A 72,089-nucleotide genomic window follows, 5' to 3' on the forward strand; every position below is an offset into this window, starting at 1 on the left:
CATAATGGCTCCTTAAGAAACCTAGTGCACATAATATGCTCACCATTTCAACTATACATCCCTAGGTTGATGAATTAAATGCACCTCATGGTGGGAGAAGTAACCCTTAGATTGAATAAACTATTCCTAAATAAAGCCTTGGGCATGATTATCTTAATCCTATTGTAAGGAAGACCAGGAGTCTTGGCAACTTGTTGAGATGACTTACAAAGGAATTAGGGTAGGTTTGGGATCAACTCATTGGATAGGATTTCAATATGCACACAATGATATGGTCAATAGGTCATATGGTAAAATTCTATTTGAGATTGTCTATAGGTTGAATCCTAGAGGGTTTTTTGAACTTAGGGATCTTAAAGATGGTGAAGAAGGTAGTAGATATGGTTGTTAGAAATAAAGAAGGAGTAACTAAGAGGGGGGGGGGGGGGGGGGTGTGGTGAATCAATTACCACTAAAATAAATCTCAGATCCCTTAGATGTCAAAAATAAAATTTAGACTAAGAAAATTGATTGTTGTTGATGCTCGATAAACAAACAAAAATTGTTGTAACTCAGTAAATATAGAGTGAATTACTTTTAGCAGATCTTAAAAAATTATTAGTAATTAACTTGTAAGCATAAGAGAAATAACATGAACATATGAGGCACCAAGATTTAATGTGGAAATCCAATTTGGAAAAAACCACTAATGTAACTAGTTACTATTTTTCACTCTTTTGAAGTGAGCCCTATTAGGAACCAACCCTGTTAAAGGTTACAAAACACACTATTAGGTGTGATCCTATTAGATGCTTTAATCACCTTGCTAGGAGTGGTCTTGCAAGAGGCCTTAAAACAATTCAATGGAATTTCCACCTTGTTAGAGGATTTACAACTAACTATTAAACTAACTCGGTTAAGAGAGTTTAGATCATTTCTACAATGGTTAGAGAGTAACAATGAAATGACCTAATTGTGATGCAATTAAATTGCTGAATCCAAATCTCTTTCCTACTTAAACTTGATCCTTCCTGATCAAATATTACTTTTCTTCTCCACAAGGATACCTACTTATCCTTCAAGTTCACTCCCTTTCTTTTCTTTTTAATTCAATCAACAAACTTGCACACACACTAGAAATATCAGCTTGACCATTTATTTATACCTTCTAGATTGTCAAGTCAGCCCAAATTCAAATTACAATAAGAAATATTCATCATCATAGTTGGCTAGAATTAATACATAAAGTAATTAAGCTTCATATGCCAAAATAAGAAAAATCCTTTGTAAGCCAACCTTGCTCTGTAGAAACTAACTTTGGAAAGATTTCTTGTGTTAACCAATAGAAACTCTATTAACATTGCAAACTTGCATAAATAATTTGACAATCGAGTGAGCTTAGTGAATACTAGTTCTCTATCCAACTTTCCCTTCATTAATCATGTGAGCTCAGTTAACAATCTTTTTTGCCTAGATTCCTTTGATGCCCAAGTGAGCTCGATAGACACTACCATCTATTGTAAGTAAACCTGTGAATGCTCAGTAGACAAGAAAAACTATCTTCACTAACCAAGTAAGCTTGGTAAGCACTATCTATAAATTGATATAAAATTTGTGTAACATCAAAGACAACACATAATTAATCAATTGTATCCAACAATATCCCACTTTGGCATTGATGGCAACACAACATGTCATAGCATAATGAAATTTTAGAATAAGACACCCTTTGATAGAAAGTTTCTCCCTCTTTGGTTTTACACAAGAACTTCTTCTCTATGTTGTACTCTCCCTTTGTGAAGGAACTGCATAACTTCTTTTCAAACTTCTCCCTCTACAAAATTTTAGAAAGAATAAGATATGATAGTAAACTTCTCCCTCTTTGACAACACATGTGAAAGACAACACATGCCAAATTTGTATCAATATACCTTGAGTACTGATTCATATGCAATATTCTCTTGATTATTCTACATCAACTGATTGATCTTTAACTTGGTTCTTATTGATGCATCAGTAAATTTTATTTAGTGAGCATTAGATAGGGGAATGACCCCTAGCTTACTTCTTAGATACAATAATGCATCCTTAGGTAATGGCTTGGTGAATATGTCTGAAATTTGTTCTTCTATATGGACATATTCCAATCCAATTCCTTCTTCTTGAGAATAGCCTTTACACACTAATCTAGCTTTGTCTCTTGATATTTTTCCATCTTTATTCAGCTTATTTTTGAATACCCATTTTGTTCCAATCACATTTTTACCTTTAGGCCTAGGAACAAGAGTCCAAGTTTTGTTCTTTTCTATCTATTTTATTTCTTCATTCATTGCCTCAATCCAACTTTCATTTTCTAGAGCATCCTTAATACTTCTAGGTTCAATATCAACAAGTGTTTCATGTACATTTTAATTTTCTTCTTGTCATAGTACCTTCTAATTTATCTCCAATAATCTGATTAGGTGCATGATGTCTTTTGACATACTTGGCAAATACAAGTTCTTTTCCTTTTCAATGAATTGTGCTATCTTCATTTTGAATTTGAACTTTACAATCGGGTCATTCAGACTCAGTAGGCATTGACTCAATAGCTTCAAAATGTGACTCAGGTCCTTGTGACTTAGTTTGTACTCCTTGCAACTTGGTATTTATGGAAGACTCAGGGGGTGAAGTCTCCTTATTGATAGATATGCCTGAAAATTTATCAAGTTCAAAGTAAACAAATCTTTTGTAATCATTTGGTTCCTTTTTGCTTTCTTCTTCAGTCTTTTCTACAAAATCATCAATTCTCACATGTGCACTTTCTGTGATTTTATGAGTAGACATCTTCAAACATTTATATGCCTTACTTCTATAGGAATATCTTAAGAATATACCTCCATCACCTTTCACATCAAATTTTCCTTTTTTTGACTCTTTCAATATATAACATTTACTACCAAATACTTTTAGGTAACTTACATTGGGTTTGTAGCCATACCATAATTTGTAGGGAGTTTTATCTGAGTCCCTCTTCAACTATACTCAATTTAAACTATGAACTATAGTGTTGATGGCTTTCTTCTAGTATTCAATAGCAACATTTTTTTCAATCATTAGAGTCCTTGCACAATCCATGATGGATCTATTTCTTCTTTCAGCTATTCCATTCTACTCAGGAGTGTCAAGGTTTGATACTTGCCTTTTGATTCCTCTTTCAATGTATACATTATTGAGTTCATTGGAGATGAATTCACCACCTCTGTCTGATCTTAAGCATTTCAATCTTTTTTTTGTTTCTTTTTTTACTCCTACCAGATACCATTTGAATTTCTGAAATGCTTTTGACTTTTATCTAAGATACATAACAGTCATCATTCTAGAGTAGTCATCAACGAAAAGAATAATTATTTTTTCTCCACTATAACTTTCTACTCCAATTGGTCCACATAAGTTAGTATGCACAATTTCCAAGACATCTTCAAATTGATTATTTTTGCTCTTAAAACTAGTCTTTCCCATTTTGCCATTCTAATAATTTTTGCATAAACCAACATCTGATTTCTTCAAACTAGGGATATCTCTTACTTTTCTAAATTTTCTTATCTTGACCATATTATCAAAGTTTACATGACATAGTTTTCTATGCCATAACCAACTTTCTTCCATTTGAGCAATAAAACATGAGAAATCACCAAGATCAAGATAAAATAGGTTACCTCTTGTTTGTTTGTCTGATCCAATTAGATTCCCTTTGTCATCCAATAGTCTTGCCTTGCCATGCATGAATTCTACCTTGAATCCAATGTTGATTAATTGTGCCACACTTAGTAGGTTATGTTTCAGTCCTTCAACCCAATAGGCATTATCACATACAAGTTCATTAGTTAATGAGATGTGACCTTTCCCTTTTATGCAACAAGGTTCATTGCTTCCAAACCTTACACTACCTCCATCATAGTGTTCAAACTATTCAATTTTTTTTTTGTCTCGAGTCATTTGATATGAACATCCACTATCTATGATCCATGTATCATTTTTACTGACATGAGAGATAAGTGCCATTCTGCTAAATTAGATTCATCTTTTACAACAATGTACACTATTTCATCTTTGCTCTTATCAAAATTGTTAGCCATAAAACAAGTCTTCGTACCTTTATCTTTGAAGGATTTGTGATTTTTGGATTCCTTCTTGCCTTTGTACTTGTGGCTCTTCTTCTCATCCTTTCTTTCTGTATTTGGACACCTTTTATCAATATGAACAATTTTTTCAAATGAAAAATAGATCAAAGGAACTTTACCTTTATACTTTCCTCTACCTCTAGAATATTTCTTTGCAAGTAAAGCTTCAACAACTTCAAGATCACTATCAAAACTTTCCTTTTTTTCCTATTTACTTTTTGATTGATCGTCCTTTGTTTTCTTACATTTTTCTTTGAGTGAAAGTTTAGTTTCAAATGCAGACTCAATATTTTTGGAAGCTGGAACATAATTGTGAAAGTTGTCTACATCAAAAGTTGTCAATCTTCCTACTAGGACATCCAAGCCTAGCTTGCTATTTGAATCAAATCTCTTTTCTTTGATAGAAGACACTATGATTGCATATATGGGAAGAAATTTCTAAAAACTTTACTTACAATAGTTTCTTCCTTGATTTCTCCTCTAGGAGCTCTGATTGCACTGACACTAGCTTTGATTCTTTCCACATATTTGGCAAGATTTTCATCTTCTCTCATTCTCATCTAATCAAACTATCCTCTAAGACTTTATACTTTGGCTCTCCTTACATTTTCATCACCACCATAGATATCGTTTAGCTTGTTCCACATATCAAAGGTAGATTTACAGACTTTGATCTCATCAATTCATCATAGCTGAGAGTAGATGCAATATCAATCATCATGATGTTATTGTTCTTTTTCTCAGAAAGATCTCCAATAGATAATATACTAGTAGGAGTTTTGTATTCTTCATAAAGGTGTTTGCAGCCTGAATCACTAATGGTGGCTAGATGAAGTCTCATGAGTCCCTGCCATGCTAAAAAGTTGTCTTTGTTTAGCTTTGGAATCACTCTCTTGTAAGACATCCTGATCTTTAGCTTAGGTCCTTGAAACCTTTCTAGCAAGCACCAAAAGCTCTAATACCAATTTTTGGAAACACAAAAGGAGTAACTAAGAGGGGGCTGAATAAGTTACCACTAAAATAAATCCCAAATCCCTTAGATGTCAACAATTAAATTTAGATAGAGAAAACTGATTTTTTTTATGCTCGGTAAACAAACATAAATTATTGTAACTTAGTAAATGTAGAGTGAATTACTCTTAGTGGATCTTAAAATACTAACTGTAATTAACTTGCAAGCATATGAGAAATAACATGAACATATGAGACACCAAGATTTAACATGGAAACCCAATTTAGGAAAAACCACCAATGTAACTAGTTACTATTTTTCACTCTTCTGAAGTGAGCCTTGTTAGGAGCCAACCTTGTTAAAGGTTACAAAACACACTATTAGGTGTGACCATGTTAGAGGATTTAATCACCCTACTAGGAGTGGCCTTGCAATAGGTCTTAAAACAATTCAATGGAATTGTCACCTTTCTAGAGGATTTACAATTGGCTATTAAACCAACTATGTTAAGAGATTTTAGATCACTACTACAATGCTTAGAGAGTAACAATGAAATAGCTTGATTGTGATGCAACTAAATTGTAAAATCTAGATCTCTTTTTTGCTTAAACTTAATCCTTCCTGATTGAATATTGCTTTTCTGCTCCACAAGGACACCTGCTTATCCTTTAAGTTTGCTCCCTCTCTTTTCTTTTCAATTCAATCAACACACTTGCACACACACTAGAAATCTCAACTTGACCTTTTATTTATACCTTCTAGATTGTAAATTCAGCCCAAATTCAAATTGCAATAATCAATATCCATCATCATAGTTGGCTAGAATCAATACATAAAGTAATTAAGCTTCATATGCCAAAATAAGAAAAATCCTTCGTAAGCTGACCCTACTTGATAGAAACTAACTTTGGAATGATTTCTTGTATTAACCAATAGAAGCTTAGTTAACACTGCAAACTTGCAAAAATCCTTTTGCAACCGAGTGAACTCGATGAATTCTAACTCTATCTAAATTTCCCTTCATTAATCCAGTGAGCTCAATTAACACTCTTCTCTGCCTAAATTCATTTGACACATAAGTGAGCTCAGTAGACACTATCATCTATTTAGAATAAACCTATGAACACTTGGTAGATAAGGAAAACTATCTTCACTGACCAAGTGAGCTCGATAAGCACTATCTATCAATTGATATGACATTTCTGTAACATCAAAGACAACACACAATTAATCAATTATACAACAATGGTGAGGAATTCACCCACTCTATGAGGAAATTACATGAAATCGTAAGGAACACCTTGACTAACAATGCTAAGAAACTCAAGCATAAATTTGATGATAGTTAAAGAGATGTGTAGTTCCAAGTTGGAGACCTTATGATGGTTCATCTATACAAATGAAGTTTGTAGAAGGGAGTTCGTCATAAGCTTCAAATGAGAAGATTGGGATCTTTCTAGATACTCATCAAGTATGGAAACAATGCCTACAAGGTGGAAATTCATGCAGACATTGGGTTGGTACTAGTTTTCAATGTTGTTAATTTGATTAGGTACAAAGGCCCTACTCCAAATGTTTATTAGATACTTATGGAGGTCATTCAAGGTACACAATCCCTAAACTTAACTTGTCCACCTCCTAAGGCAATTGCCAAGGTACTTGACTCAAGGGTTTACAAGAATACTAGGACTGCAATTTATTGGGAAAATCTAATCAAGTGGCATGGATAAGAAGATGCAAAGGCTACTTCGATCAAGGAAGCATACTTCAAGAATTTGGGCATAGACTCCAGCTTGCTCATTCCAAGGGTGGATTGACCTCTTTGTTTTTAGGGGAGTATGGTGCAAGAGCACCTAGGATAACTCCTAGTCCTAGTTTTACATTTTTTTTTTGGCTTATACTAACCTTAGCCAAGTCAAGTTGTTGTCTTTGGACCTTATGAGGTCATATTTGTTTTCTCCTAGGTGGATAACCATAGGCTCAATCCATTTTAGTTATTTTTGAGTTGTTTTTTCTTGCCATGTCTTTTGGTTATTTGGGAGATTAGGGGTATGGGTCTTATAACCTAGAAGTTTGAGGAAGGTATGATTTTAAACTTATTTTGGATTATATGATTTTTTTATGTCCTTTTTCATAGGTTGTAGGTCATACATTGTCATTTGGCACAAAGATGGGAAAGATGTCAACATGATGTAAATTGGTGGAAAGTTATCAATTAGGTGAAATTAGTCAAAATAATGTAAGTTGATGCTCTAAAGGATAAATCATGCCTATACATCATAATGGGACCATACTAGACCTATTTTGAAGTTTCCAAAGGATGGATGTAACAGTTGTTAAGAGTTACAAAAGTTGTCAGCAACTTTGAAAAGTTGCTTAACAAGATTTTGAAAATATATTGCATTTTTAGGTGAAAGAGTTTGATATTTAAGATAATTGTCTAAAACCTCTCAAGGAACCTATAAAATCATGAAGGAGAGAAATTCCAAGGGTTGGAGTTTGTTAGAAGTTTATGTTGAAATTGAAAACTAATATAATATTGTTCTAGAATTGACAGTTTAGGGGTTTCTTATTGCATGAGCACTTTAATGGATTAGTGAACTTATATTTTAATTTTATCTTTGTATTTCATTCCCTTATAGTACTTTTTATTCTATTTTTCAAGTTATTAAGAGTTCTTTTGTTCACAATTTGAAAATCATGTGCTATTAGACAATGTGTTGTTCTATTTTGGAATTTTTTGTGAAGAATGGTTCCCCCATGAATCCTTATTGTTAAATCATCATGGTCTTGAGGGAAATGGAATTTTAGTCTTTGGAAAGTGTATATACAAAAGGAGAGCATTGGAAAAAATGGTTTTCCATTTTTCAAGTGACGTCATAGGGAATCTTTCAATGCATTGCTAGGTGATCACAACGCTTGCAAATGGGATTTCATGGATTGAATGTGCTAGATAGTTCAATATGAGAGTTCTAGAAAGAGGAGGGATGTATGAGGATGGTATGCGTGTGAGGATAATTTTATAAGACAAGTTTTTCTATGAATTCCATGAGACCCTAGCAGGTGCTAATATGAAATTCTTGAAACCATTTTTTTTTGCATAAAAATAGCAAGGGGATGTACATACAGGTTGAGGACCTAAAACCAACAAAATATTGAAGTGTTCAGAGAAGGGTATCAATATATAAGGTTAGTTTGCCACCTTATTAAGATAAATTTTGATTTGTAACCCAAAAGCTAACTTTGGAGGCCTAAGTCTACTAGGTCTAATTAGGACAATTTTGTCAATTTTGACAAAATTAGTAAGGAGATCTATGGAATTTGAGACCAGAAGGATAGGGAGGAGTCTAAGAACTATCGAGTTTCATCCCTCACTCTTTTTTGAAGTTAGAATGATCAAGTTTTTAGAAAGTGTGAGTTTGAAGGAAAATGGAAGATGTGTGTAGGAAGGAAGCAATTTAGAAAAACCTTGGTGTAGCTGGATAGGGAAGTGAAGAGGATAATATAGCAATCCTCTTGAGGTTAGGATGACTAAGGAGAACCCCAATAGGCAAGGAGAGAAGCCTAGGTGAGCCCTTAGTGAAGAAATTGGCTAGCAAGAAATCTAGCTTACATAATTCTCCCTCCTTTCCTTAGGTGGTTCATGCTTACCTTCCACTATTGTGCTGGTCCTACTAGTGCCATTTTGGTTCCCTTTCTTTCTATGTTTTATTCTCACTTGTTGTAATTTTTTTTTTCTCGATTGGGGTGTGGGTATTTTTCTTGGTGTCTTTGTTCTTGTTTGGTCTTTATGTATTCCTAGGCTCTTGGGAGTTTATGTACATCTCAATTGCCAATTTTCTCTTTTTTTGTCTATGTTACATCTATCCCGTTAGGTTTGTTTCTGTTTTATTGGTGGCTCCTAGTTGTGTGGTATTTTCATGTTTTATTCCTATTTTTTATCTTGTTAATATCTCTCTAACATGTGTGTGTGTGTGTGTGTGTGTGTGTGTGTGTGTGTGTGTGTGTGTGTGTGTGTGTGTGTGTGTGTATATGTATATATATGTATATATATATATATATATGTTTGTATGTATATATGTATATATGTATATACATATATACATATATACATACATACATACATATATACATACATACATACATACATACATACATACATACATACACATATATATACATACATACATACATACATACATACATACATACATACTTACTTACTTACTTACACACACACACACACACATGTGTGTGCGTGTGTGTGTATGAATATGTTAATGTGTGTGTATGTATCTATCTCTACATGTATATGTATATGTATATATGCATTTGTATCTTTTCACCTATTTTTCCTAGTTTGGTGCTTTGCCTCTTTATGTCCAATTTTTATTTATTTTTTCTTGTTAGCATCTTTTTTTTTTGTCTTCCTTTTTCACTTTTTCTTTTTGTTTCTTGATAGTTTTTTTAGTTTACATCTGTATATGTATGTACTCTAAATTGTTACAACAATGTGTATATGTGTGTATATATGTGTGTGTCTATATATATATTGGTGTGTGTGTGTGTGTGTGTGTGTGTGTGTGTGTGTGTGTGTGTGTGTGTGTGTGTGTGTGTGTGTGTGTGTGTGTGTGTGTGTGTGTGATCACGCACACACATACACACACACACACACACACACACACACACACACACACACACACATAGACATAGACACACATATAATTTATTGTTTACATATATTTTTTTAATTTTTTAGATTTTTATCCCCTTTTTCCTTGTGATAATTTTTTCTCATCTCTTTATTTCCCATTATTTTATTTTGAGATTTAGTGTATTTCACCCCTATATTCACCCTTTTTAATATTCTCATGGTTTAATTCTTGCATTTTTTGTTTTCTATGATTATTTCCTTTTGTGAGAATTGTGGTCTTTGTGGTTTTTGGTTAGTCATTTACTCATTTATTTCAATTTTATTTTTATTTTTATTGGTTAGTTTTGTTTCAACCCTTTGTAGGCATGCAATCTCTCTTTTGTTGGTCCCATTATCTTTTGAGTAGTCTCATTTGGCACTCATTTTGTTTCGTATCTCTTTTTCTTTTCATCATCACATAGTGTACCTTGAAACGTTGATGATATATATTTTTTATTAGTAATAAATAGGATAGGAGTATTGATGTATGGGAAATAAAGTAATGAAATATAGTAACGAATGAAAGTTTAGTAATGTTTTATTGATTAGAACTAGGAAGAAGTACTTGATGAATTATGAAGAGTAAGTTGAGAATTTGGAAGGAAATGTTAAGAGCATCAGTGATAGCCTTATTTCCCTAGTTTCTCTTACTAACAAAGTTATAATAAGTATGGCTAAGAGTCTCAATGATGTGGTCAATAAATTGAAATTTCAGCCAAGATAGATTTGTGGTTGACTTGGAGGTTAGTACAGAAAAAGAATTCAAAGTGGATACTGGTCTGAGTTATAGAAAAAAATATTATTTAATGTGACTTGGATGTTGAAGCTACTGAGCTATTGAAAAATCTTGCTTAAAGTTTCTCAAGATATACTCCTTTTTTTTTTTTGTTTCTTTCTCTAGTTCTTACCCATATTTTTTGATGTCTCATTGATGTTAGCAGTATGTCTTTGACCTTTATGCTAGTTTCTTTTTGTAAAGGCTCCTAGGGTTTCAATATCCTTCAAAACCTATCTATTTCATAATCACAATAACAAAATAAATTGCATCTAAAATTATTAGTACAATAATCAAAATTTATTAGAAAAAAATACTATTTTTTAAAAATATATTAATTCTTTATCAACAAATTCTTATACTATTAAGAGATATATTTATTGAAAGAGCTTGTAATACAATGAAAAATTGTGAGATAATAATAATTAGTCACAATACATAATAATTAGCTAGATAATACAATACAATATTTTTTACTCAAAAAATTACTATAAAAGTAAAGTATCATATAACAATTAAAAAATAAAAATAAAATGTTATTTATTATATCGTGGATTTAACTAGTTCTTGTTAACAATTTTATTATTTTTCTCAAATATATCTTAAAACTCCTTCCATTTATGACCTCCAATTAAAATTTAACAAACAAATGCAACTGCAGATTTAAGAGAAACAAAATGAAAAAAGTGAAGTGCTTAAGTCTAGAGGTCAAATCTTAGCATCGAAGATCCCCACTGTAAGCATCTGCTTGGCCATAGACTAAAATGTTTGACCAGCAAGGCGCTCTTGTTTTCAGCATACTGAAAACATGAAACATATTTCAATATATCTTTTAACAGTTCTTTATCAAAAGATAACGGGGAATCATAACATAAAATTTCTATTAATATTTCATCATATTTTGAGCTGGAATAAAGCATTGTTGGTTAATAGACTTCATTTTAGTGTTATTAGTGATACAGTATGACAAACTGTGTCTCTCGGTATTTGGAAAGCTGGATGTTAAACAATATTTTTAAACATATTCTGCATTATGAAATTGGGAAAATTCTTGTTTTGTGCACTAACATCATATTGCAGTTTGCTTTTTTACGTTCCAAACCAAAAGAAGATGGTGATGTCACAGGCGACCAGAGCAGATCAAAAGCCAATTTTTGCTGCTACATGTTGGAGATATTGTTTGTGAAAGATAGATCCAAAGTCTCTATGCATACTGTACTAACGCCTTTTGACATGACTGCAAAACGTAGTTAGTATATCAATATAAACGTGGCTGTTTTATTGATTGAGCTTTGTATGGATTTCGCTTCTAATGGCATGTATTTGACTACTTGTGGTTATTGTATTGGCCCCTCAAAGTAATTTCTAATAATTATCTTCTAAATGTCAGCTCCTTTTTAGACCACTATTATTTATTTGTAATTTGTTTAGCTTTATTCAATTAAAAGATCCTTGTAATATAAATCAATTACATGTTAGAATATGTGAAGTAATCTTAGTACCATAGAGGAATGGACAACAATAATATGTTCAGAAATAATTTTAATGATATATTAATAAGAATTGGAAAAATCACTAGTATTGTGTTTTTAAGGTAATCTATATAGTATTGTAACCTTTTAAAGATAATTTATATTAATTATGACAGAAGAAAATGACAGTTAAACCTGAACCAATCGTATATAACATTCTTATGAAATAAAAGTTAAAAACCTTATAAAAAATCCAACATTACTTGTTAAGCAAAAAAGAAGGGCGTAGACTTGTAGTTAAACGTGCTTCTGCCAACGACCTTCTTCGCAGCAAAATCCAAAAAATATAAATTGAATACTGGACACGCTTTTCACGCCAATATAAATTAGTTTGCATAAAACCAAACAAGCAAATAAAAAAGCATAAAACATGGCTAATAAAGATGAATGGCCAACAGGCAGAGTCATTGATCGGTTAGGTAATCCACAAAAGTAGCTTAAAATCTCATATAATTCAAACATGTACGTTAAATTTAACTAAATTATAATTCAAAACCACCACTAAAACAGGTTTCATATTTTCAGCCACACGTTGTCTTGTAAGCTACATGAGATCATAGCCGATTATATTTTGTTGTATTAGAGTTGGTGGTTGATGTGTCGTTCTGTGAAAGAGCATCATAAATATAACAACATATAACACTATATTAGTAAGCTTATTCTGGTTTTCAGAGGATGATACGGAGTTAACTTTGAGAATGTTATGCCACTAGAAATAAAATAATCATGCGATGATGTCTAGGCTATCTTGATCCATAAATGAGATGATGTTTAGGTGCTGTCTAGGTTCAACTATGTTTAGCGTTTAGTTTTAAGCTGATTAGAAAACCTAAATTTAGTAATGTGTACATGCAGTTAGCCATTATTTCTATCAAAGTTCAAATTCCTCTAACTGTTGCCATTATTTATGGCGAAAGAAGATAGTAGTAAAACAAATGCAAATAGGAGGGGAACAAAGCATCCTGCCTACATAGGTGTCAGAAAGAGGAAGTGGGGTTTGTGGGTGTCTGAAATAAGAGAGCCAAGGAAGGAGAAGAGGATATGGCTTGGCTCATTTCCGTCACCTGAGATGGCAGCTCGTGCACATGATGCAGCTGCTTTTGCTTTAAGAGGTAACTCCGCCAATTTCAATTTCCCTGACTCGGTTCACTCCCTTCCTTGCCTTAGAACTTCCTCTGCAGCTGATATTCAGGCTGCTGCTGTCCAAGCTGCTTATTCTTTTTCTCAAGAGCCAGAGAAACAAGAAGTATCAACGCTGTGCTCCAACACGAATAATGATGATGCTAACAGTGTTCTTAGTTTAGAACCCTTTCAAGAAAGTCAGTTTCAATCCACTGATTTTCCAAAAACTGCAAACCCAAACAACGAGATAACGGAATCCTGGTTAGATTGGTTAAACTTTCTAATGAACACTGAAGATGGATTGAAGATGGGATCTTCTCTACAATTTCATAGCCAACTCGCTGAAGGAGAAGAAGAAAATTACGAGCTTACATCTCTATGGGATTTTGCTTAGATTATCAAATTAGGGTTACGAAAAGAATGCAAATTGGAGCTTTCAATGCATTGGGAAATGGGTAAGAGCTCACTAGTAAAGAAAAATAGTTCGTTAAGATGAGCCTGTTCAGGTTTATGATGGCTAAGATGGGTTTCTACATTATTCCAAAAAGTTTGTGCTGTATTCTTTATTTCATTGAATTGTAAGTGTGGGAAAACAGGGAGTTATAAAAGATCCTTGACTGAAATCAAGTACATATAGAAACTTTCGTTCAAATGATGTATATAGCAGTTTCTCAAATTTAGTTTTGTTAAAAATGTATATAAATGTTTTCTAATTTGGGTTTTCCAGCTACTTTGAAACCCCAATGTATATATAAACATAGGAAACTTTTATCATACAAGGGTAACTCTTGCATTGCCGCATTATTTGATTGTTCTCTACTCATCTAATTTGCTTTTGCATATCTCTTGGTATTTGAAAGTGAAGTAATAGAAAACAGGAGAAAAAAATTCAAATACAGTCCTATTATTTCTTTTTGAGATTGTACATCTATGAACATGATTCAATTTTGAATGCTTAGTATGAGAGAATTTATGAGCAGATATGCCAGGGATGACCTTATGCCCACGGATGTTTTTTTAGCTCAAATTAAACGAGATTTGAACCCATATATATTAGCAGTTGCATCATGTATGAAATGATTCAAACTAATCTTTCGAAAGAATGGTTGAATTTTTTTTGAAAACCTATTTTTTCATAAAAGTCTTTTATGAATATTGTTCGGAATGTGTATAGTAAATAAATTATTAGATATAAAATTTGACTGTGAATAAAAAGTTATCTGGATTAGACGAATCGATGGCAGAAGATACAAGTGTATAAAATGTTAGACGGATCATTTCTTGCTCAAAGAATGGAAATTTGAAAATTAATTGTTTTGTTTGATGATAGTAAGAATTCATCTATTTTTACATGTATGGAGATAATTTCATTCTTGTGCTATGTAAACTTTATTGATAGCAATTAATATAGTCAATGAGAAAATAAAATGTACATACAATTGATTTACAGATAGTTGATTTTAGATCTAAAATTCTTTAAGTAAATAATTAAGGACAAAACAAATATATGTTGATTAATGAGTATTGTTATATATGTTAATTCTAATTCATAATGTTATTTATGTATGTGAAAGAGGCATTTCAGTTATTATGTTGTCACTGAAGTTACACCTTAGTTGGTTAGACATTATGCTAATTCAACAGTGTCATGTTATTTGATTGATGAAGATTATTTGATTGATGAAAAATATTTGAGGAATAATATGACAATGTAAATGTTGGTATTCAATGGGTACTTGAATGAGTTAGACTCTAATGGTATAATATTAGTTTGATTGTTTTACATGATTTGATTTAGTGTTGAGATCATGTATAAGAAAGACAGTTTGGTCAATAAATGAAGGAATACAATATTAACTAATATACTACAATTGCTACCCAACACCTCAAGAAGAGATGAAAAATATATAGAGGACAAAAAATTAAAGAAAAAATTTAATCTAAGGCTAACATTTGATAAAAATAAAGATTATTTGAGAAGTTTAGAAGGCAAGGATGGAGTTTGTTACAAGATCAACAACTGGAGAAACTCAAAGAAGATCATATGAAAGTATATTTCTCAAATGCCTACATTCAATGAACATGAACCTGATGAAAATATATCAATTATGATTAAGCAAAAAAACCTGAAGGATTCTAGAGGAATTAAAAAAGTTTCTTTTTAAAGGATCAATACAATGCTTACTATTTCTAATATTGTTGATTATGTTGATTAACATGTTATCAAAGAAGTTAAAGAAATAAGGAGAACCAAGCACAACCGTATTGTGAATATTAGGGAAATGAAGTACTAAGTTGATGTTTGAAGTGTCTGAGTCAGCCAGAAAGGGATTAGAAGACATAGATTGGATGAAGAGGTTATATCAACAAGGAAGAGAGTGTTGAACCTAAAATATCATTTTACTAAATTACTTTCTAATCAATGTAGCTGAAAATTTGCTAAATTGAGTGGACCTAAAAGTCTTTTGAAATCCTATATTCTAACATTCTATTGAGTGTTTGTAACTTCTTTAGAGAAGACCATTTTTTAGAAGTTTCAAAGAATGAACAAGGTCTAGATGGTATTTGGTGAAAATCATTTAAAAATATCACATTAACATATCCCAGTATCTCTGGGATTGGCATTTGTATTAGAGATTGGTTAGGCAAGCCATTCGCAGTTAAGGCTGCTCCCATCAATCCTGGCATGAACAACATGGTAGAGGCATATGCACTTCTTCATGGTCTGGTTTTGGCAAAGAAGGTTGGTTCTTCTAAAATCTAGATTGAAGGGGATTCTCTTGTGGTAATTAATGCATGCACGACCAAGAAAATTCACAACTAGTAGGTTCGATATATTATGAATCAAATTTGGCAATTACTTCATTCTTTTTAGGACATATGCTTCACTCACACACTTAGAGAAGGTAACAAGGTGACTAACTATTTATCTAATCTTGGTTGTGATGGAAAGTTTATTGAATCTTTTTCAACAGACCAGGTCTTAAACTTGTTCTTCGAATTGGAAAATTTATTATCTTCAACTATTAGTGTTGACCTCTTCTTCTAGCTCTTCCCCAACTCAATAATGGGTTTTTAGCTTCTTCATCTTTCTTCTCTTTCCCTTCTTGTTGTATTCTGGCAAGGATATTGGGTTTTCTTCTTGTTTCATTCCCTATTGAGGCTCTGAATCAAGATATATATATATTAGTGGTTTGCCCAATTTTGATTTAAAAAAGAAAACATGTATGTAACCTTTAACAAGGTTGGATCCTAAGAGAACCTACTTTACAAGAGTGAAAAATTTGGGTTGTTAGTTCTTAGATGTTTTTTCACTTTATAAGGTTTTATGTTAAATATTTGCATCAATTTTTGTGAATTCTTATGATTTGAAAATATTATTTTATGTTTAATTTTTATTATTATAATTCAATCTAACCTAGAAGATAACTGTAATACTTAAAATATTAAGCTAGCCATTTTTTGCAAGGTTTATCTTAGTTATATTTTAATGCTAGATCTAGTTTTAGAGTTAATGAAATGAAAGTTTAACATATTCTAAATTGGTGAAAATTGTTTCAAAGGCCTGTATAATATCTGATTATAATTGACTCACCCATCCTCTTAGTTATCTAACAATTGGTATCCGAGTTGGGTGCTTGATAGAAAAGTTTAAACTGACTTAAGCTAAGGATTTGAAGATGTATATGAGAGAGGTGTCAATGCTAAACAAGTAGAGATTTTCCTCATGGTAAACTAGGATTAGGCTTCATCTATGTGGGATTGGAGACAATACAATATTTTTCCTAGACAACTAGTACACCCCTCTTAACCCTCCTATAACAATTGATGAGATGAACCAAAAGAAAAAACACAATAGTTTGATGATTGAGATTGCTTTTGTATTGAATGATGTTAATTTTGATGATTTTAAAGATTATTCTACTATTAAATAGATGTGGGACAAGATGATACTTTGGCATGGTGGAGATCAGAATTTATGGAGAGATAAACCAGAAAGTCAAAGAGGTAAGTAAGATGAGATGTGCATGAAAGAAGAAGAAGACGTTATTCAATATATCATTGGAATCAAAGAAGTTGTGAGTGCTATGAATGCTACAACAGGGGACATCAACAATGAACATTTTGTAAGTAAGATTACAAGAATATTCTTTCATATTTATGCTATGGGTAATCCCACAATAGTGGGTGCAACTTTTCTTCTAGCAAAAACAAATTTGGAAATTAATGCAAGTTTCCGATTTCCAACTTTTAGTTGTGTTTTCCCAAACAACACTTGCATATAGGTTCATGTGAGCATATCTTAATAGAAATGGATATGTTCGCACAAACATAAGTATTATAAAGGTTCGCACAAATGTTCTACATTTATGATTTTAACTTTTAATTCACCATGTTTCATTGTCACTTTCATTTCTATGGCACAGTAAAAATGTTTTCGACATTGGAGTGAACATGTTGGAGTGTTGAGTGAACTATGTCTTTTTCCTCTATTCTTTGGTCATTGCGGTATTTCGGGTATGTTCAAATTTCATTATTTGAATGCTTTTTATGTTTATTAAATTTTCAAAGAATATTTTAAGGTTAATTTAATATTTTTACTGCTTTTTAACGTTAGCTAATTATATTACTAGGTCGTTTATAAATTTTTTTATTACTTAATTTTATATTAGTGTTATTAGAAAAATATTTAAAAATACATTAAAAAATATTAGTACAACATTAGGAAATAAATTTAGAAAATTATTAGTGTTATTAAATAAATATGAAGAAAAATATTACAAAATATTAGAAAAATACATTACAAAATATTAGAAAAACATTAGAAAATATTTAAAATATTACTATAGAATATTATAAAAATATTAATCTAAAATATTAGTATAACATTGCATAACAAATTTAGAAAAATATTAGTGTTATTAGAAAGATATTAGACAAAACATTAGAAAAAATATTAGAAAATAATAATAGAACATTAGTCTAGAATATTAGAAACATTTAGAAAATATTTTAAAAAATTAGTCTAGAATATTGAAAAATATTCAAAAAAATATTAGTATAACACTCTGAAACAAATTTAGAAAAATATTAATGTTATTAGAAAACTATTAGAAAATATTAGAAAAAGCAATATAAAATATTAGAATGTTTTGGACTTTGGAGGAGCTCTGTCTTTGTCCTCTAGTTTTTGGTCGTTGCACTATTTTGGGTATGTTTATATGTGATTATTTGAATGCTTTTTATGTTTTTAAAGTTTCCAAAGAATGTTTAATGTTAATTTAATATTTTTATTGCTTATTAATGTTAGCTAATTATATGAATGGGTCATTTATAAAAAAATTATTGCTTAATATTATATTAGTATTATTAGAAAAATATTAGAAAATACTAAAAAAAAATAGTCTAGAATATTAGAAAAATATTAGTGTTATTAGATAAATATTAGGAGAAATATTAGACAATATTAAAAAAAATATTAATCTAGAATATTAGAAAAATAGTAGGAAAAACATTAGAAAATTTTTAGAAAAAATATTTTTAAAATTAGAAAAACATTAGAAAATAATAATAGGACATTAGTCTAGAATATTAGAAAATGTTAGAAAATATTAAGAAAATATTAGTTGGAAAATATATTTAAAACATTAGAAAATATTTTTAAAAATAGTCTAGAAAATTAATAATTTAACATTAGGAAACAAATTTAGAAAAATATTGGTATAACATTAGAAAATAAAATTAAAAAATTTAATAAAAATTCTAACCCTCATCTTAACCCTATATATAACCCTAATTCTAATTTTAACCCTAACCTTAAGCCAAACCCTAACTCTAACTCTAGCTCTAACTCAAACTCAAACACTAACTATGACCCTAATTCTAACCCTAACCCTAACCCTAATGATAATTCTATCTCTGACCCTAACGCTAACTCTAACTCTAACTCTAACTTGAACCCTAACTCTTGTTTAACCCTAACTCTAACTCTAACTGTAATTGTAACCCTAACCCTAATGCTAACCCTTACTCTAAATCTAACCCTAACTCTAACTCTAACTCTAGCTTGAACCCTAACTAGCTCTAACTCTAACTTTAGACCTAATTATAACTCTTATTATAACCCTAACGCTATTGCTAACCCAAACTTTAACTATAGTGCTATTGTTAGCCCTAGTTAATTCTAATTCTAACTCTAACCCTAAAGTTCTAATTTTAACTCCAATACTAGCTCTACTTCTAATTCTCTAACCCTAACCCTAACTCTAACCATAACCTTAACCCTAATCCTAACTCTATCTCCAACCCTAACCCCATATATAACCCTAGTTATGTAACCCTAATTCTAAACTCAATTATAACTCTAACTCTAACTCTATAGCTCTAACTCTAACTAGCTCTAACTCTAAGTGAAGCCCTAATTATAACTCTAATTGTAACCCTAACCCTAATGCAAACCAAACATAAACTATACCCCTATTGTTAATGCTAGAACTCTAATTATAACTCAAACTCCAACTCTAACTTTAACCCTAACTCTAGAACCCTAACTCTTATTGTAACCCTAACCCTAATTGTAACCAAAACTGTAACTATAGCCCTATTATTAACTTTAGAACTCTAATTCTAACTCTAACCCTAAAGTTCTAATTTTAACACTAACTCTAGCTCCAATTCTAATTCTAACTCTAACCCTAACCCTAGTTCTAACTCTATCACTAACTATAATCATAACCCTAATCCTAACTCTAGCTCTAATCCTAACCCTAACCCTAACTCTAATTACACCCCTAACCCTAACCCTAATCCTAACCCTATATATAACCCTATTTATGTATTCCTAATTCTAATCTTAATTATAACTCTAACTCTAACTCTAGCTCGAACCCTAACTAGCTCTAACTCTAACTCAAACCATAATTATAATGCTAATTGTAACCCTTATCCTAATGCTAACAGAAACTTTAACTATATATCTATTGTTAACCCTAGAACTTTATTTCTAACTCAACCCCTAATTCTAATTTTAACCCTAACTAACCCTAGCCCTAATGCTAACCAAAACTTTAACAATACCCCTATCATTAAACCTAGAACTCTTATTCTAAGTCTAACCCTAACTCTAGCTCTAATTCTAATTCTAACCCCAATCCTAACCCTAGTCCTAACTCTATGTCTAACTATAACCCTAACCCCAATCCTAACTCTATCTCTAATCCTAACCCTAACCCTAACACCAATTACACCCCTATATATAACCCTAGTTATGTATCCCTAATTCTAATCTTAATTATAACTCTAACCCTAACTCTAGCTTTAACCCTAACTAGCTCTAACTCTAACTAGAACCCTAATTATAACTCTAATTGTAACCCTAACCTTGATGCTAATCCAAACTTTAGCTATAGGCCTATTGTTAACCCTAGAACTCTAATTCTAACTCTAGGCCTAAAGTTCTAATTCTAACCCTAAGTCTAGCTCTAATTCTAATTCTAATCCTAACCCTAACCTTAGTCCTAACTCTATAACTAATCATAACCATAACCCTAATCCTAACTTAATTTCTAATTGTAACCCTGATTCTATATATCACCCTAGTTATGTAACCCTAATTCTAATCTTAATTGTAACTCTAACTCTAACTCTAACTCTAACCCTAATTATAACTCTAATTGTAACCCTAACCCTAATTCTTACCCAAACTTTAACTATACCCCTATGGTTAATGCACTAGAACTCTAATTCTAATTCTTAAGCCTAGCCCTAAGTCAAACCCTAACCCTCACTCTAACTCTAGCTCTAACTCAAACTCAACTCTAACCCTATTCCTAGCCCTAACCCTAACCCTAATGAGCTCTCTTTCTCATGTATGATATAAATGTGTAGATTAGATGATGTACAATTTGTATTTTTTGAATACAAATTTGTGTACTAGACTACATGTATGTTTATGTGTATTTACAATATATATTAGCTCAAGCATTGTAGTTATGACTTCACATGATTAGCCTTGTCATCATCTTGAAGCTGAAGAGGCTATTGTTGTGACTACTAGTGTGTCTCATGTTGCAGCCATGGTGTAATTCATGGTGCAACTCATGGTGTAACTTGTAGTGGGCCTCATGGTGTGGCTTGTAGTGGGCCTCATGTTGTGGCTCATGGTGGGGCTCCTACTATGACTCCTACTAGTGCGGCTCATGTTGTGGTTGTGTTGTAGTTCATGGTGTAGCTCATGGTGTGACTTGTGGTGGGCCTCATGGTGCAGCTCATGTTAGGGATTGTCTTGCGACTCATGGTGGGGCTCATATTGCATCTCATGGTGTACGTCATACTATAGTTCCTCAAGCTGGTCCTAGTTTGGCTTTTGGTATAGGTCTTGGTGTGGCTCCTATACCAAGAGCATCATTAGAGGAGAGTATAGACTACTCTAATCTAGTAACTATTTTCATTTGTAGAACAAAAGGTTACTAGATTAGAGTAGTCTATACTCTCCTCTAATAATGGTGTATATAGAGACATCTATGTGACCATATGTAGGATCTTACAGGATGTGACTACTAGATTTAGAGCACATCATTCTTTTACCCTTGATGTATTAGTTTCCATATCAACGGAGGTTAGAGCTGAGATTTTGGGAGATGCATCTCTTAAGGACGTCAAGTGGGTGGGCCCAAAGGATGTCATCAAAAGATGCATCTCTCAAAATCTCAGCTCTAACCTCCGTTGATATGGTAACTAATACATGTCATCAAACGAGATTTGTTTCCATCATATAAGAGTACCAAGGGAAGGGTGAGGGGCTATCAAGTGACATGTTACATAGATCCTATTATCACTAGTATGATCTATCCTCATTTCTTAGCTACACATGGTCGCTATCCTAATAACGATCAGATTACTCTTTATTTTTCACATTATTTGTATGTTTAGTTCCTTATGGGGCTCAATGTCAACTACTTAGATATTCTAGATTATTGCAAATAGGGGCATGCTTAGATCATAGATCATGACCAATATCACAGTGCAGAGTGTTTGTCACCTCCAAATGTCAGATAGTTTGTTGGGACAAGACTTCCTCCAGTGACTCCAACACTAGCTCCTATTGCCAATAGAGTTGTGATTGCCTCCTAGAGGGGAGTAATTGGTAGTATTAGACACATCACATTTGCAGTTGCTAGTGTCACATCTAACTCTCTTGGTTAGTATATTCACACTCAATGGAGTCATTCAAATTGAGCATCTTCAAAGGCATTGAGTAGCACTTTAGGAACCTCTCCTAATGAGGCATATATAGCTACTAGACTACCATTACCAAGTTATGTTCATGCTCTTTCTAGACAAAACAGACATATGGATCTAGCACTATATTTTTGGGAGGATTTGTCGTAGGGTATCAGTTATATTTATAATACACAAGGGATACCTATTCACTTAGTGATACATAATTAGACTGCATCAAGGCCCCATAGTTCTATAGGCACAAACCACACCAATGATAGTTGCCATATAACATAGCTTACAACATTCTACATTGGGCTTATGATACTCTACAAATGGATTCGCATATGAGTTGGAGATGTCACAATCACAAGTGAAGGCATTAATGATTTTGGTGAACAATTATGAGAGATGTTTCATATTGATACTAGTCAGAGAATATGATTATCATTGTTCATGGAGATTTTATTCCTGCCTGACACTGAATCTACACTATTACACAACTAGTTACATACATCAATTCACTCATCATTACTAGCATTTGGAGTTGAAGACTTTGGGGTTGTTGGGTTCTTCAGGAGATTGTGGCACTGAGGACACTTCAGTAGGTGTTAGAGCTATAGGAGATGTTGCTGGTGTATTAGGATGGGATTTTGACACTAGTACTACAGGTGTATGGAGAGATGATATGATGGAGTCTGATGATCATCCTCCAACTCCTGAGACCCAAGTACATATATAATACTTTTAAATTTAAATATAAAAAATTTAAACATAGTTTAGATAGATATTAAAAATTTAGAATATATAATATAAATTAAATAAATTGCACAAGCACAGGTCATCGAGCACATTATTACATCTAATATTGGGGCAGGGCATGTATGTCAGAGAGAGGATTCTACTGAGACAACCAATAGTGCCAAGATACAAGTTTTAAATATTTTATAAAGTTATTTATTTTTCAAACTATATGCACTCATATTCATGTACACTTGTATACGTGTTTAGATAGATCTAATGTATATATACTTGCAGTGCTCGATTGTTGCACCTCAACCATAGGATCTACAGGAGACTCGATGAGAGGGTTGATCTATTCATATTCATCTTGTGGGGTCCCTCAAGTAGTACTAGATATATTTATATTTTAATGCATTTATATATTGGATACTTTGTATACATGTTTACCTATTCTAGAGACTTACATACATGTATTTCACTATTTATTTTACACTAGTACAAAAACAACAATATATTACTAAATAAACTACTAAAAATTATAGATATGTGACTAATTTTGATCACATGACCAATGGTAGTTAATTGCCATACATTTATCTCAACCAAATTTATGACTAAACTATTTTAATCATTGATTAAGTATTTGATTTAGTTGTTTATTATTGTCTCTTGATAGTTTATATGCTAGTTTATTTGGTAATTTTGGTAGTTTATTTGATAGTATATTTGGAAGTTGTTTGGGCAGTATATATGGTAGTATATTCGGTAATATATTTTGTAGTTTATTTAATCATTATTTTATTCATATTAGGGAATGGTGGAATTGAACCACCATCCTCCTCCTTATAAAGCTAGTGCTCCTCCATTGCACTAGTACCCTTTAAAGAATAATGCAAGAATTTGACAAAGTTGTCTTCCCAACATTAGATCTACCATGATCATGGTCACTATAACATGATATAATCTTCTCAAAGAACACAAATTTTAGTTATTATGAAAAATAATAACCTAATTTGGAGCACTTTGGCCACACACAAGTATTGTTTCTTGTGGTAACTAATTAGGAAAAGATAAAAATGATTATGCAATTTATGTCAAGAAAATAGACATTTTCATTAAATAAAAACATCAAACCCCATTAAAAAAATCAAATCAAATGAGCTATTTTTTCCTTTCATAGTCTTTACCACAATTGAGACTGGCTTGCGTGGATTGATTCTTCCTTTTAATATGGCACATAAGTTTTAAATAATCTAACACAAGGCTCAAGATCATAGAGCATGATATTTGTAGCATGTTGAAATTCCTCTTTGAACACACATAGACTATGATTGTCAATAACATGACCTAAATCATGGGAAAATCTCAGAGGGATCCTCTATGCATATTAAGTGTCTCTCATTTCCAATCATTTTCATTCTTACTGCATACACCAAATCCACACAATGGGTATCCGTCAATCTATTTCCCTTAAAAATTTCAAATTGATCAAGGTAGAGAAAAGTAAATAAGCTCTTATAAATCATCTCAGAACAAGGGTTGTGTGCAACTCGAGTCCCTACCTTTGGTAAGGACTACAAAAAAGTGTGCAAGGAGTACGAAAAAGTATGTGGTTAGTATACAAAAGCAATATAAATTTATATTTGAAATGCAAAGGTAAAGTGGAGAGGCTATAAAGTTGTAGAATTTTATATAAATGGAAGCTAGGAAAGTTAATAGTAGGATGTTTTTTAGTCTCAAAAGTGAGAGAATGGTTCTGAGAGAATTGACAAACAAGAGAAGAAAGAAAAATGTTCTTATAAAGAAGATCTATCCAAATGTATACAAAAGATATTCTAGTTATCAATACATACAAAATAGATTAGGTAACAAATTAAATTCATAGAAAGAGTATGGAACACCCAAAACCAAGAAGTATAATATATGAAACTATTAAAGTTCAACAAAATGTAACTTAAAAAAACAACAACCTACACACAATGATGTAAATGTGATGAAAAAGAGATCTAACTACATGTGCATTTGAGTCCTACATAGTTGCAACAACAATAATTGTTTGGGGCTTATTTTAATCTAAGTAACATTAAGATTTGATAGAAATCTTATAGTAATAAAGACTAGTATATTGATATTTTGCAGTAAAAGTTTAGGTGGGCATTTGGCAATTTATTGGATGTTTGTCAACATGCATGATTGTTTTGGAAGTCAAAAATATTATGCAATATTCAATTCAAAAGTTCTCATGGTCTATCATAATTATTTGTATATTTAACTATTGTTGTCTATTAGTGTCAAACACTTAGTCATTTACAAGGTAAAGTCAGATGGTCATCATTGTGACTAAGCTACTCAACATAGGCTAAGTCATGTACACATAAGCAAGTATGTTCTGAGTTTTGTAGGAACCAAGAAAATGTATGGTCACCAAGTATTTTCTATATCAGCCGATCTCAACAGTGACCAAGAAATTTTCAAGCATACAAGTACTGACTGACATAGTTTGTGCTGAGTACAATACAAACTGAGCAATAGCAATGCTAAGTGTCAGACAATAGTAAAGGTTGAGAATTGTAGAGTTTACATAAATGTTAGGAATGGAATAGATTTTGAGGTAACACATTTTTTGAGCTAACATGGAAAGAATATTTAATATTTGTACATGTTGTTAAAGAGAGTTTTACACATGGATTACATATCCCTATATTTTGTGATCAACTATTTAGATGGAGAGGCTATTATGGAAGAATCTAGAAAACTCTTTACGAAACTCTTTTCATAGAGGATACCTTAACCTAGATCAGTGTGAGAATATAGGATTATGGCATGGAGAAAAGAACTATATGCATGCGAACAAGGAGTTAAATGAGTATAGAAAAGTGAAGGATCAAGCTCATATTAGAAGTCAGTGAAGGCATTTTGTTATCACTTAATAGACAAAATGACCTAATCATAGTAGTGAAGGGGAAGACAAGTATTATCATATTAGAGGAGACAATTAGTTAGCAAGGAGAAAACTTGAAATCATCTTATAGAGTGTAAAGTTTTTGCAAATTTTGTATTAATAATCTTAGATTTGAATAATATCCTTTTGGTTTTGAATACGATCTTCTTAATATTCTACAGTAAGAAGGATCTATCACCATTAATTTTGATTTGGATGTTATTTATATTTGCAATACATTGAATAGGTATTATTGCTTGAGGGAGCAGACTTGTGATTATTGTGCATCCTCAAACTACAATAATACCTTCCTTTAATACCATGACCAAAGGGCATGTCCCTCAAAGGGACATGACCTTCTCTAGGTTAGCTCATACTGCTCTCCCAGAAATTGGTAACTAATGGAGATGTTTAAACAAAAAAAAAAACTAACATAAGATGATAAGTTGGTGTTAACATTAACATAACCCAAAAATTTCCATCCATCATAAGAGGTATAAGATATATAATGTCTAACTAGAATTTAGAAGGAAGCAGACTAGGTGTGGTCTACACTCTTAGACCAATATGTTATCATTTTTATAAACTTAACACTCCCTCTTAAATTGATAATCATACTAAGAGATAACATATCTAACATCATCAATTATGATGAATAAACATAGGTTTATACTCTATATCTATCTGAATCTTCTTGAGAAAATAGAATCATGGAACACATGATACTGAATCATATAACCATCTTGTGATATGACTCATCACTTATACTACTAATGTCAATATTGCATATAATACAAATATAGATAGGATAAAATCCAAAGAATGATTAAATTCTTCATTTATCCAAGTTGTGACTCATAGGAATTGGTAATCCTACATCATAACTTGATTTTGAGTTAAGTTATACCAAAAAATAGGATAAAATTTAAAGAATAAATTCTCCCTTTATCCAAGTTATGATTAATAGGCATATAAATGCTTATTTCACAAATGATCTTGAACTCACCTAAATCTAATAGTAGTTCTATATTGTTCAATATAATATTTGAGGGATCATCATCTCTCATAATGTCTTTTATACAAGTATTCATTATCTCAGAGATCCTCACCTTTTAAATAATGAATACAGATGGTGGGGTCCATAACAGTCAATAGCCTAACAAATAAAATTGTTTTATTAATAATTTAAAGAATACAAATGAATTACAATTCAACCATATCAAGTCATTTCCTAAAGTGATCTATCTTCACTCTAGATAGATGTTTGGTGAGAATGTTTGCATGTATGATATGTAGTTCAAATATATTCTAATTTTATAGTATTCATTTCTACCATATCTCTTACATAATGTTAAGGAATTTCAATATGCTTGGACCTACCATGGAAAACTAGATTCACCGAAAGCTTGATGGAACTCTAATTAACACAATGAATAATTGTAGGATTCATGGCTTGCCCAAATAATCCCACAAGTAGCTTTCTAAGCCAAACTACTTCTTGAGAGGCCATTGCTATTACAATGTATTTGGCTTCTATGGACCTCTATGCTACTAAAGACTTCTTTTTGCATATGCAAAATATCATGGCTAACCCTAAACTGAAACAAAATCCCAAAGTACAATTTATTTCCTTAACACTTCCACCCCAATCTAAGTTAGTGAATCCAAGTAAATCTAAATCAACTTTCTGATATTTGAGCCCAAGATTAAGAGTTCCTTGTAAGTATCTCATAATGTTTTTGATTGTAACTAGGTGAATCTCCTTTGGATCACACATAAACTGACTTAAGGCATTAATAACATAGAAAATATTAGGTCTTGTATTTTCCCAATACATAAGGTACCCAATCATCTTTCTGTAGAGAGTAGAATCTATGGAAGGTGATTTCACTGCTGCTTCTTTAAGTTTATGTAGGTTAGTCTCCATTGGAGAAGACATAGACTTGCAATTCCACATTCCAAATCTCTTCATAATATCTAATGTTTACTTCCCTTGATTAAGTATAATGCTATCTAAATTTTGTTATACTTCTAGTCCTAGGAAATAATGATTGAGTCACAAGTCTTTCATTTCAAATTCTCTAATTAGATCTTTCTTGCATTGATCTATGAGATGATCATCACCATTTATTAGTAAATCATCAACATACAATATCAAAATTACCATATCATCTTTATCTCTTTTATAATTTAAATTTGGATCAGTTTCATTTTTGGAGAATCCTAAGCCAGTGAGATACTTATCAATTCTTTTATATCAAGCCCTTGGAGCCTACTTAAGTGCATAGAGAGCTTTCTTGAGCCTAAAAACAAAAATGTTAGGGATCATGAGTTTCAAATCCTTTAGGTTGCTCCAAATATACTTCTTCTATAATGATTCCATTTACAAATGTTGTTTTTACATCCATCTAATGTACTTTCCATCCCTTTGATCCTATAATGGCTAGGACTGCTCTTATAGGAGTATATCTAGCAATAGGAGCAAAAGTTTCTTCATAATCAATCCCTTCTTTTTGAGAGAATCCTCTGGCTACAAATCAAGCTTTAAATTTCTCAATGCTACCATTAGTAGCATGCTTTATTTTAAATATACACTTAGAAGAAACAACAAATTTTCCTTTAGCTCTTAGAAAAATTTCCCAAACATCATTCTTCGTAATAGATTGGTATTGTTTATTCATAGGTTCTTTCAAAGCTATATGTTTAATACCATCTAAAGGATTGGTTGGTTCTATTTTGGACAAATCATTCATGTTTTTTGTATAACTAGAAAATATTTTGGGTCTTTTGCTTTCTCTGACTGTTCTAGAAGGTGTCGCAAAGTGTTGTGCTTCCTCGACTATTTTAATTGCCCAAAGTGGTCTTTTCTTAGAATTTGAGTTTCTCCAACATTGAGATTTTAAATTCGATCTTCAATATATACTATGTTCTCCCTTTGAGACTCAGACTCAATATTTCTTTCAAAACTAGGTAAAGGAGAAGGTTCTTTAGAACTTAGGGCTCTATTGAATGCTAGATCTTATTCAAAAATTATATCCCTATTAAGTTCAATACTTTTTTGTCCAGGTATAAAAATTATATATGTTTTAAATGTTTCACTATACCCTACAAAAATACATTTCTTCTCGAAAGGTTCTAACTTAGTTCTCTTTTCTTTTGGAACATGGATATATATATATATATATATATATATATATATATATATATATATATATATATATAGGACACCAAAACATCCTAAGATGACTTATTTTGGGTTTAACCTTAGTAAAGACTTCCTCCACAATTTTATGTGTAAGGTAGGAGTAAAGGCTTATGTTTTAGATATAGATAGTAGTACAAGAGGCTTCTACCCAAAGATGATATTCTAGATTTTGATCAAATATCATAGCTGTAGAAACTTCTATAATTATTCTATTCTTTCTTTCTAATACCTTATTTTGTTTTGGATTATAAGGAATAATATACCCCCTTTTAATTATTGTTTCTTTCTAAAACCTTTTAATGAAATCCGAGGTGTATTCCCCTCCATTATTAGTTCTAAGAGTTTTAATTTTATGTCTTGATAATTTTTCATTTAATGTTTTAAATTTTTTAAATCTCTTTAGGATTTCTTCTCATTCTTTGCACTTTAAGAAGAAAATCCATTTTTTCCTATAGAATTCATCTATGAATAGAATATAGTACTAGAATTCTCCAAGAGAAGGAATAGACATAGGTCCACATAAATCTGAATGAATTAATTGTAAAACATTTTTGAATTTTCTAGTGCTATCATGAAATGGACTTTTGGTGTTCTTACTGAGAGTGCACCCTTTGTGTATGCTTGAGTGGTCTTTGTTTAGTTTAGGTAAATTGGTAACAATCTTCTCCATAGTCGATAAGGTTTTGAAATTTAGATGTCCTAACCTTTTGTGTCATATGTCATTTATGTCTACAGCTTCATAATTAAAGATTGAATAGGTCAACTAGGTTTGGAGTTTAATTCATATAAATATCCTTTTCTCTGACTAATCAACCTTGATTTCTTAATTGAGGAGTTCTTAGCCCAAGTTATTACTTTACCATCCATAATTGCAACATTATGTCCATCATCTTCAAGTGTTGTAACCAAGATTAAATTTCTTTTTATTCCTAGTATATAGAGTACTCCTTTGAGAAGAAGATAATTTCCTAATTTTAGTTTCAAGGTGCAATTTTCAATTCCTTCAAGGGAATGTATTGAATTATCACTGATGGTGACTTTTCCATTAACCTTTTCTAATATAGTGTCTAGTGCTTCTTTGTATCCTATTATATGTCTAGATGATCCATTATCAATTACCCATACTTTACTTGAGACTTCATTTGATAGTGATGAATATGATACATGATTCTCAGGATCATAGTTATCTTCTTCCCTAGTAACATTTGTATAGTTCACTTATTGTTTATAATTCTTAAGAGAATTAGATCCAAAGAGTCCAGTCTTTTCATATTTGAAGCACTTTATTTTGAATAATCTTTCTTAGATTTATCAGTCTTTTGATTTCCCCTTTTCTTCTTGAAATGCTTCTTCTTGCCTTTATAGGATTTTGTATTAAGAACATGAAGTTCTTCATCTTTTATTTTCATTTTTTTGTCCTGTCTTTAGTTTTCTAGATTCTTCTTGAAGTCAATCTCCCTTAAGTCTATTGAATGTATGAAAGTTTCCCATGAATCTGGCAAACCATCTAAAGCCATCAATTTTAGTTCCATATCACTAATGATGGTTCCTATACTTGAAAGTTCATTTCTTATGATAGCAACCCTTAGGAAGTAAGAATTCATTGATTCTCCCTTCTTTATTTGTATATGATTTAGTTTCCTTTTTAGTGCTAGAACTCTGGTTGCATTGTTAACCTCATATGCACTTAGTAGTGCATTCATCTTAGAAAATATTGTTTGATGTTTTGTTATCATAGGTATGATATCATTTTTCACTCCATCTAATATGATCTTAATGACTTTTATATTTCCTTTACTCTAGATAGATTTATGAGGTTCAACTAGAGTTTGTTTGGATGGTGAATCAACAAAAATTTTTACATCATTTTCTTGAAGAATCATCATGATTTTGAATTTCCAAGCATCAAAGTGTTATTTCTCATCAAACCTATCCTCAAGTCTGAATTTGTATGCCATTGAAGATAGGAGGTGGATGTTAGATATATATATAAGGGGGTGAATGCACAAAGTTGGGTCGCAATTCTGCGGAAGTCAAATTCGCAAAATGAAACTTTATATGTCATCAATCTACATTCAATTCTTTTGAAGTTTAAAAAAAAAAAGAAAAATTTGAAAAAAGTGAAATTTTGATCAAATTATGGTGTTCGTACACAAGAGGTTTTAAAATTTTCTTTTAGAGCCAATTAAAAATTAATTAAAAAGATATATTCATTAAAAAATTCAAGAAAAACATTCTCATCAATCTTTGGTGTGTCAGGGAACTCCATTTAAAAGGATTCACAAAAATTCATTCATTTGTGTCAAATTATGATGTCTGTACATGAGCGTGGTATGGTCCTAAAATAGGAATTTTGAAAAAGTGGTTTTTAAAGATCCATACCAAAAAAATAATCTATCATATGGGTATACAAATAAATTACATATTCAAAAAGAAGATTCTAGGCACTACAATTTTTATTTTTGAAGTTTTTTTTATATTTAATCTCTAAATGGCTCAAATTTTGGCATCAATTGACAAAATATTTCAAAAATAAGAAAAACGCTTCCACTTTTTGGCCAAAAGTGAAACCCAACTTCTTGCACTGACCCAAGGTTTGATTACTTAATTTTGCAGAGCCAAGGTTCGACTACCAGAGCTTTGATACCATGTAAAGTTTTTGCAAATTCTATACTAAAAAACTCGTACTTGAATAAAATCCTTTGTGCTGAATATGATCTTCTTAATATTCTAAAGTAAGGAGGATCTATCACCTTTAATTTTGATCTAGATTTTATCTATATCTTTAATATAATCAAATCGGTGTTATTGCTTGAGGGAGAAGACTTGTGATTATTGTTTGTCCTCAAACTACAATAATACCCTCCTTTAATACCATGACCAAAGCACACATTCCTCAAAGGGATATGATCCTCTCTAGGTCGGCTCATACTCCTCTCCTAGAAATTGGTTACTAATGGAGATGTTTAAACAGAAACAAAAACTAACATAATATGTTAAGTTAGTGTTAACATTAACATAACCCAAAAATTTCTACCCATCATAAGAGGTATAAGATATATATAATGTCTTAACTGGAATTTAGAAAGAAGAAGACTAGGTGCAGTTTGCACTCTCAGACTAGTATGATATCATTGTTATAAACTTAACATAGAGCATATCAAGAGTTAGGTACTAAATCAATTCTAACTGACTTGAATCAGGGTAAATCTCTCAACAAAGTTGTCTTAACAAATATTTATATATCTCCTAATAGAGTCCTTACTTTGTTGTAAGTGTTAAATTATCTATCAAAGGTGATACCTAGAAGTCTCTTTATATTTTAACATGAGAAACCCCCCATAGGGTAGATCATATTTTATGATGAAACACTTTAACCATAGTAGGTTAAATTTATTATGATAGTAGTGAAGATTTTTGGGTGTCATCCCCACCTTAGTTTCACCTTCACCTTGGAGGATTTCTAGTTAGCAAATATTGTGTTATGTCTTTATGTTCATGCATGTGATAGGTCATGATTTACATGATGCAATGAATTTATTATTACAAGTTTTACATGCATAGTTGAACTAGTGAATGTGTAAATGAATTGGTGAAAAGTAAAAGTGCTTAAGATTTGTATTCACCCATTGCTCTCAATATCTCATTTATCCTATTTATATCTCCATCAATAAATAATTGGTATCAAACAAAAGGTTCTCTTAGAGAAGCTTAATTTCTTAGAGATTAGATCTTGCAGATGGAGTCTTTTAAACTAGACAACATTATTCAAAATTAGGTAATTGAAATCCAGATCATATTGTAGAAACTTGACAAAGAAGAACATGATCTAAAGGATTCCCTAAAAAGGAGAAATGAAATTGTTATCTAGATAAAATATTTTTCTTTTGAGGAAGTTGAGACTAAAGGACTTTTTGAATCAATCAATCCAAATGATAAAGCATCTGCAAATCTACTTGAAAAGAACAAATTCATGAATGAAGAAGTAAGAGGACTAAAAAGAGAAAATGAAATCCAATCAGTAAGATTATGTGAAGTGACTAAACAAAAAGAGAAAGTTGAAGAAGATGTGACTATGGCTGAGGAAGACAAAAGATTAATGGCTACTAGACTTGAAGAAAGGATATCAGATGTGTAGAAGCTCATAAATACAAAAATAGACATGATGAATCAACTAATGCTTGCAAATCAAGAATTGAATCACAAGGATGTGGAAATTGCAAATCTCAAATCATAGAAGGATATACTGAAGAATAAATTGAAAACTAAGAAAGAATCTATGGAGAGATTCAACCAACCTAAAGAGGCAATGAAGTACTTTGATGAGCTTATGATTTCATTTGGCTATTTTGACGGGTTAGGACATTCATGCATTGAGCAAGGAGAAACATCTAGGAATGGAGAGATGAGAAATGTAAAGTCAAAGGACAAACCAACATGCTATCACTGTGGAAAACTTGGTCATACTACAAACATTTTTCAAAGCTATCATGGTATGCAAAATCATAAACCTCAGTTTATTTGTTACTACTTTTGTTGCAAGAAACAAGGATGTCAAATACATGATTTTTGGTCAAGAATGAGGAATGTATCTACTATAGCTAGATTTGAAGGATATTTCTATAACTATCATAAGTATAGGCATAGAGAATATGAATATAGATCTTAGACAAAACCTTACTAGACAAATTAGAGGAAGAATAATGCACCTAACAATGTATGTTCCAAATGTCACAAGTTTGGACATCTAAGAAAGAATCATAAGACTCAAGTACATTAAGAAAACCTAACAAAAGACAAAGGAAAAGGAAACACAAACATTGAGAAAATTAAGAAGGAAATGAATCAAAAATAGAAAAAAAGAGAAAAGAAAACACAAAATGGAAATAGTAGAGAAAATGAAGCTAAGGTCACCTAATCCAATAGAGAATGTGATCATGTCATCTCAAACTAAGAAAGAGAGGTATGCATGGAACTATATATTTAACTGATACATAATACACTAGTTCCTCACATGAGATGTGCCAAAGTTCATATCTTGATATATAAATATGTATAAAACATATTCATGAAAGATTATCGAGCATCAATAAAATTGTTTATGTTGACCGAGCATTGCAACATATACCAAGCACCTCAAAATGAAATGGTAGAGAGAAAATTGTAAAGTAAAGACATAGTTCAAAAGGCACCAATATTGAACAAGACATATGCATCCCACCTACCTGAGTACACAACATTAGTGGAGACCCTAAATCAATCAAAAGAATATATATATATAAATTTGAAGACATTATCTCATACCTTACATACAAATTTCAAGAGTACATAGCAATTTGGTGATTTGAGCAATCAATAAAAGAATTTGGGGGCAATTTGGACAAGAAGCCTATACAAGTGAAGATATGAACTATGTTGAGTAGTTCAAATCTGAAGAAGAGTCTTCAAACCCTAAAAATGATTATGGAAGCTTTATCTACTGCATGAATGACCCAAGAGGTTAGTAATATTCAACTGGTAAAGAGTGATGCTTCTCCTCCACCAAAGTTTTATGATATTCTAGAAATTATAATGAAAGGAGATGTGATGGGTGCCATCCTTGATACCACCCAAATTTATTATGATCCATGATGGTAGCCTGAGCTATTACACATGTAAAATCAAAGATGTAGAAGATTATGAGATCAGATTTATTTGAAACATTATGCAGTGAAGGAATCTTGAAGGATGAATATAAAATTTTTGAGAGGAAAGGGTTAACTTGTGCCCTAAAATTCTTGAATAATTTAAATATAGAGTGGATTGAAATTTTTTTAAGTAGAATTCATTACATGAAGTATTGGTTAGAAAACAGACCCATGGATATAATGAAGGAAATTATTCATAGAATGACAAGCTATCCAACCCTAGATAAGAAGAAAATCATTTTATTCCTAAGTCATGAAGAATTTGAAGCAAAAACTAGATCTGAGTGGAGTGGATGAGGTTTGTCCATCACAAACATTTCTAATCCACTAGTTGAATTTGTAGTGAGGACTATAGCTCACAAATTCTACTAGACAAGTAGATTTAATAATGTATCATAGATGGTAGTGGATCAAGCATGGAATATAGTGACAAAATATTATGAATATGATCTTGTGGAGCTACAAAAAGTAAAACTTGTAGGGAATATGTCATCTATAAGAAAAGAAAAGAATTCAATGTGTAAGTTTTGATCCCTCATTGTATGTATATTATTTTATATCCAAAATTATTTTCTAGTGTTGGTAATGTTATTTGGAAAAAGGATAAACCTTTTACTAGACATATAAGTGAATACATTACTCAATTAGGAGTAAATTTTGAGAATTTAATGGATGTTTACATTGATGAATTTAAGAAAAGAATGCAAATGAGGATGAGGATATCAGAAAAATTGTTCACAAGGTATTATATTGACATATGCATTTTTGTAGTCATAGTAAATATATTTGTCTAAGTAGTGAAGCCAAGGAAGGCTTGGTTACAAATTTTTGACTACGAAATTGATAGTGATGTGGTGAGTGCAAATATTGTTGTACTATTGAAATAATAGATAAACAATGAGGCTAAACATTTTGGTAAATATGAGGAAGCTAAAGCAAGAATAACTATAAATATCTAGATTGCTTCTAAGGAGATGAAAAGGAAAAGAATGATTGAAGACCTAGAAGGAAACCTGGATACCCTAGGCAAGGGAAAGGAATCATTATAGTTAACATAAGGTCTTGGAGAGAATGAAGAAAAAGACAATAAGGATGAGGAAGATGGAGAAGTAGAGGGAGACAAGAGTAAAGCCCTAGTTGTTATCACTCTACCGAGAAAGGAGGGCTCAAAGAACCAAGAAGAAGCTAGTAGTGAAACCCCTCTCTCCTCTACCACCACCAAGTAAGCCAAGGACTAGGGCAGCTCCTAGTGCCAAGAAGTGTGCAAAATAGAGAGTAGTAGAGACTACCAAGCCTAGTACCCATAGAAAAAAGAGAAGGATATTGGTCAGAGCACCACCTAAAAGGATATCTAAATCTATTGAAGAGGCATGTGAGAATCTACAAGGAGCTTCATGATTATCTAATTGTAGATTTGTAAAGTATAATACATTGGATAATATTGACTAGACCAAAATTGAGGAGGCTATGGTGGATATTATTTCTAATCATAAGTTAACTCCTACTGAAATTGAGAAGAAAATGTCTAAAGATTTATTTTAGATATTAGAAAGAAGATGGTAGCAAGAAGAAGTAGAAGAGAAAAAAAAAGGACTAACACACTAGTCAGAGTTATGCTGATGTGTCCTAGGATCAACAGGACAAAATTTTCATTAATTATAGGAGTAGGTTTGTTACTAAATACATAATGTTTTTAATCTTATAGAATAAAATGGAAGTTGTAGCATAACAAGATGACTTGCTTTCGAAAATCATTTTTGGTTTCTCAACCAAGGTATCAAAGACAAAAAAATCTAAACATCAAAGATAATTACATCAATATAAAAATCTTAGGTGTGTCAAGTCCACAAGGTAGCATGTCATCAGTACATGTCGACAACTCTAACACTCTAGAGGCTGAGCAGTCAAGGCTCATAGATATAGAGATAGGAACTGAGGCAAAAGACACAAGTGCAAATAGTAAAAAAAATTTAGAACCTTATATTGAAGAAAATAAAGAAATAAGTAAATATAATCAAAGGGCCTCCATTGTTATCTCAATCACTGATGCACAAGCATGACTGAGTGGTGAAACTCTTTTGCCAAATCTCAAAGCAATATCGAGCGGTAGTACTCCTTCATTGAGGAGAAGAGGAAGATCAATAAAGGATACTTCATCAAATATTGGAGTTAGTCTAGAAGAAATAAATGAGATGCTACAATTTGACATGGCAATTCTCACCTTGGAGAAAACTATTTTTCTATAAGAGGTTTTGGAAAAGAAGAAAAGATAAGAAGAGTTAAGAAGAAAGGTGAAGCAAAAGAAGGTACTCTATGATGTAAAGCATTTATTTTATGCTTTTGATATTCAAAATTTTGATCTAAAGAAGTACCAAAGATCACCCATCTTGTAAATATAGTTGACCAAGTCAATACTAGAAATATTGAGTCAAATAACAAATCAATGGATTGGTCTACATGAAGATATAAGAAAAAGCTTGTGGAAAAAGTTTCCTTAACCCACTAGTACATTTGACTCATTTTTTGAAGAAATTTGGTGAAATTTTCCACTCATGTTGGTCGAATCTTCAACAAACCATTTTTTCGCTATTTTTCTCATCAAAAAATTGACCAATTTTTGCTTTGGTCAAAATTTTCTCCAAATTGTCAATGAGTTCTATAAGTTATAGTGACAAGCCTCCTTTCCACTCACTGAAAACATTCATCACCATGACATATAGCGATATCTCCTCCTTTTCGATAGAAGGGTTCAGTATATTCTATAGCAATAAGCCTCCTTTATCGATCACCAAAAACACTCATCACCATTACTTATAGTGAGATCTCCTCCTTTTTGTTAGAGAAATTTTCTATATTCTATAGCAATATCTCCTCTTTTTTTATCACTAAAAACATTCGTCACCATGACTTATAGTGATATCTCCTCATTTTTAATAGAAGAGTTTACTATATTCTATAGTAATAAGCCTCCTTTATCAATCACAAAAAATACTCATCACCATGACTTATAGCAATATCTCGTCCTTTTTGATAGAAGTGTTCACTATATTGTATAGTGATATCTCCTCCTTTTCAATCATTGAAAACACTCATCACGATGACTTATAGTGATATTTCTTCCTTTTCTATGGAAGATTTTTCTATATTCTATAGTGATATCTCCTCCTTTTCGATAGAAGATTTCTCTATATTCTATAGCTATAAGCCTCCTTTTTTAATCACCAAAAACACTCATTACAATGACTAATAGTGATATCTCCTCCTTTGCAATAGAATATTTTGCTATATTCTTTAGCGATATCTCCTTCTTTTTTATCACCAAAACCACTCATCGCCATGACTTTTAGCAATTCTTCTCCTTTTCAATACAAGATTTTACTATATTCTATAGCAATATGCCTCCTTTATCAATCACTAAAAAAACTCATTGCCATGACTTATAACTTGGTATCTCCACCTTTTTGATAGAAGAGTTTTATATATTCTATGATGATATCTCCTCCTTTTTTTATCACTGAAAACACTCATTGCCATGACTTATAGCAATATCTCCTCCTTTTTGATAGAATAGTTCACCATATTTTATAGTGATATCTCCTCCTTTTCGATCACTACAAACACTTAAGGTCAAGGTAGCAAAGTTGAGAAAGCTTATAATCACAGCTTTGCATCATTGAGTTATGAGTTAAAATTTTGAGTTTTGAAGTTGTAAAGTGAATTTAACAATTAAAATAAATATCTATCACATCATCGCAAGGTGTAACATATTATATATCTAGCAATTGTGAAGAGGTGACAAGGTTAGGGTTTGAGTCATCATAGCATCAGAAAAGATGAAGATGTTAAGTCCTTAACCACAGAAATGTTGTGAAAAGGTAAGTCTAAAAGGTTTCTCTACTTCCGAATTGAAACTAATAGTAAAGAATGAAGACAACGATGTTGCGATGAGAGGTTTCGCACCTTTGCAAGTGCTAGGATATAGTTAGTTTCTAAGGTAGTGATATTGAATAAATGGTTAATGTTGTTGTCATCATTACTTCGATGTGGTCATTAAAGTGTAAAGGAAAATAGTAATTCTATCTCTATGTCAAACATTAAACCATAATGTGTGGAAATCATGTGAAAGAATGGATACATTAAAGGAACAAATATATTTATTATTGATTTCATCTTATGATTTGAACATATGAAAGAGATCAGATAAATGTTTAAATGTTTTGTTGAATGACTACAGTTAGATCATTTCAAATATTTAACTCTATGGTGAAGTAACACTAATGGCTAGTTAGATGTACATAAATAGTTATCTAACTTGATGCAACATTAAAAGGTCAGTCTACAAAGTTTCTCTACTTCACAAGTGAAAGTGATAGTAAATAATGCAGACAACTATCTTATGATGAGAGGTTTCACCCTTTCACAAGTGCTAGGATGTGGTTAGTTCCTAAGGTAGCAATTTTGTGAAAAATGGTTAATGCTGTTGTCATTGCTACTTCTCTATGGTAAGTAAAGTATAAAAACAATCACTTGTGATGAAGTGATTAAATCTTGAATAAAGAGATTGTAGTCTCATGATTTAGTATGGTCAACAAAGAAAAAAAGTTACAAAGTAGAGATTGGTATGAATCGCGACATCACAAGGTTGGCCTAGCAGTTAGAAAAAAGGGTAACAAATCTACAAAACATTTAAGATAGCCCATTTTGCATGGTCACAGCCAGAAGTAAATAAGAATGATAAACTACTGCAAAGTAGAGATAGAAGGAAATTTCCACTTCACAACCTTCAGTTTTAAAGTGTAAAACATTTTTTAAATGGACATGTTTGAGCTAGAAAAATAGATTTCAAGGGATTTTTTTTTTCAGTTTCTTCACATAGCGATGAAAGGGATCTCTATATGTCATAGCAATATAACTTCCTCATCATTCATCACTATGTCAAGATTAGAGCTTCTCTGTATAGTGATAGAAGAGTTTTTTGTATTCTATAGTGATATCTCCTCCTTTTCAATTCATCAAAAATACTCATCGCCATGACTTATAGCGATACAAGATCTCTATTACTCATCATTGTAATAATTATATTTGTTTTATGTTTGCTAATGATCACTATATGTTATAGTGATAAGCCTCCTTTATTGCTCAACATTATATTTTTTTTTGTAGTTTCTTCCCATAGCAATGAAAGGGATCTCTATATTTCAGAGTGATATACTTTTCTCATCATTCATTACTATGTCAAGATTAGGCCTTCTCCATATAGTGATAGAAGAGTTCACTATATTCTATAGCAATATCTCCTCCTTCTCATTCACTAAAAATACTCATCGCCATGACTTATAGCAATACACAATCTCTAGCACTCATCACTTTAATGATTATGTTTGTTTTCAATTTTTTGGTGATCACTATATGTTATAGCAATAAGCCTACTTTATCTCTCATTTTTATATTGTTTTTGTAGTTTCTGTGCATAGTGATAAAATGGGTCGCTATATGTCATAGCGATATACTTTCCTCATTTCTCATCACTATGTCAAGATTAGGCCTTCTCTGCATAGCAATAGAAGAGTTCACTATATTCTATAGTGATATCTCCTGCCTTTTAATCACCAAAAATAATCATCACCATGATTTATAGTGATACAACATCTTTATTACTAATTTCTATAATGATAATATTTGCTTTCTATTTTTTGATGATCTCTATATGTTATAGCAATAAGCCTCCTTTATCACTCATTGCTATATTATTTTTACATTTTATTCACATAGTGATAAAAGGCATCACTATATGTCATAGCAATATACTTTCCTCATTGCCCATCACTATGTCAAGATTAGCCTTCTCTGTATAGTGATAGAAGAGTTCACTATATTCTATAGTGATATCTCCTCCTTTTCGATCATAAAAAATACTCATCACCATGACTTACAATAATAAAACATCCCAGCTATCACTCATCATTGTAGTGATTAATTTTATTTTTTGTTTGCCAATGATCTCTTTATGTTATAGCAATAAGCCTTCTTTATCGCTTATCATTGTATTATTTTTTCAATTTATTTGCATAGAGATAAAAGGGATTGCTATATATCATAGAAATTTACTTTCCTCATCATTCATCACTATTTCAAGATTAGGCATTCTTCATATAAGGCTAGAAGATTTCACTATATTCTATAGTGATATCTCCTCCTTTTCAACCATCAAAAATGCTCATTTCCATGACTTATAGTGATACAACACCTCTATTGTTGATTGTTGTAATGATTATATATGTTTTCCATTTGCTGATGATCACTATATGTTATAGCAATAAGCCTCCTTTATCTCTCATTGCTATATTATTTTTTTAGTTTCTTTGCATAGTGATAAAAGGGATCACTATATGTCATAGCAATATAATTTTCTCATCACTAGGCCTTGTCCCTATAGTTATAGAAGAGTTGGCTATATTTTAGAGTGATATAGTACCCAAAATCTCTTTTGACCATACTATGATCGCTATAATGCATCCTAACTCATGAAGCCTAATCATTGTAACTATAGTATTATATGAAACATCGAGCAAAGAAACAACATCTTTACCGATTTAGGTTTTTGATGTGCCTATGAAAAATAAATCTCATTTGATGGTTTGAGTGAGGCAGAGCATCAAATAAATATACAGAGAAGTTAATGCAGGGTTTCGATGAAACTGTTATGTGTATAAATGTATCAAATTACATAATGAGAATATGGATGAAATTTTTATGCATTTTCAATATTATGACTTGTTAACAATATCAAAATATGGATGAAGCTGCAATGAGGTTTCAATAATACTCATGATAACCAAAAACACTCATCAAGATACTAACCCTAATGTAAATACTTGACAACAATATCAAAAATTGTCAAATCATCTAGAACTATCCCAACCACAACCAGTTAGAAGTGAGTTAGCATCTATGCTGTGGAATATTTTTTTGGGTTACATCAAATATCTAATATATAAGGTCATACGTAAATTTTCATATTTGGATTTAATTGTGTATTTAAAACAATAATTTACATTTCAAATGTATAGTGGACATTTAAAGGGTCTAAAATATTTTCTTAGGAAACATCATACATGTTATTGATTGAATATTTAAAGGGTTTATAAAAAAAAATTATAATCTTTTTATGAATCACTATTACAACAATAATATTCATGGCACCAGCCTTTATAATGATGGTTGACCTTGGGGCATTTTTCCTTTAGCAACATTTATCAGGTGGGGCAGAGCATCAACTTAATTTCTTGTCATGAACCATTTTTTTTTCATGAATAACCTATACATATAACAAATTAATAGTGTGTTATATTCATCCTTTAGAGAAGCTCTGACTATCTTGATTAAATTTTATACTACAAAAGTATAAGAAACAATAATTTTAGCTTCATGCTCTCCTTATTACCTATACTATACTTGTATGGTTTATAACATCTGAGCTTCCATACACAAAACTATCAACACTATGATGAGAAGCAAAATTAGGTGGAACTTGTTTTTCTTCCAATGTTCTTCTTATCCTTTTCTTGAAACCTGCATACTCATCCTAAGAAATATCATTGAATAATGTTAAGGATGCATGATTATTTAATAACATAGGAACTATTGATTTCTATATTTTAATCACCTCATCATCACCTTCATATCTTTCCATTCTCAAATAAAATTAAGATCAAGTGACTCATTTCCTTTTAAGAAATACATAAAGGGTGCCATGTTCTTTATTTTGAACTTTCTATAGAATGGTACCCATTTTTTGGCAAAGCTCAAAGTTTCTAGAAGAGAGTAAAAAGTGATGGGAGATGCACCATCATTTGAGATAGGGCTATGGTGCTCCCATCTAGATCTAGATGCAAGACCCAAAATGAGGCAGCTGGTAAAACTGTTGAAGCTAGAAGACCTATAATGAATGAAATTGGTTAATTAGTAAAGATATGTTAGTTTGAGCCTCACTTGGTTTTGAGAATATTTTAATATTCTCTAATTAACATGGCTAACCATGTGAAGGTGGAAGCTCATTTGACCTCACCACCCCTCCCCCTAAAATCAATATAAATTAGCCATTAACATCTAATTACATACTTTATTTATTCATTCATCCATTTATGAACTGTAACATTCAACCAATACAATCACATAACATTCATTAATATGAAATAAAAATCATTAATAAACAATATTTATCAAGACTTAATTAACACCTAACAATATCAATTAACATGATATAAAAATCAATATTAATATGGAACATTAATAGATAATTACTTAAAACTGTATATGTGAAAATGTGGCCTATACTAACACACACACTTCAACATGGTCCTTATTTGCGGATTCATCTCGGAATGAAAATTTGATTGTTCATCCAAAAATTATCCAGCAAGGTGACCTGTTGCCTTCTATCTAAAGGGATTTTACTTGTTAGATATCTTTAGATTTGAGGTGTTAAGCAACCAGACCCTCTAAGAACGAAGGATTTAAGAAATGAAATTAATCTATATGATTGTGCAGATTAATCTACAATGAGAAATGCATTCTAATCTAAGAACAAGTAAAGGAACTAGATTAATCATATGCATATTATGCTAAATGAAATTAAGCTAAGGATGCAAATGTATGTAAAATATGAGCAAATGTGAGAAAATGTGAGTATGAATTTCAACAGCACTTTGATGCAAATTCCAATTCATCCTCTGTAATGAGGAAATGAGGGTCTCTTAAATAGATTTTCCTAAAATGAATCAATGGTTGAGATTGATTCGGATCAATGATCAAGATTGAAGCAAGATTCAGTTAAAATGGAAACTTCCTTAAGAAAGGAGAGTTAACTAAGCTTTTCATGAGTGGAATAAGGAGTTAATTGATTTAATTCCTTTTCAAGAGATAGTTTACTCAGAGTTTCCATTTTGGAACTGAAGAGAAGATTTTGTAGATATTATTTAATTTAATAAAGTGAGATATGACCTCATGAATGCCTTTTACATTTAATTGAATAATGACATTCAATTAATTAAAGTGAGCATAATTATTAAATTAAATATTTTTAATTCCTTAGTACATTAGCCTTAGGAGATAATTTAATTTAATAAAGTATAAATACTTTAAATTAAATTATAATTAAATCAAGTAGGTTTAATGCGACTAATATGAGTAAAGACTATAGGAATTAAATAAGAAATATGATGAATGCAGATTAGGGTCTTTTGCATCTGACAATTAAGTCAAGTAGCGAGTAGCAAAATAAGAATTGCCTAGTGACATACGACTTTAGAAATCAATCAAAAATAGACCAGAATTGGTTGAGATGGAAATGAACCAATTTTGGGGTATTAAAAAAAAAATGTTCTTTCACTATCCAACAAAGTTTATCAAACAAGGTTTATCAAAAAGCATTTTTAAAAAATCATTTCTTCATTTTGTTTTTCTTAACTTTCTTAAGGTAAAGGCTGATAGGAGCATCAATATCTTCCTCATTCTCCTCCTCTTGTGGCACATGTAATATCAAATTATGAATCCTCCTCATATTTTGAGGAGCACGAGGTTATTGCATTAAAGGGGGCTCTATTGCAATATCAATTAAATGGTTTAAATTGGCAATACTCTTTTTCATTTTTTACTGTTATAAGTATTTCATTAACCAATAGAACATAACATGCATTTTTCTTACTTGAAAATACCACATCATGTATAATAACATTTTGATCTACCACCATCTCAACATGTTGAACACTTCAAACATGCTCCACTCATTCACCATGATGTTCATCATCCTCTAAAATATTCAAAAAAAGGTTACACATCAAATTGCAATTGAAGATGTTAAATTATATTTATTGCATAGTTAATTTCCAATAGAAAATTAATACCTTGACCACTATGATGCATATCATGGCCTTCATCATGCATAGGTTCTTTGATAGGATTTGAAGGATGCAACGAAATGTTATGCACATTGTTATGTAGTCAATTTATGTTGGAAACCATCATCATAAAATAAATTTCTCAACTATTGAATTTGATTTACTTTTCATTTGACCAATTTACCTATGTCTAATTTGGTGCACTAGATTCTTGGGTATGGCTTTTAGATTCTTAGTGTAGGCATGCAACCATGACTTTATAGCCTTCCATCAAGGAATTTTTTTTATCTTCATTTGTGGGCTCTACATGGAATTTTGTGCCATATATTTTTTTTCTCAATATCTTTAATTTTTCATGTATTATTTAGTTAAACAAAATTGTTTGCAAAATTATATTTAAAAAAATCATATGAAATTTCATTGCTGCTACTTACAAGTCAACAATGAAGATTCATATAGCCACTAGAGCCAAGTTTTTGTTGGCCAACCTTTTTTAGTGTCGCTTTTGTAGCTTTTGATGTGTCTTGCAATCTATGAAAAGTCTGAAACATGTTAGATTATATATATATATATATATATATATATATATATATATATATATATATAAAGATAACTAATTAATGCATGATTACATTCTACTTAATACAATAATGACATACCTTGTTTTTCCATTTTCTATTTCATTTCCTTTACCATGTAACCTTTTCTCTTTTGCATCTTCTATTATTTCATTTCACTCTATCAGTGGAATCATAGAAGGAGGCTCATACTTCGGGTTATCTATTAGACCCCTTCTATATTTTTCCCTCATATTTTTTATATGTTTGGATTCTCTTTTGGGAAGTAGGGCACTGTCAAAAGTGTTTTTTTTTTTTAAAGGTCCTCAAAAGGTTTAATGAGCTGATTTTTTTGAGGACCGTTTTCATTCCACCTTTTTTTTAAAATATATTTTTTAGATCAATACTTTAATATAGTAAAATAAATGGAAGAAAAGAAAAATATTGTAGAAATGATATGAAACTACATGCCTTTTACATATGGTCAGTCCAAATAGCTTCAACGTCATTTCAAAAAGATGATCATAGAAAAAATCATTTTCTACAAAAATATCATGAGATTATCTATCCAAAACGAGTTATGTATAACTAAACTAAAATTACATTGTAACTAGTAAAAAATTTAAATACCCTAGAAGATTTAATAATTTTAACAGAAACATGGTTTTCTTGTCCAGCAACAATGTCCCCACAAATGAACCAATACTAGTCACATGGGCTACTCTTGGAAATGGTTCAGCTTCAGTAATATTGATCTTTGTTGTGCACAAAATAGGTCCATGAGTATAAAATCAACTAAACAAAATAAACAATTCATGATTAGCACATAAAAAAATATAGCAAAACAAGATTTTACTTGTTGCACTTGGCATAGTCAAAGATGTATGCAAGCTCCTTTTTGCCGAAAATGTAGTCAGCAATATCAAAGTGATGATTGAAAGATGCATCTACACTTCATCATGAGCTATAGAATACATTGTTAGCAAAGAAATTTGGAATGGATAAAGATCAAATGGTATACTAGCTAGAAGCATCGAAAAATCAAAGTTACACATTATAATGTTGATGAAAACAAACAATATTGCACTAGTAGTGCTAGAATCTTTTTTTATTGCTCATATTGTTTAACATGTAGCTAGTGAACTTCATGCACTGATTCTGTCGTTTGGAGCAATAGATCCAACTGTCTCTTCATATTAGTATAGAATGATTGGTTTCTATGGGAGAAATGGATATCTTCTTATTATAGTTGCATATATAGATGATATGTATGGAATGATGGTAGTTACAATTGTGATTGGTTTCTATGACTGGAAATATATAATTCTCACATTCCATTTTTTTGTGTACTAAAGTTAATTTGCATATGCATACTAGGGTTATCTTTGAATAACTACAGTAGTGCAAAAATTTGATGTAGGACTATGGAGTACAAGTGTTGCATTCTTTCTTCTCATAGGAGTTGTTTTATGGACTTTGGAGCATAAATCAAACTATGATTTTCAAGGACATTGAAAGGAGAAAGACACATTGTTAGCAAAGACATTCGCAACATTTTTTGTTTTCATTTGCATTTGATAAAGATCAAAGTTAAGTATTATAATGTTGTAAAGAGAAAGTGTTGCTTACATGGAAGTTGTGTGCTATGACAATCACCATATTGACCACTTGGTCTCACATTTTTCATAAATCTTGTAAGAAAAATACATAATATTTTAGATCATGATCCATAAGATACTATAAAATATAAACATCTATTGAAATTTTATTATTGCTTAAGATTAAATATTGCTTACCTTTAAAGAATTGACTCTAAGCATCAATTCTTCTTTCAGTGCCTCTATGTCCATGGTTATGTTTCTCTCGAGGACAAGGTTAAGAATTTCATCACTATATATTTTCCTGAGTTTATGGGAAATGAATAGGGGGTCAACACTACATTCAATCTCATCTACAAATGATACCTGTGTTTATATCGCATTTGATCTGTGATCATTTTTCTTTTCCCTATCAATAAGTATCAAGTTGTGACATCAATATCCATAAAATTCCATCAAAATAACTCAAAATCCATAAATAAAAGAACATAATGATATGAAATTTATTTCTATATGGTTTGTACAATTACACTAATTAAAGTTTACCTTCATTGAATAAGGTGTGTGAGTTGGTACATCCCTGTGTGTGCCTTGTGGTGTATCCATGTCATCCTATGAAAAAGATTACCAATTCTTAGCAATCAAAAATGAAATGAAAGTAATAGAATTACCAAAAAATAAATTAAAAAAATATTATACTATATATTGGAGTCAATATTAATTGGAGGCAGTTGGTCATGACCCCATCATACTTGACATTGATCATATGTCAACATACATTTCATTGATGATATCATTGATCATCATCTTCATCCATGTCATCATCATTGTACTTGTCAATTTGATTGCCATTGTCACCACCACCATCTTCATCACCATAATCATAATCTTCATCACCATTATCATGACCATCATCACCTTGATCATCACCATCTTCATCAAGATGATCATGATCGTCATCATCATCACTAGAATCTTTTTCTTCTTCTTCTTCTTCTTGGTCATTGTGTAATAGTCATTCATGGTCGTAATTTACTTCATCTTTTGACTCTTTAGTATCTTCTTCTTCCATCATATTAGACTTCACCATCCTTCCTCTTGGATCATGTCTAAAAACAAATGACCAAACTAGTTTATGTGGAATGCCAAAGTAAAAAAATTGCTCACATTAGCTTGGAAGAACATAGGTCTTATCTCCAACTGGCTCAAATGACCTTGTATTAATCATTGTAAATCCACTAGCATGTTCAATAAAAGTCCTATCAGGATCATTTTGATTTACCCATAGCCTGTACCATTTTATGACAAATAGAACTAATTTGAATGAATTAAAGTCACACTGAATTATATCATCCAAAATGCCATAGTATCAATTTTCAAATTGTTGAGGATGTATGTCATTTCAAGAAGTAATATTGGTGACCTCAAAGATTGCACTTATCCTAGAATCACAAGTTTTCTTCATTTCATCTAAATTTTTTATGTAAAATTTATGACCATGGTAGTATATAGCTTTGTGGTGTTTTATATGTAATTATTCAAATATGTCAAGATTGTTTTTCTCCTTCTCTTCTTTTGTATGCATCCTGATGATGGATCATAGAATGTGATCCAAAATGTTGATGTAAAAAAATTGGTCACACAATCAAATCTAAACAACAAATCACAACAATAAGATTATTTGGATCAATTTGTTAGTTGGTATTAAACTTATGAGTAATGATTAGTAATCTTCTACATAACTTTCTATCTCTTAAGACATATTCTAGATCAAGTACAATTGGCATAAAATTGGGATCTCCATTACAATGAGATTCTTTAACCAATGATGTAACAACATCCCATGTTAATAACCATCAATTTTCTTGAGACTGTTGAATCCATATCATCATGCAATCAAGATTGGTTGCTATATACAAATGTAGTACATTCCATTGGCAACCAACTATAAAGAAAACAACTAAACCAATTAGAAACAACTGATATTGATGATGGATAAGAACTAATTAACTACAATAACATCCTATAATTACCTCTCACTTTCCTCAATCTACCTTTCCCCATCAAGTACTCCCCTTTGAATTTGTTAATAGAGTTAGGATCCCAATTGCGATCTACATGGAACTTTGATGCAAACTTAGGAAGATATTTACTAATGTACACAATGGTCTAGTATACCATATATCCCTCTACAATAAAACCTTTATAATGTTCTCTTTTTCAAACCAAGCTCTTCATAAATTTCAAGTTCCTCACAATCATTCAAATTGACCTAGTTTTTATAGGTCTACACAATTCAATCTTGTCAACTTGATGTATGAGGTAGTATTCTTGAGCATTGAAAGAAGTTGGAGGTAGACACTTTTGCATATCATGCATAAGCTGTCGAAATTTTCTCTTCTAATATTTTATATCCTTTTTATCAATTTCTTTAGATGATAAGCACATAAAAGAGATTCAACATGAAAGAACATATAAATGAGATTTTAGACAAAATTATGTAATAAATTACATAAAAATTAAATAGACTCATAAATATAACATATGTAAAACAAATCTAAGAAATAACACTTATAACCTCATTTATTTTCCAAGATCATGCATAACTTGTTTAATATTGTTGTCAAACTAGTGTGAGAGAGGTAGAGGTAAGATGTACTGCAATCATTAAACAATAGTTTTTTCAATATATTATGAAATAATACAATAGGTAGTACATGGAAGTTTATGAATATATTGTAAATAGAGAACATGAATTACCTTGATGAAGGTATTACAATCATGACTTTTCAACCCTGGCCCAAAATCAGCTTTCTTTGATACAAGATTGCTTATATTTATAGGAAATCCTAAGAGATTTTTTTTATGACTTCTTTTAATGCATCACTTTGCTACTTTGTTAATTACCAAGGAAGAGCACTCGTATTTATGTGATCTTTTTTTCTATTTTATTCAATGAATTTTTGGAGTGCATGATTGGATTCAAAAATTTCATTACAAATTTTAAAATTTTTTTCTTGATCTTGTCTTCCATTCGATATTTTTTATAGTGTCTCTTTTACATTCTTTCTAATAAGCATAGCTTCAAACAAGTGCATGATTGGGAGATACTTGTAGTATGGTAACCTACTAAATTGAGTAGAATAATTTTTTATTCGCCTAGGAAATTGATCATTGATGCCTTGACAAAATTCACAAGCATTAATTATACCATTACTAAATTAAAAACAATATCAAAATATAAATTTCAAACTTTAGACCATAAACTAGACATTACCTTGGTGATTTAGTCGATCTTAATCCAACTTCCATAGATGATGTGTGATTCTTTGTGGCCTTGATGTTGTCTCTACTTTCCCATTAAAAGGATATTTTTTATTAATTCAATACTTATGATTATTGTTGAAAAACTTCTTAAACTCATCAAACACTTGTTTTCCTAAACTTCTTGAATAACGAGATTTCATCTTGGGACCACAAACTAGACATAGAAATTTTCCCTTTGTCTAAGGACCTAAAAGATCATGTATAATTGGATCATATACAATTATCATGTTCAACTTAAACATAGAAAAATAATTTCTAAGCACTATAGTAGACCAAAAATATGTGACCTTAACAATATAACATATCACAAAAGGAGTTAGGCTGGGGGCATCATGTATTGTCCATACAAGCATTGTATGGAATTGAAATTTTCTTTGTTCTATTAGTCTAGAGATGTCATACATAGTGACCACATTCCATAATTTCAACAACTCGTCAATAAGGGGCTCAATATACATGTTCATATCTATAACTTGGTACTTACCTAGTAATCGAATAAATAGAAACATTACATAATTATTATGACCATTTTCATTCACTATATATAAATTAATTTAGATAACTATTAGATGAAAATGTATACCTAGTACAATCATTGACTACAACATTATGTGCTCCCTCTTTATGGACATCAAAGGAGGAGTTCTATTGTTAATAAAAAAAGGCCACACTGAGTAAACAGATCTCATATCTCCAAATGAATTGACACCATCCTCTACCAATGCAAGCTTGAGATTGCGAGATTCTTCTTTAAAGTGTAGGCATATTTTTTAATCTCTTTAAATGTAGAACGTTCTACATGCATTCACATAATTTCATATTGACTTCTATTGTGTGCATGGTAATCTTTAAATTGTGCCAAGCTAGTGCACTTGAATAATCGTTCAAGATGTGAAATAATGAGAATGTATTGAAGAACATTGTAAGATACCTTTTTTGTTATTTGATCTGACAAATATCTACTAATATGACAATCACAACATTCTATTGCAAATTCATGTTATTTGTGATACATAATGTGATTATTGGGACATGCATGTATTCTTTGATACTTCATTCAAATTTTATTCACCTATCAACCTACAACAACAAATATGAATTGTTAATATAATGAATATTAATAGTATACTTACATTGAAGATGACAAAAATGGCATACTTTAGCATATGTGACATTTCTACATTGGATAAACAATTCATAACCTTCAATTTCACCAACAACACTATAGTAGATAGAAGAGTTATTTGGGAGCCTTGGTATAGGGGCTCGTATGCCTTCTCAAGTATAGATATATCAAGACCATCATTATCATCATTATCAAAAGCACCAGTACCATCATCATGAGCATAATTCATGAACTACACACAATAACATCTTCTTCAATCATGTACTCTACCACATTATCATCTTCTTCTATGGGAGTGTTATCCTCAGCTTGGATATTCACACCTCCATGTTCCTCTAGTTGGAAATCCACATTCACCAATCGGCAAAAATTGTGGCTCCCTTCAATGTGACCATGTTGCCTATAATGACTCTAGGCTAGATTGTGATTATAATTCTTTGATTCTTTAAGCCCTTACACTTTTTATAAGGATAATTACATTTATCAACTTTTCTGGGTTCATAAAATTATTGGACATGTACTTAACATTTATATCTACACATATGGTTTTGAAAGAAAAATTTGGTGTAATTAATGTGTATATATGAAAAAATATTGGACATGTTTTACTTAATGTTTATATTTGCACATATGGTTTTGAAATAAAATTTTGGTCTAATTAATCTGTACATCTACAAAAATATTGGACATTTTGTACTAAATGTTTATTTCTACACATATGGTTTTAAAAGAAAAATTTGATCACCTCACTCAAATTCACTCATATTATAATCAATGAAAAGTTGTCTTCTTGCAATTCTATTTGTTAATTGTACAATATACAATGCTCTTTATATAATATTTAATCAACAAGCTCATCACTTTGGTATGTAATTATTCATCCACAATAATTTTATATTCTACATGGTACACACGAGATCTCTTTATAGCATAGTGATCTTCTATTCCATGGATCATTGTGCCCATGAGGAGTACTTGAGCTCACTTGAGAAAAACATGTTAGCCAAACTTTATAATCAAAGTGTTTTATCTCTTAGCTCCTCAAGTACTACTACACAATCTGAACTTTTTGATTCTTACTCTCATTCACATCTATAATAAACTCTCATGGATAGTTATTGAAGCTATACCTCTCCATGCTCAAATCAAATTTCAAATATTTGTCAATGTTGCTTCTCACTAAATCCTATATTCATATCACTCTAAGATTTCCTTTTTTGGTGAAGATTAAGAAGAAGAAAAATATATAGTAATAAATGAAATCCTATACCTTGAACTAATTAAGAACTTTAGATGAATTGATTATACAAGTTTAAGTTATAACTAAAGCTAACCCTAGAATTCCCCTATATTTTATTTGAAAGTTGGCTCTGTAGTATTTTAAAGTTATATTTACTGTTAGGATGACATAGTGGTGAAAGACAACAAATTATTGGTAATTCTAAAAAATAAAATTTTATTATATGTGACCTTGATAATCTTGAAAAAAATTTGAAGGCCAATTTATTTGTGATTGAATTATTGAGACCAAAGGTTGTGACATTTCTTGAGGTTCACTAGATTCAAATGCAATAGGAGTGGATTGATCATATTTAAGGTCTTCATTTAGATGTGTTTGGTTGAATATTTTCTTTGCCTCTGCAAGTTGTGCAATAAGTTTTGGTATTTTTGATCTATCCATGAAATATTTTACATGAACTTTAGGGAATGTTTATAATGGATAGTTATAAAGTTTAGCCATTTTGCAACCTTGTTTTATAATGGATTCCATTTTCTCTTGAAATTTTTTGTCTTCTTTATCTAATTTATTTTTCAACCTTTCAATAAGGAGTATGTGAGATTCAAGTGATTGGTCATAAGTTGTTGAGAGTGATGTTTTTGTTTGATCAATAGAGATAATGTCATTTAAGTGTATGTCATGTTTGGGTCAAATCCTTAAGTTGAATCAAAAGCTGTTTGTGAATTTTCCATGATGTTTGGGTGAAAACCTTGTTTTTCCACATGTATGTCTTGTATTAGGTCAAAGAATGTTTGTGGATTTTTTTCACTTGAAATGTCCATGGTTTGGTATGGACCTTGTTGGCTTGTGGAAGTTTGTGATCTTGTGAAAATGGGAATGATGTCTAATGATGTATGTTAATGCACCTAATTATGAGGGATGTATGCAAAATGCACTTTTTTTTTGTTTATTTTGAGTTTTTGAAATATAAGTATGAAAAAATGCACACTAAGGGTATGTATGAAAAAAAAATGGAAATTTTCAAATTTTGGATTCTGAAATTTTGACATCAGTGTGAGAATCTATGCAAATTTTGATGGACTTTAGACTTATTCTTTTTAAGGTTTATTTTTGGATTATTTTGATCAACTCAACCCTCCAACCCTAAAATAGACAACTAAAAAAAAATGAGTTATCCCAAGACTAGAAACAATGTACTCTCTAGTACAACATATTCCTGATTAATTTACATCATATTGCAATCTGAACCCATGGATAATCATTGGAGGTAGGTCAAAATCTTAAGGGAACTAAAATCTGATTGAATATAAACAATTTCATTTCAATTTTTGATGGGAAGGATAAATAGAATTAAATTTGTAACTTTTCTGAACTAAAAGACTTGCTTATTCCTAAATTTTAATGTCTCAAGACTTACAAGAAATGAAGGAAACCATCCTTCACTTGGAGGCAATCTATGATTAATCTATTTTGGATCGATGTGTCATTCTTTTCAAGATTTTTAGGAGAAATGATCATTGCCTTGAAACTTGAATTAGTCCATGATCCAAAGCTTATTTTTATACTAATGCGATGTATTCTTATGAAACCATCCAAAGTTTATCATTCAATAAAATTGATTATTTTCCCTCCTTGTTTTGCAAGGTCAAAGATGTAAGGTCTAGGAGGTGGAAGATGGAGATGATGTTACAAGCTCAAGTCTGGTACTTTGAATGAGATGAAGCTACATGAGGAGTCCTTCAAGTTTCAAGATTTACAAATGAGAGGAAGATAGATCATCAAAGTGCAATTTAGGTTCAAGATCAAGACAAGTACAAACACATGAAGACGTCTTAAAATAGATACAAGTTCAAGATGCAAATTCAAGTTAGGGCATGAGAAAGATTTCAACAAATAGAGAAGAATCACAAGATGAGGCATTTGAGAACATGGGCTAGCAAATTCATCCTCAAGAATTGAATAGTTCTAGAAGAGCTAATCAAAGTTAGAAATATTGAGAGTTACTCTCTAATAATTGACAAAGAAATATTTTTAGTCTTAATAGCCACATTGCACAAACTAGCATTCAAAAAAAATGTTCTCAAATGGAGCTATATGATAAGGATGATGAGGTGTCATGAAGTTGTCTTCTTCAATTACAAAATTCCAATTCAAGAAGAGTTGATCACATTATACCAAATGTCATTTTCTCATTAGCTGAAAAATAATTGTAATTTTTTTATTGGCCCATGATGTAGTGTGCTGATGTAATTAGTTGTAAAAGATATGAATTGACAAAATTAAATATGATTTGAGTCTTGCTAGCTAGTTGGCAGCAACTACTGGGTTCTACTCTGAGAGAAATTATCGACATGGATATATCTAATATATTTATTTAAACAATTGAGATTGTTTCACAATCCTCTTAGTTATTTAGGCGTTATTTTAGCATATGCTAGTGTTATTCTTCTAGTCACCAAAGTTTGATTTTTGGCATGCCATCATTGTTTTATGCGTTTATCTAAAAATGAATGAGTTATTGTTTAATCATATTTATATAATTAATTATTATTTTATATAGTTATTCATTTAGTTAAATCTATTTTCTTATTTATTCAAATGTTGCTAATTATTTGTTTTTAGTAAATAGAATTTTATTTTTGATTTCATTAACTAATTTATTCAAAGAATATTTCATATATGATTATGATATTGATCATGTTGATTGAACCTATGGTAGATGATTATAGTATATTTCACACATGAATGAAGTTCACATCCTTGTGCATGACACTCAAGTGACTTAATTTTTTCCAAGATCTTATCATTAATAAGTAAACTCAAAATAATCTTAATGCTCACTCTCTAGCAATCTATAATCACGAATGCAGATGGTAAAATCACCTTCTATTCTTTCAATTTTTAGCTGCATACCTCTTATAGAGTTTTAGGTGTTCCGAGTGACTCTTCAAAATATCCTTGAGACTCAATAGCTTCCTTGTACATAGCTATATCTTTAAAGTCTACTACAGCAAATTTGTATGTCCTAACTACTACTGCACAAGAAACAATCTACAGAAATAATAGATCAATCTCATTCGTTATTCAAAACAAATCATAATCTCACAAATATATAAGCATATTTAAAGAGCCCAAGAAAATTATATTTCTTGAAATAATTTTGCCATTAAACATATATTATATCTTTCTAAAATTTGAGCTTCTCATACATTGCAAGATAAATTTATTTGAATGCCTCCATATCAAACAAAAATGCTATCATCAAAGGGGCACTACACTACTGAAGCAGAGTAGCAAGGGTTCCCTAAAATTATATGGGGTGTTGTTGGTGCATCTTGTGGTAAAAAAATTGTGCATTGAAAACCCATATCTCACTATCTTGATGTTGCCTAGCTTGCTTCTACTCCTGACTTAAAAATTCATGCACATAGTCTCACTAGTAGTTTCATAGTTAGTAGGGGTTATTTTTGTACTATGAAAGCTAATAAGGTCGTTAGATTTGGATAGACCAGAACTAGGGCATCAAAGTATATGTGTATCTATAGTTAGAAGTCCACATACCTCCCATGAGATATGCACAAAATACTTAGCTCCTGCAATCTAAAAAGCCTCAACTCCAGTAATCCTAAAATCCTCAGCGCATGCAATCCTAAAATCCTCAACTTCTACAATCCTCATGTCCCATGAGATATAACTATTTAGCTCCCAGAATCCATAGTTCCAATACCTCCAATAGTTTACAAAGATAGAATAACAACTTAAAAAATTTAAACTTTTGGCTAATTTTTTAATACAACTTGAGTTGGTCTAAATTTTGACCAAATTGGGAAACACTAAGTTGGTCAAAATTTTGACCAACTTGGGAAAAAAATTATTGAACAAGTCGCTTCATATGTTGATCAAAAAATTAGGTCAAAAAATGACCTTTAATTTACAAGTGACCATTGGTGTGTAGAAAGAGCAATTGCAAGAAAAAATACAAGTTATGGTAGAACTAATTCAAAAGGTACAACATTTTGTCAGACTCGACAAATAAACAAAATTCAAGCTGAGATGAAGAGATCCATCATAGATCATTACAATAATCTATTGAATGTGCAAGGCACATTGGCTGAGATTTAGTTAGCTGATATCAAAATGAGATCAAAATTGATCTCTATTCAAGTAATGATGATACCTCATCTAGAATTCATGCAAAGGGAGCTACAATGAAACTAAGATCTTATTAAAGAATATCACAATCTTTCATTGGTTTACAACTTAATTGATTTAGTTGCAAAATCAAATTTTAGGAGAGGCAAGAACAACATGGGATCATGCACTGTCCATGATCACGCATGTTCACAGGAAATTCATTGAAAAATATAGATTTCTTCCACCCATTCCACTCCAATAATCATTACATAAGTGCTCAAAAATAAGGGAGAAATAGATTTGAAAGGGGGAATTAAATTTGGGAAATAGATGTGACATATTCATTTTACATTGTTTATTCATTTTTGGCATAAGTCATAATGATGAAGAGGCATATGAATTTCCTAAAGGTTAAAGTATTTTTATGGGAAAGTTGGAGGTTCTCAGTCATCTCTATGGTGTTCTTTGTTGGAAGCTTGACCAAATGGGCTTCATGGATAAGCTTGGTGTTTGGTCAAAGAAGGAGTGGTGCTCGATCACTACTAGAGGTAGTGTTAACCAAGGTGCTTGGTCATTGAAGGGGGCTTGGTCATTGTTAGACCTCAACATCTTTAGTATCTTGATATATTCTATGTGCTTGACATGTATTGGTTGCTTGGATTATATTGGTGTTTTCACATATGTTGGTTTCTCAACATGCATTGGGAGCTAGGTAGTGCTGGTGTTTTGGCTAATGCTTAGCTTGGTCTTTTTGACGCTTGGTCTAGTCTTGGTTCCTATAGGTGTCAAGTTGTTTGTGAGCCAACTTTTCATATTTATTTCGTGTGCAACTGACCTTGGGTATTTATTTTACATGTTGTAGCTGACTTGTGGCTCAACATATATTTAATGTAAGGGATTTAATTTAATTTTAAATGAATTGGAAAGACTTGTGGATTAGTTTGGTATAAGTAGGGGATTTTTTTAGAGTCTTTAAGTCATTATCATCTATCTTGGAGAAGAGCGTGAAAAATTTGAAGAGCTAGTAGTTGTGGCTTGAAAACTAGGAGATTGCTTGGTTAGCTTGCAAGTACATGTTAAGATTTTCTTGTAAGTTTCTACCAGAGTGTAGATCTAGAATAGTTGGGATTATGATTATGAGCTAGATCTTGTGAAATCTTGTAGAACTATTTTTTAATTTCTATTGTATTTGGCCCTAACTTGGAAGGTGTTGCAATGGGGCATATTGCATGCAATTAGTTATCTATGAATAAGAGTTTTGATTTGGTATCAGATCTTGCATTGTTGTTGTATTGTTGTTATGTTTCCATTGTGTGGTTATTTGAATGGGTCTAGATTACTTGCAATAGGGGTACGCTTAGATTCTTGTTGCATCAGGTGGTATCAAAGTGAAGGTGTTCCTAAGTGTGTAGACAGATCACTGAAGTTGTGACAGTTTGCACCAAGACATGGGTTGAGAGAAGTTGATCTAAGAAGATCTTGATTTGGTGATGAATTGTTCTTTCTTCAGTCCTAGATCTCTTGGTTGTGAGGTGGTAGATCATGGTTTTGACTTGCAATTGTAGAGAACTTGCAAATGGATCAATGGATGCAAAGATGAAAGATTGATCTTGTTGAGGCATGATCGCAGAGAATTGTGGATAGTAGATCCATGTTCCTAGACCTGCAATTTGGTTCTTCATTATTCATGCAAGGTGGTAGGTTGTAATCTGACTTGCAAAAAAATTGAGTTTATCAAAAGGACTATGTCAAGGATTAGTTGCAAAGGGTTCGCAAAGATCTTGGGAGATGGCTCTGAGAGGAGTGGACCATTGGATGATTATGAATCTTTGACATGTGATGGAGAGGAGGTTTTATGAGATGTATGCTCACTTTGAATCTAGTTTGGAAGATTGAGATAAGGAGTTGTCTACATGGTTTGAATCTAATATGGTTGATCGAGTTAAGGATGGGATGGGGAAGGTATTCTATAGATGTTTATGGAGTTGGAGTCTACCAATCTGAAAGAGTGTTTTCTATCCATTTAGAAGCCTTGTTTGAGAGAGAAGATGGCATAGAAAGGTCAAGGTGGAAGTGTTTGGTTTTGTTGATCAGTTTGTGGCATCTGATAAAGAACCTATAGAGACATTGGAGGCTATTTTTGAGTATATTCCTAACCTTGTTGATGTTGGGATGGAGGTTGGTTTTCATGATTAGTTGGTTGAGACTAACATGGAGATTGTAGAGCACTTGGTTGTGAATGATCCAATTGTTGTTGGTGGTGAGTTGTATGTCACAGAGCATCTTATTGTGAGCAATGAGATTTCTAGTGTGGAGAGTTTGGTGTATGTTGTTGAGGAGTTACATATTGTTATTGATATGGAGTTTTTTGCTGCTGATGTGGATTCACTAGTTGCTACTGTAAATGAGGTTTATTCGATGAAGAATTATGTTAAATTTGTTCCTAATAGTGAGTATGCTGATTGGAAGGTTTTGATTTTATTGTCGTATAGAATGATGCAGATGTGGATGATTTGCATGTTGGTTTTCTTGTCCCTATTGGAGTGGAAGCCTTTGTTGAAGATGAAGATAGTTGTGGATTTTTCATTGGACATTAAAGTGTGGGATACACCTTTCTTTATATATTAGGAATTTTATGTTGGGGCACCTAAGGTTCCTAGAGTTTCAAGAATTTTTATTGGAAAGATGGAGGTGCTCGATCATCTCTATGGTGTTCTTGTTAGGAAAAAGGTGTCTCAACCTTGTATAATTCCTATTCTTATTATTATTTGTTTTGTAAATGTATTTTTTGCAAATAATATGTAAATGTGAGTGTACATGTCTAGTTGGCATGTTGATCACTTACATCTGTCAGCATCTTGAATTGTGTGAAGGAGATCATGGCTGAAAAGGTTATGACGGATTCCTATGATGCGTAAGAGCTATTTAAGGAATAAGCTATGACAAGTGTAAGAGCATCTTATGACATGGGGCCTTTTACTGGGTACCCAAGAAAGAGTGGTTGGTGTGTGTAAGAGAATATGCCAAAAATAGGTTGGTATGACGGATTCCCTTACACTTCTCTTGTGACCGCTATTTTTGACAGATTCTATGACAATTTTCCATTGCCTATTCAAGGGATGGATGCCCTTTTCTTGATATTGCATGTACATGCGACATTGTGGATGGTTCTTGGTGGTTGAGCCATGAAAAATTCCCAACTCCTTTGTGGGTATTTTTTTGGGTCTTAAGATGTTCCTAAAAGCAATATTGCAAAGAGAGAGGAAGAGGAGAGTGTCCAGGTACTGAGGTGCTGCTGAAGTCTACTATTGTTGCTGTAAAAATTGCATTGCAAGTGTATTGTAACCTTGTGTTGAAGATAATACATTGTGCAAGTTTTGAAGGGGTGGGGTTGTTTTACCAAAAGGTTTTTCCCCACTAGAAAATCTTTGTGTTATGTGTTTCTTTCTCCATCTATTTTATGTATGCATGGTTGGCTGCAATATTGTTGTTTATATGATATTGAATTTGCAAGTGTAAAAATTTTAAAAGGATTTGCACCATACTTTCCTTAAGAGATTAGTTTAGGAAGCTGTTTACGCACCTAAGTTTCCTTACAAGTGGTATTAGAGCTTGATCAACTTTTGATCCTAGTTTTTGGGTAGGGTTTTTTGAGCTAATCTCAAGTTGAGTGGGAGTCTTATGTAGAGCACCCTAAATCTTATTTGCAGATTGAGATGGCGAGTTCATCATATGGAAGAATGGAGGTGGAGAAATTTAATGGCACTAATTTCGAGTTGTGGAAACTCAAGATGGAAGACATGTTGGAAGATTGTGACCTATGGGAAGTGACTTCAAGTGCTACAAGATCAGTAACTATAGCTCAAGCAGATTGGGATATCAAAGACTGTAAAGCTAAGGGTCTCATAAGACTCTGTTTAACCAATGTAGTTCTTCTGAATGTTCTAGATGAGAAAACTGCATATAGTTTGTGGACATGACTTGGGTCTGTGTATCAGGCCAAATCTTTGGTGAACAAGTTGTTCCTGAGGAAGAAGTTGTACTCTCTATGAATGGAGGAAGGTGGATCCTTAATAGATCATTTAAATGCATTTAATCTATTGGCTGCATAGTTGACATCAGCTAGTGTCAAGTTAGAGGAGGAGGATCGTTGCTACACACTTTTGTGTTCTTTACCAAATTCATGGGACCATCTTGTGATGGTTCTCAGAAGCACAATAGTCACTTTTAAAATGGATGATGTGGTGTCTTCACTGCTATCAGAGGAGATATGAGGAAAGGCTTCCATTTCAAAAAAAGATGCCCTTGTTGTTCGTGGGAGATCCACGAAAAGAGGGAAGAAAAATGACAATAAGTCTAAAAATAAGGGTAGATCCAAATCCTATGGGAAGTCAAAGACTTCCAATAAGTCCAAGGAAAAATGTTGGAACTATGATAAACCTGGGCACTTTCGTAAAGATTGCAAAGAGCTGAAGAAGAAGAAGAAAGGTTCAAATTTAGCATCAGAAAGATCTCAAGAAGATGGTGATGCATTCATTGTAGCTTTGGTAGCCCATGCATCTAATGATGTGTGGTTGGTTGACTCGGGTACATCTTTTCACATGACCTCTCATCGAAACTAGTTCTCAAAATATGAAGAGTTCAATGGTGGAAAGGTGTACTTGGGTGATGATTCTCACCTAAAGATAGTTGGACGTGGAAGGGTCACTATCAAATTTCCTGATGGATGAGTTAATGGAATTAATGGAGTTATGCACATTCTAGGTTTGGCACGAAACCTATTATCTATAAGTATGTTGAATGATGTAGGTGTGCAAGTTGTTTTTTCAAAAGAAGGATGTAAGATGATGAGAGGATCGATAGTGCTCACAAGGAGTACTAGGAGAGGTACCTTATTTCAGCTAGATGCATGTATTCCTCTATGCAATAGTTCTTCATCCTCACCATCTAAATGAGCAATGAAGAATTCTGTGGTTGTTGGTTCTGATGGCATTGCAAACACTTTGGAAGGTAAGCTTCCTATAGAAAAGACAATGCTATGGCATATGAGATTTGGTCACATTGGTGAAAAGGGTCTTAGAACCCTAAAAAATAAAAATCTCATTGAGGGATTAAATGATTGCAATCTCGAGTTTGACTTCTGTGAACACTATATCTATGGTAAATAAAATCGTGTTCAATTTTAGTCTAGTTCTCACAAATCTTCTAATGTTTTGGATCTTATTCATTCTGATGTATTTGGCCCTATAAAAGTTCCTTCAATCTCCAAGTCTGTATTTTTTGTATCTTTCATAGATGATTATAGTAGAAGGATATGGATTTATTTCCTTAAAATTAAGACACAAGTCTTTAGTCGATTCAAGGAATTTAAAGCCCTTGTAGAGAATTAGACTAGTAAGAAGATTAAGTGTGTGAGAACTGACAATGACGGTGAGTTTTGCTCAGTAGAGTTTGAACAGTTCTATAAAGAATGAGGCATCGAGAGGTAGAAGACAACTCCTTATACCCCACAGCAAAATGGAGTTGCAAAAAGAATGAACGGGACACTAATGGAGAATTGTAGAGGAGTTTGCTTAGTGGAGCTGGCTTAGAACAAAAGTTTTGGGCTGAAGCTATGGCCATTGCTTGCTATTTGGTTAACAGATCTCCTACATCAGCCCTTGTTGGTAAGACACCCATGGAGGGTGTGGTCTAGTAAGAAGCCTTCAATTAGACATCTTCATGTTTTTGGTTGTGAAGCTTATGCACATGTTCCAAAGGAGAAAAGATCTAAGTTGGAAAATAAAGTTGTTAAATGTATTTTCATTGGGTATAGTGCTGGTGTGAAAGGATACAAGCTTTGGGATCCTATGACTAGTAAGGTGTTGTATAGCAGAAATGTTATTTTTAGAGAGCTAACATCTTCTCCTATTGTGCTACAACCAAATGAAAAAGAAAAGAAAAAATATGTTGTTCAGTTGCCTCCTACCCTTAAGAAGACTGAATAGAGAGACCATGTTGGGTCTAATGATGAGGAGAGCTCTAGCAGCTTTGATAGTTCAGAAGAAGAGGAAGAACAACCTCAACTACAGCCCTTGAGGAGATCCATGAGAGAAAGAAAGAAACCAAAAAGGTTTGGTTATTCTATGTTAGATTCCAATTGTGCTTTTGCTTTGATTACTAACACTGATGAGCCTAGATCTATGAAAGAGGCTTTAGGCATGGAAGATGCAAGTTCTTGGATTGAGGCTATGGATGATGAGATGGAATCATTAGAGAAAAAAAAAAACCCTAGACCTTGTACTTTTTCCTAAAGGGAGAAAATTTGTTGGCTATAAATGGGTGTTCAAGAAGAAATTCTATATAGATGGCAGTGTTGAAAGGTACAAATCTAGATTGGTTGCAAAGGGGTATTCATAGGTAGAGGGAATAGATTATGGTGAAATATTCTCTCTTGTTGCAAAGTTGACATCCATTAGATTTATGTAATCTCTTGCAGCATCATATGATTTAGAGATAGAACAGATGGATATGAAGAAAACTTTCCTTCATGGTGATTTGGACAAAGAAATTTATATGTCACAGCCCGAGCACTACATTGTTAAAGGTAAAGAATCTTGGGTTTGCTGGTTTAAAAAGTCTTTATATGGTTTGAAGCAATCTCCTAGGATGTGGTACCTTAAGTTTCATGCCTTTGTGTTGTCAATTAGATTTGTAAGATCGAAATCAGATCATTGTATTTATTTTAGAGTTCAAGATGATCGCCTTCTTATTGTTGCATTATATGTTGATGATATGTTGCTATTTGGGAAGGGTAAGGGTATGATTTTTGATTTTAAATCTTAGTTGTTAGCATAGTTTGAGATGAAAGATCTTGGGGCAGCAAGGTACATCTTGGGTATGGAAATTAGTAGAGACAGGTCTAACAGAAAACTTTGGTTGAGTCAGAGTAAGTATGTGAAGTCTGTGTTGGATAGGTTCAACATGGCAGATTGTAGACCTTTGTGTGTTCCTATTTCTATGGGAACAAAGTTATCTGTAGAAGATTGTCCAAAATCTCCTATTGAGATGGAGGACATGAGTAGAGTACCTTATGCTAGTGTAGTTGGCAGTCTTATGTATGCTATAGTCAGTACTAGACTACACATTGCCCAAGCAGTGGGAGTTCTGAGCCGGTTTATGGCTAATCTTGGACGGCTACATTGGGATGCAGTTAAGTGAGTATTTAGATATTTGAGGGGTACATCAAATTACTCCATATGTTATCATGGTAACTCTTCTAAAGCTCCGCATTTAGTTTGTATTCATTGATTTGTGGATTCAGATTGGGTAGGTGATATTGACAGCAGGAGATCCACCAGTGGTTATGTGTTCACTATGTTTGGTGGTGCAATCAGTTGGATGAGTAAGCGACAACCTATGGTTGCTTTGTCCACTACAGAAGCTGAGTACATGGCTGCTACTCATGCTTGTAAAGAAGCCATTTGGCTTAGGAGACAATGTTCTGATATTGGTGTTGATGCAGGAAAGATTACTATTTCATGTGACAGTCAGAGTGCTATTTGCCTTGCAAAGAATCCAACTTTTCATGCTAGAACAAAGCACATTGATGTGCAGTTTCAATTTGTGAGAGATATGGTGGAAGATGGAAAGGTAAATTTGGAGAAGGTGGATACCGTAAAGAATGTTGTAGATGCATTGACAAAACCAGTGGGCACAAAGAAGTTTAGATGGTGTTTGCAGTCTATGGGCCTTTTGGCCTATAGCGGTTAATCCCTGTTATGTTCCTATCTCTCTTATAAGGTATTCGACAAGTGGGAGGATATTAGGAATAAGGTTTCTCAACCTTTTATAATTCCTATTCTTATTATTTTTTTTTTTGTAAATGTATTTTTTGCAAATAATATGTAAATGTGAGTGTACATGTCTAGTTGGCATGTTGATCACTTACATGTGTTGGCATCTTGAAGTGTGTGAAGGAGATCATGGCTGAAAAGGTTATGATAGATTCCTATGACATGTAAGAGTTATTTAAGGAATGATCTATGACATGTGTAAGAGCATCTTATGACATGTGGCCTTTTTTTGGGTGCCCAAGAATGAGTGGTTGGTGTGTCTAAGAGAATATGCCAAAAGTAGGTTGGTATGATGGATTCTCTTACAGTTCTCTTGTGACTGCTATTTTTGGAAAATTCTATGAAAAGTTTTCATTGCCTATTCAAGGGATGGATGCCCTTTTCTTGGTATTGCATGTGCATGTGACATTGTGCATGGTTCTTGGTGGTTGAGCCATGAAAAATTCCCGACTCCTTTGTGGGCATTTTGGTGGGTCTTAAGATGTTCGTAAAAGTAGTATTGCAAAGAGAGAGGAAGAGGAGAGTGTGTAGGTACTGAGGTGCTACTGAAGTCTTCTATTGTTGCTGTTAAACTTGCATTGCAAGTTTATTGTAACCTTGTGTTGAAGATAATACATTGTGCAGGTTTTGAAGGGCTGGGGTTGTTTTACCGAAAGGTTTTTCCCCACCGGAAAATCTTTGTGTTATGTGTTTCTTTCTCTATCTATTTTTTGTATGCATGGTTTTCTGTAATATTGTTGTTTATATGATGTCAAATTTGCAAGTGTAAAAATTTTAAAAGGATTTGCACCATACTTTCCTTAAGAGATTAGTGTAGGAAGCTGTTTTCACACCTGAGTTTCCTTACAGTTCTTGGTTGGAGGTTTGACCAAATGGGCTTGGTGGATAAGATTTGGTGCTTGGTTAAAGAAGAAGTAGAGCTCAGTAGCTATTAGAGGTGGTGTTGGTTGAGATGCTTGATCATTGAAGAGGGATCATTTGTTGTTGGAGCTTGACATCTTCTATAGCTCAACATATTTTGTGTGCTCGGTATGTATTGGTTGCTAGGTAAAAGTACAAACTTGTGTCACCTTTCAAGTTGACTTATCAGAATGATTGAAGTTGATTATTTCTATCTAGAAATAATTTTTCTTCAAACATATGATCTAGATAAATTCATTCTATCTAAGTTATATATGGTCTCACACTTTTCCAATTGGAAATGTCTAGTAAATGTAGGTTTTATACTAGTTTGTATCCAATTACTCAAGAAATAAAATTATTTCAGAAAAGTGGAATTTTAATAACTCTTACTATTTTTTATTATATTTTTTAAATAACATATAAACATCATTTTGTAGAGCTTAGATTCAAGATTATATTCTTATAGAATTTATAGTATTTTAATTAGCTATAGTATATTGTAATTAACAAATTCTACAAGTACATATTTTAACACTCAAAAAGATGATGGTTTTGAGGAAGAATTTTTTTTTAAAAAAATTATATGAAATTCTAGAGTATAGAGTTCTCTTCTAGAATGTATAAATTTTCTCCTTGTTTGAATAGATTTTTTTTGAAAATTGTGGTGGGAGATTAAAACTATCAATTTGAGGTGAGATGAAATTTGAATCATTACAAAATATAAAATATAGGTCTAAAGCTGATTTTTATTTTTGATTGTTCTAATTATATATGTGGTTTGAAATCAAATAGAAATAAGTTAAATTTTGTATAGTTTTGTTGTGGGAACTAGACCCCCAATTTTTAGTGTTTTTTAGTAGCTAAAATGTTGTGTTTAAAAATTAGGAATATTTATGAATTCTTATTCTAAATAATTCTTAAAGTTTATAATCCTAAACTCTATCCATTTTTAAACATTTCATTAGTTTAATTCATTTTCAAATTCAAAATAATAATACCAATTTTTTGTCATTCAAGGTGAATAGTTATACTTTTGTTAGCGGTTTCCTTTAAAAAAGGGTGGCACAGGTTTGTGCTTTTACCCTACTCAGTATGTGTAGGCTTCCTAGCATAGACTAGGAGCATGACATGCACAAGGAGCTTGACAGTCCCGGTGTTTTGGTTGATGCTTGAGTTGGTCTTCCTAACGCTCAGTTTGGTCTTGGTTCCTATAGGTGATGAGCTATCTATGAGCTGACTTTTGGTATTTATTTTGTGTTGTAGCTGGCTTTTTGGGTATTTAATTTCTATTGTAGCCAACCTATGGCTCCACGTATATTTAATGTAAGGGATTTAATTAAATTTTTAATTAAATTGGGCCAACTTGAGAATTAGTTACATATAAGTAGGGATTTTTGTGGAGTCTTTAAGTCATTATCATTTGTCTTGGAGAAGAGGATGCAAAATTTGAAGAGCTAGCAGTTGTGGCTTGAAACCTTGGAGATTTCTTAGTGACCTTGTGAGCACAAGTTAAGATTTCCTTGTAGGTTTCTAATAAAGTGTAGACCTAGACTAGCTAGGATTATGAGTGTGAGTTGAATCTTGTGGGATCTTTTGTAATTTTTTTTTGTATTTGGACCTAACCTACAAGTCCTTATAGCTAGAAATATTGCATGCAATCAGTTATCTATGAATAAAGACTTGTGGTTTGGTATCAGATCTTGCATTATTATTTCTTTATTGTTGTGTTTTTGTTGTATGGTTATTTGGAGGGATCCAAATTACCTCCAATAGCCTAGGTACCCTCAAATTCTTGCTACATTTCATAAGACTTAGTGGGAGAACTTATATCATATTGTATTTGTAATGATGCAAATATCATAGTATTTTTTCCACTAATGTCAAAGGGGGAAATTTTTTCTATCTCTAACCATTATTATCTATTAGTGCCAAATATTTAGTCATTTAAAAGATAGAGTCAGACAGTCATCACTATGATCAATCTCCTCTACATAGGTCGAGTCATGTACATAAGAAAGTATGTACTAAGATCTATAGGAGTTGAGCATGTGTATGGTCACTGAGTATTTTCTATACAAGTCAAGCTCAACAATAATCGAACAAGTTTTAAGATTACAATTGTTGAGTGACATAGTTTGTGTTGAGCACAAAATAGACCGAGAAATAGCAATGCCATGAAAGAGAAATGCAGAGTTTACATAAAATTTAGGAATGGAATATATTTTGAGGTAACACATTTTCAAGCTGACATGGAAGAAATATTTAATATTGGTAGAGGTTGGTACAGAGAGTCTTAGACATGAATGATATGGATTACATATCCCTATGTTTTGTGATCAACAATTCAGATGGAGAGGCTATTATCAAAGGATGTAGAAAAATATTTACAAAACTCTTTCAATAGATGAGATCTAAACCTATATTAGTGTGAGAATGGAGTTGTATGGTGTAAAGAAGAGAAATGTATGCATGTGAATAAGGAGTAATATGCGTATAGTGAAGTGAAGGATCGAGATCATATCAAAAGTCAATGAAGGTGTTCTATTATCACTTAACAAAGAAAGTGATCTAATCATAGTAGGGAAGGGGAAGAGAAGTATTATAAGATCAGGGAAGAGGATTATTTAGAAAGGAGAAGACTCAAAATTAGCTTATAGATCATATTGAGAATTAGTTACTAAATCAGTTCTAACTAACTTGAATTAGGGGAAATATCTTAATAGAGTGGACTTAATAGAACTTTGTAAATCTCCTAAGAGATTCCTTACTTTGTTGTAATTATTAAATCCTCTAACAAGGTGAGACATAGCAATCCCTTAAGATTTTAACAAGGTAGACCCCTCACAAGGTAGATCATATTTTATGATCAAATATTGTAACCATAATAGGTTAACTTTATTATTGCAGTAGTGAAGATTTGTGGGTATCATCCCCACCCCAATTTTACCTTCACCTTGGAGGGATTTTGGGTAATAGATATTGTCTTATGTGTTTATTTTCATGCATGTGATAGATTAGATTTACATGATATAACAAGTTCATTATTACAAGTTTTATATGCATAGCTTAAGTAGTGAATGCATAAATGAATTTGGTGAAAAGTAAAAGTGCTTAAGATTTTTATACACACCCCCCCTCCCTTTAGTATCTTGGTTATCATGTTTATACCTCCATCATTCAACAAAGGGCATTATTGCCAATTCAACATCTAGACAAACATAGATTAATTCTTTTATAATTTTATTTTTTTTAAATATATCATTCAACTATCCACACTAATGACTATTATATAACTACATCATGAATGTTTTACCCTCTTTGGATGATTAAAACAATTTTCCCCAATTAACATGTCACAAATCAAAAAAAAATCTTAGGTCATAAGTAAATTTGATGCAACTGCTCTTTACATATTATAAAGTCTTGTTGGGTGCCGAACATAATAACTTGGCCAAAATAACCCTGGACACAATAACCCTGCCATAATAAGCCCAGGACATAATAACCCAGGGTCACAATAACCCATGGTCAAAATAACCCATGGGTAAACTAACCCATGGACAAAATAAACCATAGTCATTCTAGATCAAGTTAGTATGCTTAAAAAGGGATTGTGAGGCACCATAGAGGATATTTAGGTCATTTTTAGACCATATATCCATTATATACCCCTAAAATAGCCTTCAAACATCTTTAATATGCTTAAATAACTTATAAAATGGTAAATAATTATAAAAACAAAGACAAATTCGTGGGAATAAGGTAAATAAGAGTTATTAGGAAAAGATGTAAGTCAAAAGGCATTAAGAGGATATATAAAGTGGTAAAATTAAGAGCTTAGAGAAGTAAAGGAAGGAAAAAGTGGAGAAGAATGAAGAGTGTGTAGAGTGATAAGAAAAAGAGAAATCAAAATTCATAAAAAAAATATTTTTTAATATAATTTTTTTAATATTACATTAAATTTTTCTAGGGGTTTCTATAAAGTATACAAAAATAAACATACTTTTAGGGAATCAAGAAATTCTTCATAATTTTTAATATATACAATGCCTCTTCAATTTTTAACAAGTCAAAACAGTAAGAAATTACTCATTTTAAATGGTTACACATATTTGCTTCATCGGGAATGTGTCAATAAAATGATCTGGTATTGTGCAGAATATTTTACAAATAAATGTTCAAGTCAGTGCTATACTACAACACAAATAGAATCTGGTGATGTGATTAGCAGTACAGGACATAATCATGCTCTAAAAATTGAGATGATCAATGTCAAATAGAAGTTGAACAAAATGAAAAAGATGGCATGCTTGACTCAAGACTCTACAAGAAATATAATTTCTACTACATGTTCTAATATTTCATTACCAATAGGAAGATCAATATCATCAACCAATCCATTATCTAAAATGATTCGAAGGAAATGAATAAGATTTGAAGCACCACCACCAAATCCTTAGACATCAATAAATCTTATCTTACCAATTGAATATACAGTTACCAATAGAGGGGAAAAGTTTCTTCATCATGATAGTAATGATGAGAATCATTTTTTAATAGTCACCACCACACAAAATTTGCAACTACTAAAAGAATCTGAAAATTGGTTTAGCAATGGTACATTTAGAATAGTACCAAGTATTTATCAATAGTTGTACACAATTGATGGCTTGAAAAATGATGCAATATTTCCACTTTTCTATATTCTTATGACCAACAAAACAAGATCCACTTATACCCAAGTACGTGTAAAACTAAAACAACTGCAACCTGGTCTAAACCCAAAAACTATACTAATTGATTCTGAATTATGTTTCAAGGGAGCTATTTCTAAAAAATTTCCAAATATCACTATTTGAGGATTTCTTTTCCATTTCTCTCAATGCTTATGGAGGAAAGTTCAAGAAGTACATCTACAAATATATTAGTGTTGATGAAGTATTTTCATTTGAGATCAAACAACTGGTTGCATTAGCTTCTGTGCCTCAAATATATGTAATCAATGCATTTGAAATAATTCTATAATCTCCTTATTATATAGAACATGAGGACACTTTTCAATCCATAATTGATTATTTTGAGGACACATGGATTGGAAGACTAACTAGAAGAGGCACTAGACGATTACCCAAGTTTCCAATCACAATGTGGAACTATTATTCAGCTATTCAAGATGATCTTCTGAAAACTAATAATTCTATTGAGGGATGGCTTAGAGGATTTAGTGAATCACTTCAATCATTGCATAGCTCAATCTAGAGATTCATCAAAGTAGTGAAAATAGAACAGGGTCACCAAGAGAATAAAATACAGAAATATATAGGTCACACTAAACAACCAAGCAGGAAAAAATATCATGAACTCAAAGAAAGACTAAAAAGAATAGTTGATGGTTATGAAAATAATAATATTTTAGACTATATAAGAGAAATTTCTCATGATTTCACACTTTAATTGAAAATTTGAATAAATTTTTTTCTTATAAATATACTTGTAATTTATAAATTTTGTTTTCCTTTATCTATAATCTTATTGGGTTATTTTTTCCATGGGTTATTTTGACTCCAAGTTATTTTGGATTGGGTTATTATGACCCTAGGTTATTTTTTCCTTGGGATATTATGCCTGGGTTATTTTTTCCAAGGTTATTTTGGTCGGGTTATTATGTTATGTAACTAGTCTTGTCAAATTTTAGCTAGAAACCCACTACACAAAAACTAGGAACTTTTAAACTTTGTTGCTAGTTCCCCTTATTAAATTTGATAATAAAGTAGGTTTCCTTTTGTATATTTTTTAATGTTCAAAAATTTATTCATGTGTAGTTATTTATACAAAGACAACCTTGATTCAAAGTAAGATTAGTGTACACAAATTATCATTCATGATTCACACAACTAGATTATGTTAACAATATTTGTGTAAGGTTTTATAACATACTTTAGTTTCTTAAAATTAAGAGTTATTAATCTTTAATTTAAATTGAAAATATTGATGAAAAATATGTTTAAAAAATTTAATCCAATATAGAAGCAAATTTCAAAGGGTCCTCGGTAAATTGATGAGGTTGAAAGGCTCAGAAAGAGCCTATCAGGGATCAAGTGTTGGTAAATGCTAGGTTTCTAAAATATAAAATGGAATGGAATATGTTGATATTCTAGTCATGTTTGTTATTAGAGACATACACTTATTCTGATTATGAGTTCATACTGAGCATATTGTACAGTTAACAATGTTAGCCAAGCATTTCAATTCCTACCGAGTCCTAGAGTTGCTATTGAGTCCTATGGACAAATTTTAGTTTGAACCAAGCAGTTGCTATAGAGTTGAAGATAAGCAATGTAAATTGACCATTTTAGTGTATCCCAAGTTTACCAGTGTGAATTGAGTTGTGCAGAGTTTACTGAGTTCACAATTGATGTGATGTAAGTCTAGTGTTAACCAAGCTTCTTAGTGTTGAC

At 31.7% G+C, this 72,089-nt stretch overlaps 1 pseudogene; it reads left to right on the plus strand.

Annotated features, from left to right (window-relative positions):
- The first annotated feature begins 13,001 nt into the window (after positions 1 to 13,001).
- LOC149536215 (ethylene-responsive transcription factor ERF039 pseudogene) lies at positions 13,002 to 13,610 on the plus strand (annotated as a pseudogene).
- The last annotated feature ends 58,479 nt before the right edge of the window (positions 13,611 to 72,089 follow it).

The sequence above is a fragment of the Cupressus sempervirens genome, chromosome 10 (genome assembly GCF_028749045.1).
Source record: "Cupressus sempervirens isolate cs-2001-9-10 chromosome 10, ASM2874904v1, whole genome shotgun sequence".
In the NCBI taxonomy this organism is placed as follows: Eukaryota; Viridiplantae; Streptophyta; class Pinopsida; order Cupressales; family Cupressaceae; genus Cupressus; species Cupressus sempervirens.